General features: G+C 41.4%; 2 protein-coding genes and 1 long non-coding RNA gene across 4 annotated transcripts; 1 reads left to right on the forward strand and 2 right to left on the reverse strand.

The window, feature by feature from the left end:
* The first annotated feature begins 10312 nt into the window (after nt 1–10312).
* Nucleotides 10313–11720, forward strand: LOC133800922 (AT-hook motif nuclear-localized protein 23-like). Its single transcript, XM_062239034.1, has one exon. It carries the CDS (start codon nt 10902–10904, stop codon nt 11616–11618), a length of 717 nt encoding a protein of 238 aa, XP_062095018.1. The 5' UTR covers nt 10313–10901; the 3' UTR covers nt 11619–11720.
* Nucleotides 11721–11929: 209 nt separating this feature from the next.
* On the reverse strand, nt 11930–51483 carry LOC133800921 (ankyrin repeat-containing protein NPR4-like). 2 transcript variants are annotated; one of them, XM_062239033.1, is made up of 6 exons: nt 51234–51483; nt 31339–31533; nt 30676–31158; nt 14300–14446; nt 13743–14179; nt 11930–12655 (listed from the first exon to the last, which is right to left on the reverse strand). In XM_062239033.1, the coding sequence occupies exons 2-6, from the start codon at nt 31526–31528 to the stop codon at nt 12047–12049; spliced, it is 1866 nt and encodes a 621-aa protein (XP_062095017.1). In that variant the 5' UTR covers nt 31529–31533; nt 51234–51483; the 3' UTR covers nt 11930–12046. The 2 variants fall into 2 exon arrangements, with proteins under 2 accessions (XP_062095017.1, XP_062095016.1); XM_062239032.1 differs by having other exon boundaries at nt 14279–14446.
* Nucleotides 14600–24278, reverse strand: LOC133800923 (uncharacterized). Its single transcript, XR_009876657.1, has 2 exons — nt 21455–24278; nt 14600–21269 (listed from the first exon to the last, which is right to left on the reverse strand). It is a non-coding gene; the product is annotated as an uncharacterized LOC133800923 (long non-coding RNA).
* Nucleotides 51484–72089: the final 20606 nt, after the last annotated feature.

Here is a 72089-nt window from a genome sequence, read left to right on the forward strand (position 1 = left end):
TGCCAAGGGACACGTGTAAGCGGTCTAAGAGTACCGTTCATGAATTTAGCGCATGGGACGCGAATTGGCCACTGGGAGCCAGAAACGAAAAGATAACAGAGGGAGCAGCTTGAGAGCGCTAGCCCTGGTTATCATCGGTGCATTGTGTTATATGAGCTGATATGCTTTGTATATGAAATAATTTACCATTGATAAGCTTTGTATATGAAATACTTGACTATTGATATACTTGAAGTTTATGAGATGCCATAGGTGAGATTGACTTGACAGCTAAATGTGCATGTTCTATTATTGATATGTGTTCTTGCTGGGCCTTGGCTCACGGGTGCTACGTGGTGCAGGTAAAGGCAAGGGCAAGCTGGACCAGGCCTGAGGTGGAGAGCTCCGAAGTGAAATGTACATAGCCAGCCGTTCGATCACCATGATCGAGGAGTGTGTCAGGACAGAGATTACCTAACTGCTCATTTTTCCTTAGTATGGCTGTTAATGTATATAAACTTTGTAACTTCTGTAAATGGCTTTTAAACTGTCATTTTTTGGGATCCCATGTACATAAACAATGTTTAGTAATGAAAATGTATCTTTTGAGACCAAAACGTTTTTAACCCTAGTTCCTCTACTAATTCAATATCACGTTTTTACTTTAATGACTTGATTAGCGAGTCTGGCACTTTATAAACACACAGTGTAGCGGTCCTGGCTAACCAGGGCGTTACAACTTGGTATCAGAGCGTCCTAGGTTTATGGGTCCTGAAGACTGGCTGGGTATGTACATTCGCTGCGGGAGACAAGCTCAACTCAGGGTTTGGTAACTGTATATGCATGATTATGTGTTTAAATGATTTGAGTGAGATATGAATGTTGATATCTGTCTGATGAATAGGGAGCATGAAATTCTGATAGGGCCTGGCCCTTGACTATTGCATGATGTTATTGAGGCGTGCTTATTAGCATTGCTGTGTATGTGGATGAATATCTGGATAATTGTTATACTTGCTTGCTTGTGTATGATTGGAGTTTTGGTGGTGGATTATGGTGAGATTATCACCCTGTCATCTTAGCCTAATTGCCGAGTCGTTGTTTGCAGATTGACTTGAATAGCTATGCGTTCAAGGAAATCAACACGACAAGCCGGCAGGTCTGGGGCTAGAGAGGATGATCAGGGCCCAACCCCTCCGCCAGTCCCTGAGAACTGGCAGCAGTTAATGGCAGAAATGCAAGCTAGGCTTCAGAGCCAAGATGAGTTGATCAGAATGCTGCAGCAGGCTCCATCTGGGAGTGTTGCCCTAGCTGGGCCACCGGCGCTGGTACCTGTGGTACAGCCTGTTGAGGTTGGTAATAAAATGGAACCGTTGTATGAGCGGTTCAGAAAGCAGTAGCCCCCGATCTTTGAGGGTGGGCCAGATCCACTAAAAGATGAGCAGTGGATGACCTTGATTACCACCACACTTGATTTTATGAAGGTAGAAGGACATGATAGGGTGGCCTGCGCCACTTATATGTTGAGAGAAGATGCCCTAATCTGGTGGGAGGTGGTATCGCAGACCAGAAATGTTGCCACGATGACTTGGGAAGAGTTTAAAGATTTGTTCAACCAGAAGTACTATAACATTGCCATCAGGGCAGCAAAGGTGAATGAGTTTGTGGGCCTTGTTCAGGGCAGTTTGACTGTTACAGAGTATGCCTTAAAATTTGATAGACTTGCAAAGTTTGCACCGGATCTTGTGCCTACCGATGCGGCCAGGCTAGACAGATTTGTTAGAGGATTGAATGTTATGGTATCTCGAGATGTGAGGATTACCATAGTCCCTGGAGTGACTACCTATGCCCAGGCTGTGGAAAGGGCTTTGACTGCTGAGGAAGCAGAGAATAGAATTTGGAGAGATAATGCAGCAAGAAGGGAGGGCCGTAGACCAGTGCCTCCGTATTCTGGTTCTAGTAGAGGTGGAGGTGTTAGTGATTTGAAGAGAAAGACTCCTGAAGCCCCAATTGCTCCTAGGTTTGATAGAGGAGGTCGGGGTGTTCAGGGTGGCCGACGGGGAGGCGGCGATTCGTGGAGGACTTACCCAGAATGCCCGAGGTGCAGGAGACGCCATTTGGGCGAGTGTCAGGCTAAGGCCTGTTATGTATGCGGGGTGGTGGGACACCTCAGAAAAGATTGCCCAACAGTGAAGAAGGGCGAGGCAGGAAAAGTGGACAGCTTTACTCCAGCTCGAGTGTTCACTTTGACGCAGGCAGAGGCCGAGGCTAGTCCTTCGGTAGTGACAGGTCAGCTTTCTAGTGCTGGCACTTCCTTTACTGTTTTGATTGATTCTGGTGCTACGCATTCATTTGTTTCTGATAGGGTGATTGATAGATTGTGTAGACCTAGTGAGGTTAGAGCTTCAGGGTTTGGGACAATTTTGCCTACGGGAGAGCTGGTGGTGTCTAGGAGATGGGTTAGGGCACTTCCAGTGTTAGTTGATGGTAGAGAGTTGTCAGTGGACTTGATTGAGTTGAGTATGGAGGACTTTGACATGATCTTAGGTATGGATTGGCTTATTAGATATGGAGCTACCATTGACTGTAGAAAGAAAATGGTGACTTTTGAGCCAGAGGGTGAGGATCCCTTTGTTTTTGTGGGAGCGATGTGTGGACCCCGAGTACCCAGGATTTCTGCGTTGAGAGCCAGAGATTTACTACAGGGTGGATGTATAGGCTTCTTGGCTAGTGTGGTGGATACCACCAAGGTTTCACCAGTTGGACCGGAGGAGACCAGATTGGTTTGTGAGTTCTTGGATGTGTTCCCTGAGGATTTGCCTGGGTTGCCGCCGCGTAGGGAGATTGAGTTTGTTATTGAGTTGGCACCGGGGACAGAGCCAGTGTCGAGGGCACCATACAAGATGGCACCAGCGGAATTGAAAGAGTTAAAGATACAACTGTAGGAACTTCTGGATATAGGGTTCATCAGACCTAGCTATTCGCCATGGGGTGCTCCAGTTTTATTTGTTAAGAAGAAGGATGGGACCCTGAGAATGTGTATTGACTATCGGGAATTGAATAAGTTAACTATTAAGAATAAGTATCCCCTACCGAGGATTGATGACTTGTTCGATCAGTTGCAGGGTAAGATGGTGTTCTCAAAGATTGATCTTCGATCTGGTTATCACCAGCTGAGGATCAAGGATGAGGACATACCTAAGACAGCTTTTCGGACGCGTTATGGGCACTATGAGTTCTTGGTCATGTCTTTTGGTTTGACCAATGCCCCAGCAGCCTTTATGGATTTAATGAACAGGGTATTCAAAGATTTTCTAGATCAGTTTGTTATAGTCTTCATCGATGACATCCTGGTGTACTCCAGTTCAGAGGCAAAGCACGAGTTTCATCTTCGATTGGTTCTTCAGAGGTTGAGGGAGCATCAGTTATATGCTAAGTTTAAGAAGTGCGAGTTTTGGTTACCTGAAGTGACATTCCTTGGACACATTGTAGGTGCAGATGGGATTAAGGTAGATCCGTCTAAGATAGAGGCAGTTAGGGATTGGCCGAGGCCAAGGAACGCCTCAGAGGTGCGGAGTTTTCTTGGTTTGGCAGGCTACTACAGGCGATTTGTAGAGGGTTTCTCGAAGATAGCGGTATCGATGACAGAATTGACAAGAAAGAATCTAAAGTTCATTTGGTCAGACAAGTGTGAGGGTAGTTTCCAGGAGTTGAAGCGACGACTTATTACAGCGCCAGTGTTGAGTTTGCCTTCGGGAGAAGGGAAGTTTGTGGTATACTGTGATGCGTCAAGGTTGGGTTTAGGCTGTGTGCTGATGCAGAATGAGAAGGTGATAGCTTATGCATCACGACAGCTGAAGGAGTATGAGCAGCGGTATCCTACTCATGACCTAGAGCTGGCAGCAGTGGTCTTTGCACTGAAGATTTGGCGGCATTACCTATATGGGGAGAAGTGCGAGGTGTACACTGACCATAAAAGCTTGAAATATTTCTTTACACAGAAGGACCTGAATATGAGACAGAGACGTTGGCTAGAGCTGGTGAAAGATTATGATTGTGATATTCTTTACCATCCAGGAAAAGCCAATGTGGTGGCTGATGCATTGAGCCGTAGAGGTCCAGGTCAGTTGTACAGCTCTGTTCAGATCTCAAGGGAGTTAGCAGATGAGATGGTTAGAGCGGGAATAGAATTGGTTGTGGGCCGATTGGCTAATATTACTCTACAGTCGACCCTGCTAGAGCGGATCAGAGAGGGGCAGTTGACAGACGCTCAGTTACAGAGGGTTAGAGAGGATGTCCTAGCAGGAACAGCCAAGGACTATTCTGTTTCAGAGATTGGTTTACTACGGTATCAGGGATGAGTTTGTGTTCCAGCTGACGAGGGGATCAGACGAGAGATACTAGATGAGTCTCATACGACGCCGTACTCGCTTCATCCGGGTACCACAAAGATGTATCAGGATCTACGGACTTTGTATTGGTGGCCCGGGATGAAGAGGGATGTGGTAGAGTACGTTGCTAGATGCTTAACCTGTCAACAGGTGAAAGCTGAGCATCAGCGACCAGCAGGGTTGCTTCAGCCTTTGGGTATTCCTGAGTGGAAATGGGAGGATATTACTATGGATTTCGTAGGAGGTCTACCCAGAACAGTGGGGTTTCATGACTCGATATGGGTGGTAGTGGATAGATATACCAAGTCAGCCCATTTCCTTCCAGTGAGGTCAACTTATACTGTGGATCAGTACGCTGAGTTGTACGTGAAAGAGATCGTACGTCTCCATGGGGTTCCTAAGTCTATTGTGTCAGACCGGGATCCTATTTTCACTTCCAAGTTTTGGGGAGGTTTGCAGAAGGCTTTAGGAACTCAGTTGAAGTTCAGTACAGCCTTTCATCCTCAGACTGATGGACATTCTGAGAGGACGATCCAGGTACTGGAGGATATGCTCAGAGCTTGTGTGATTGACTTTGAGGGTTCTTGGAGTAAGTACCTTCCGTTGATTGAGTTCTCGTACAATAATAGTTACCAGTCAACAATTGGAGTGGCTCCCTATGAAATGTTGTATGGGAGGAAGTGTAGATCGCCTATCCATTGGGACGAGATGGGTGAGAGAAGATACTTGGGACCGGACATGGTCCAGAAGACGAGTGAGGCCATAGAGAAGATCCAGGCTAGGATGCTCGCATCTCAAAGCAGGCAGAAAAGTTACGCTGATCCTAAGCGTAGGGATGTGGAGTTTCAGGTTGGTGATCACGTCTTCCTTCGAATTTCACCTCTGCGAGGGGTGAGGAGGTTTGGTAAGAAGGGCAAGTTGAGCCCTAGATTCATTGGACCATTCGAGATCCTGGAAAGGATTGGTCAGGTGGCTTACAGGATAGCCTTGCCGCCATCGTTGTCTGGAGTTCATGATGTGTTTCATGCCTCTATGCTTCGGAAGTATGTCTCAGATGTAACTCATGTATTGAGGCATGAAGATCTGGAATTACAGGCAGATTTGGCTTATGATGAGAGACCAGTTCAGATCTTGGACCGAAAAGATAAGGTGTTGCGAAACAAAACAATTCCTTTAGTTAAGGTGCTGTGGAGAAACAGTAAGGTCGAGGAGGCGACCTGGGAGCTTGAGACAGCTATGCGGGATCAGTATCCGGAGTTGTTCAGGTAAATTTCGAGGACGAAATTCTTATTAGGAGGGGATAGTTGTAACGACCCAAATTCACTAATAAGGCTTAAGGGCCTTGATTAGTATGCCGGGAGGGCATGATGGGAATTATGTGTGATTATTATGATTAAGACGTATGATTATGATTTTAAGCATGTTATATGACTATGTGAATTATATTATGTGATAATAATGATTTGTGAATTGTACTGTGTGGGTGCTGTGAAACAAACGTGATGCACGTGCCAAGACAGTCCTAGGAAACTAGATAAAGGTAACTGGTGGTTTGGTAACCTGTGTAACTATTAGTAACCTTAGAGAGTAACAAGCTTTAAGGGGAAAGTGGTAGAATTGCAAAACTGGTGAAAAGACAAGTGTACCCTTGAGGTTTAGTTGGAAAATGATATTTGGGGAGGGTTAAGAAGGTCTTTTGGCAGTGTTATAGAGTCTTTGGCTGAAAGGAAAAGATAGGTACGATTTTTTTATGCAAAGTATAACTGAAGTTAAGCTTTTGGAAGACTAGAAAGGGCAAGAAGGAAAGGGGGAATCAAGAACTTAGGAAGCAAGGTGGGAGAGGAGCTGAACTGAATTCTTTGAGGCTAAAGAAGGGCTTAAGGGTGTGGAATCAAGCTTATATCAAGGTTTATACTGAGGTAAGGGATTGATCTCTGTTTTGTTAAGTTTTGAATTTGGTTTTTGAAAGAATTGAGAAATAGCCATGGTTTTTCTTGTGTGGGATTCAGCTGGTTTGTTAAGGTGGAATTTAGCTCAAGCTTGAATTGGAGGAAGCTCAGGTCGAATTTCTGCTTAAGGTAAGGTCCCTGTATGTTTATTAGGTTTGTTTTGTTAAGGTTTAGGGAGTTTGAAGTGTGGGTTGTGCTTGAGTTCAAACAGTTCATAATTTCTCTGGTTGGAGTTGTCAAGTGGGAAATTCAAGAGTGAATTTTAGGATTGAAGGTGTGAGTGAGCTTGGGCATGATGTCTTTGGGTTGTTGTGAGGTTTGTTAGGGGTTTAGAGTTGGTTTTGGGGCTTAGGATAGAGTTTGGGATGATTTGGAATGAGTTAGGTTCGGGAAAAATGCGAAGGAAAACCCAGAAATCTGGGTCTGCGATGGTGTGCCACGACACAGCTTTTGCTTGCCGCGGCCTAGGGGTCTCTGGAGGTGGGTGCCGCGGCACAAGGCAAATTTCAGGGGGTGATATTTTGCAATTTTTGGTCTTTGCTCTGGGGGTTCGGGGGATGCCTCCGGGGTGTTGTTCTAAGGTTTTGGGGGTTCCGAGAGTGTGGATTAGGTACCGGGAAGGTAGTTTTGGATTGGTTAATGACAAAGAATATTATATTTATGTTGTGATTAGGAATTTGGAGAGGCTCGGGGTAGAGGACCGTGCTTGTGGCTACGTGGCATCGGAAACCAGTAAATTGAAAGGTAAGAACACTGCACCCGAAATATATGATTGTGATGGGACTAAGTGCTCCCGAGAATTGTTTGGTGTCATCGTTGGTATTATGCCAAGGGACACGTGTAAGCGGTCTAAGAGTACCGTTCATGAATTTAGCGCATGGGACGCGAATTGGCCACTGGGAGCCAGAAACGAAAAGATAACAGAGGGAGCAGCTTGAGAGCGCTAGCCCTGGTTATCATCGGTGCATTGTGTTATATGAGCTGATATGCTTTGTATATGAAATACTTGACCATTGATAAGCTTTGTATATGAAATACTTGACTATTGATATACTTGAAGTTTATGAGATGCCATAGGTGAGATTGACTTGACAGCTAAATGTGCATGTTCTATTATTGATATGTGTTCTTGCTGGGCCTTGGCTCACGGGTGCTACGTGGTGCAGGTAAAGGCAAGGGCAAGCTGGACCAGGCCTGAGGTGGAGAGCTCCGAAGTGAAATGTACATAGCCAGCCGTTCGATCACCATGATCGAGGAGTGTGTCAGGACAGAGATTACCTAACTGCTCATTTTGCCTTAGTATGGCTGTTAATGTATATAAACTTTGTAACTTCTGTAAATGGCTTTTAAACTGTCATTTTTGGGATCCCATGTACATAAACAATGTTTAGTAATGAAAATGTATCTTTTGAGACCAAAACGTTTTTAACCCTAGTTCCTCTACTAATTCAATATCACGTTTTTACTTTAATGGCTTGATTAGCGAGTCTGGCACTTTATAAACACACAGTGTAGCGGTCCTGGCTAACCAGGGCGTTACATTACCTGTTCATGAGCATATTGAGTTTTCTTGCTGAGCTTCGGCTCACGGGTGCTATGTGGTACAGGTAAAGGAAAAAGAAAGTTGAACCATCCTTGAGTTGGAGAGCTTAGGTGACGATGTGTACATATGTGGCTGCTCAACCACCACGGCCGAGGATTTAAAGTGGAACTAGGGTTAAACCCTATTTTGTCGCTTAGGTTGGTTGGTTGTAAATATTTTATTGTAAATAACCTTTAAAATATATTTTTGGTGAAACGTTGTATCTTTGACCAAAATTTTTAACCTTGAACTATTAATCATACTTAGTTACATGATTATGGTCAAATGACTCAGTTAGCGAGTTTAGCACTATTTAAAGCACAATGTAACGATCCCTAGGTAGTAGGGCGTTACATTGCCTACGCCTGCATGGAGCCTGACTTTGGGGGAAAATATTATACCCAAAATTCGGCACTGCAACATGGCGGCCTGGGAAGCGATGACGTGTCAAGGAAAAGTGGTAAGGCACAACAGTCGCCACCACTCTCTGTGAGGAGTGGCCCTTGCCACTCTTCCAACACTTAGCAAGAGGCGGGACTCGCAAGAGCTAACCTACTTCTCCCATGGCTATGCTGACACTAATCGTAAGAAGAGAAGGTCCTTAGCCAATCTCCCTAGCCGGTCACACTAGCCGAACTAATATACACCACAAGCCCCAGCTAAGTTGTCAGGAGCCCTAGCTTGTCGCCAGAGACGCTCGTCGATCGCTTGGGGTACTCGCCGCTTGCTAGTTGCCCTCCCCACCCGAGCCTTCTTTCTCACCAAAGTGCGCCTTCAACCTTTTTGGTGAGACAAATACCTGCCTTCATCTAAGTGTACCAAAAATTAGCCTGATCAGGAAACAAGTTGTCACTGTCAGTTCTTCCCATCTCCACGGCTATAAATAGTGCAAATCGAAATGTAACAATGGTAGATAAACAAGTCATTAACTGTTCATTTTCAGAGAGAGCTCCTACTTTCCATTACTGTAACTTATCCAAGAACAATATCAAACTTAGTGTACTTGTTCTTAAGGATTCAAAGTTCATCACAAATAATTAATACTGACTATAGTGGGCGTAAGTCATCTTTTTTGGGTCGAACCACTATAATTATTTATCTCTTTCATTTATTACCGCGTTTATTTCTCTTTTCTTTGGCTCATTGTTCATAACTGGGATTATGCTTTGGGATTTTACATACAAAACAACTATTTATTTATTTCTCTATGATGAAAAAAATGAGTCAACATAAGTAACAAGGTATATATAATAGTCCATACAAATAATCTCTTAATTTTTTATTTAATTAATAAAATATTAAAAAAAACCAAGAAACATAAATAATCTACTAAAACCATTGTAATAGATTATATATACTTGATCAAAATATATATATATACAAAAACAAATATGTTATTTTTAAGATTTCATAAAAAAACAAGAAAAGCACTAAACTAATGTTGAGTGTTCAAATCCTTGCATCCTCAATTCAAAAACATATCATTAGTTTTTTTTTTCGAATTTAATCATTAAAATTTTTAAAAAAAAGCATAAAAAATAATCTACCTAAAATTAAATAAATAAACTCGTATAATATGTTATTTTTTTTTTGGATTTATTAATAATAAATTAAAAAATATACAAATAATCTAACTAAAAAAATTAACCAAAAAATAGAAAAATTAATTATTTTCAAATTTAATCATTAAATTTTTTTTTAAAAAATACATTAAAAAATAGTGAGGGAACTAAGATTTTGTGAAACACATGTCACGTCTCTTCTTAGGGGAAACATAAAATCCTTTCATAGAAAATAAAAAAAAATCGCAATTAATATTACATATCTATTTTTTTTATTTTCTCTTTTATCATTTTCTCTCTTTTTTTACTTATAATTTTTATTCAATTTATCTCTTATTATTTTGTTTGCATAGTTTATTTACATTTTCTCCTTCTAAATAAATTTATTAATTTTTATTCAATAATTTGTTTCAAAAAATAAAATAAAAATTATTTTAAGAAAATTAGTAGCCAAACACCTCTTATATTTTAAAAACTACAAAATCTATCATACTCTATCATAAAACACCACTTCATGTTTTAGAAGAATATTTTAGCATCTTCAAAAAAAAAAAAAAGAGAATAGTTTAGCCAATAAAAATATTCTATTTATACTTTCTGTTTATTAAATACATAAAATAATTCTATTTTATCTTTTAGCTATTCCAAGTAAACAACAAAATAATATAAATAAAAATAATTGCTAAAGCGCATCCACACTATAAATAAGACAACACAACAAAAAGTATTATTTGTAAATAGGGCATTTCTACAATCCCTCGGTTGGATTTGAAGGTTTTAGTCCTTCATCAAATCTGAGCCGCCCGATTGTTGATGGACGGTAAGATTGACGTGCAATATTGACAATGTGTTAAAATACACATATACCTATTCATACCCCTTAGCAACTGGCTACGTGTTTCACTTACACATATACCCCTTGACAGACTACAAAAGGAGATCTGAAGAATGTAAAGGTGGCCTCAAATGACTCCGAAGACATGCTACCCGTTCAGGAGGAAGCAAAAATAGAGTTAGCTGAGGAACTATCCAAAATAAAGGTGGCAGAATCAAAAGATTTCACTAAGCCAGTAAAGTTAGAGAAAGATGAGCAAATACCGAACTTCAGACAATACAATGTTCAAAATAAGACGTTCCCATGCAAGCTCTCACAAAATGTGATGGTCTTCGATGCTCCCAAAGAAAAGGTCATTGTTCTGTTTCTATATACATAATACATGTGTTGGTTTGTCAAATATGTCTATATCTGGTTTCAACCATCTACCTTGGAGTGGCTTAACCTTTTAAAACTATCAGTAGACTGTTCCTCAACAGTTTTTCTTGTAATGTGCAAAAGAAGATGAGGTTTTGGAGAAAACAACTACTTCAAAAGAATCAGGCGTTGTTGACATAAACTCAGACGTAAAGGTTTGTCATGAAGCCATTTGTTTAGAAAATAATGGTTAGGATACTTGCTTTTACATTTTTTTCCCTTTTTAGAATTATGTTTTCAAAATTGATATCCTTGTATAGTTTTCCATTTCATGCCAACCGCAACGGTCACTTCAACGCCGATCCCGACGACGATGACGACGATAACAACAACTCCGGACCCCACTCAGGTGTGGGCTTTGATCTCATCTCGGGTCATCATCAAAACTCCGGCAATATGGCCTCACGCTGCCCCAAAGGCCGACCACCTGGCTCCAAGAACAAGCCAAAGCCATCGATGATCATCACACGGGAGAGCGCAAACACTCTCCGGGCCCCCATCTTGGAGGTCGGAAGTGGCTGCGACATCTTTGACTCCGCCGCCACCTATGCCCGGAAGCGGCAGCATGGGATTTGTGTCCTCAGCGGAAGCGGCACCGTCACCAACGTCACGTTTCGGCAGCCCGCCGCAGCTGGAGTCGTGGTGACCCTCCACAGAAGGTTCGAGATAATTTCCCTTTTGGGATCATTCTTGCCCCCGCCTGTGCCACCGAGCGCCACTAGCCTCACCGTATTCTTGGCCGGTGGACAAGGTCAGGTGGTCGGTGGGAATGTTGTTGGAACCCTAATTGCAGTCGGTCCGGCCATTATGATAGCTTCCTCTTTCACGAATGTGGCTTATGACTCATTTTTTGTTACGTTTTACTCATTTCATGATATGCAATATATCATTTTAATTACATAGCTACAGATAAATTTTTACGTAGCTAATATTGTAAACAAGTCTCAACTTCATACTAAAATGATCATACAACCCCCAACTCATCATTTTTTTGGATTGACATTTACAATTATACCCCTTACTTTATTCAATCACACAAACTACTTTAATTCAACCGATTATGGCAACCGGATACACCAAGTAAACAAAAAATTCTACTATTTTTAGAATTTGACACTTGATATAAAAATAGGACACACCATGAATGACTTAGTCCAGTGAGGGACCAAAGAAATTGCCTTGTAAATATATGTTAAATATGAAGAAGTCCAAAATAAAGACCAAATTTCGATATTTATGTACAACATTATTAATGGCAGCAACCTCATGTTTATTTGGAACTCAAATAGTACATAACTACCCAATAGAAGATGTGAATATTTTCAACATTTCTAGTTCAACATGTGTCTTGGTTGAAAAAGTGTCCCTGAACAATATGTTGAGCTGAAAGTGTCAAGCACTAGGGGAAATTTCAGAATAGCAAATAAAGCAATTGGAACAATCGCAAGCATAGAAATCAATAAAGGGACCCATTTTATCCCATGATCATAAGCTATTACAAACGCTAAACTAAAGGATATCATCATGGTTATCATTGAGAAAAAGAGTGATGTTAGTCCAATAATAAGCTTCAATGGCAACCTTATGAGAAAGTCATATTCTGTGTAGCGAGATATGAGGATCGATAAGAACATTACCATTGAAACTATTGAGTTCAATAGTGCCAATCCATCGGACAAGACAAAGATTAGAAATGAGGTACTTGCAAGATCATTTGGAGACCCTTTGTCATTGTTACCTCCTGGTAAACTAAATGCTGCTGCAAAAACTACAGTAGCAATTAGGGTTGCCACAAGCATACATGAATTTGCTGTATGTTTCATCCATGTCTCACCTTCTCTCAACAATCTCTTATGCTCCTTACAAAATAATTCTTCAGGGCATTCACCTTGCTTATTTTTGGCCTTCATATAAGAAGGTTGCACAATTTTTTTCACCTCCTGGTGCATAAGATAATGTGAATAATTAATATTTAAAATATATATGAGAGAGAATACTATGAATTAGCTAATAGCTAATGCAAAATACGTACTAGCTAGGATTAAACATTTGTCATTTTTTGATAGTCATATATATTACATATATTTCTCACACATCATTATTATTACCAAATTACATAATAATGAATGAAGAAATGTTGTCTTCCCAATAAATGAATCATGAGTGTATCTTAAAATTTCTATTAGATTATCATTGATATATTTTATACACTGCTACGGTATTTCTTTAAACCCAGTAATTAGGCCTGGAACACATGGTCCACTGTAATCCTACTTTAGTATACACATCCTACAGCTAGGCCTAGTTCCATCTTTGTGGTCTTATTTACTGGCATCGGGACAACTTCTTCTACCTTGGGGTCACCAGATAAGACTTAGGGGTCAAGGATATGCTATATATGGACCACTCCAAGGATTGTCTTTCAAGCACAATGCCTCTGAAAATGTGCCACAGACAATCTTAGTTTAGTCAGATCATTCTAGGGAAACGCCTCCTATCACCTCGGTAAGGTGTGTGATAGCTTCTTTTTGTCACCTTATTATGATGAACTACCTTACATAGACCTACCAGTAGCATCTAACCTAATATTCAATAGTGTGATGACATGTCACCACTTTTTGTAGTAGGGGCTCCAAGATCCCCTTTAACACACCGAAACGCCCATTTACCTACGGGTTGTAACTCCAATCAGTTAAAACTTATTATGACATCTGGTTAAAACCTTCAAATTCCAATTCAAAGTTTGATCTTCTTACACAATAAATTGTGCAACTCTTTTACACAATAAATCTTATGTTACAAAATAAGCTTACCTCTTGACCACCTACTATATATTAATGAAATATCAAACATTTATATTTTAAACAAAATATAACATCGAGAGCGAGCTCATTATCCAGATGGAGATTTGGTTAGCCATTTTTGTGGCGGTGCACTTCTATAGCATATAATATACAGTAACATTATATTAATGGCATAAGATAAATAGTTTAGGACAAAGAATTAAAATAAATTAGATGCACGTACCTCAAACCACAATAATTCTTTCTGCATTTGTAGAGCTGGTCCTGATACAGTGTTTAGTCGTTCCGGAGGGGGTAGCCTTGCAGCCAAATGCAATAGATTGTTGTTCTGATCATCATCATAGGTAGCAAGAAGATCTTTAATTGAGCCAATCTCATGAATGAGATTGTAAATGTTTGCGTGACGATATAAGACAGCAATATGAATTATACTTCTATTCTCCTTATCAACTTCCCATAACAAGTCAGGATAAGAACTGATAAGTGCTGCTAGAAACTCAAAATTTCCGCATTTTGTAGCATCGAACAGCAGCTCCGAAGGATAACTGATAAGGTCCATAACTTTGTCATCCCCATCATCCAAAGCATGCCCCCATAGACATTTAACAAGCTCTAGGGCTTTAGACTGCTTTAAGTTTCTTTCAAATCCAATGTTAAAACCTGACAATAATTCCGAGCAGAAACATATATATTAGAAGTTACACAGCATTTGTATTATATGCCTTAAAAATGTTCTTGTAACAAGTATGGGACATTAACTCCGAGCTGAAACATTAATACATGATTTGATGAGTTTGCTCCACCCAGTTGAACTTTGGTTATCGAAGGCTGACGGAGTTGAAGCCAAGAGATGCAAAGCTGTCTTATTATCCTTATCCCGGGCAACAGCTAGCGTGGGCTCATCTTGAAGCATTTCAATTGCTAAGTCTGAAAATTATAGTAGTTTTAAAATGACAACCACACATATAGGTAATTTTTTCATTCACTGAAAAAGTTTACAGTGAGGAAACTCAAGAAAAGAAAAACAAGAAAGTAAAGAAGGAAACGAATGAATCTGAAAAAGCTCTCGGAAGAAAAGAATCACACTAAGCTCAACAATACATGTAACAATATACAACAAATTCCCTATAAACCAGGAAATTGTTAGAATAACTCTGTAACAGACTCAACCACCTGCCAGCTTACTATGAGCTTTAACAGTTTCAGTTAGAGGTTTCTCAACATTCCCCCTCAAGCAAAAAGGAGATTCAGTGACTTGAAGCTTGTCTCTAAATCGAATGAACCTCTCCACTGAAAGTCCTTTTGCTATAACATCTGCAATTTGTTCAAACGTTGGGATATATCTAATATCAATTCGCTTCTGAATCACTAATTCTCTCACAAAGTGTACATCTATCTCTATATGCTTCGTTCTAGCATGGTGAATTGGATTTGCTGCAAGTGAGGCTGCTCCAAGATTGTCCCACCAGATTATTGGTGTATATTGAACTAGTATTTGCATTTCCTTAATGAGAGCATGTAGCCAAACAATCTCAACACCAACATGAGCTAAAGCTCTATATTCCGATTCCGTACTTGAGCACGCTACCACGGTCTGTTTCTTGGAACTCCACGAGATCAAACTTGGACCAAGTTAGAAACAATAAGCACCAGTAGACCGTCTATCTTCGGGACAACTTGCCTAATCTGCATTGGAGAATCGCTGGAGCGTGAGTGCTTTGGCTGTACTTGCTTTGAAACTAACTCCATGTGTTGCAGTGGACTTCAAATACCATAAGACCCTCTTGCAAGCTTGCCAATGTGTTGTAGTTGAAGACTGCAAAAATTGACTCAACTTGGAGACAAGATAGGTGGTATCGGGTCTAATGATAGTAAGGTATTGAAGTGCTCCAATAATGCTCCTATAGATACTAGGATTAGCCATTAGTTCCCCCTCACTTCAAGACAGGGTAGTTCGAGGAGATGCTGGAGTAGATCAGCCCTTAGCGCCTGCCATGTTGAGTTTGTGAAGAAAATCAGCTATTTTATTTGGACTGCGAGAGATAGATGCCAGTGGGATCTCTATAGGCTTCAATGCCTAGAAAATAGTGCAAAGAACCCAGTTGTTTGAGAGAAAAAGTACCATTGATATCATGCACAAGCTTGGTGATAAGAGAAGAACTTGTTCCTGTGACAAGAATGTCATCTACATAGACCAACAGCAGCAAAAGTTGAGAGCCATGATGGTAAATGAACAAAAAAATATCAGCCTTAGAGGGAACAAAACCCCAAACAAGAAGAGCAGACTTAAGGCGATAAAACCAAGCTCTTGGAGCTTGTATAAGACCGTAAAGAGCCTTGTTAAGTTTGCACAAATGATGAGGATAAGAGGGATGAACAAAGCCTTCAGGTTGTGTCATATACACCGTTTCTTCAAGGACTCCATTGAGGAACGCATTGTTCACATCCAATTGTTGAACATCCCAACCATAGTGCACAACAAGAATAAGAATAATGCGAACGGTGGCCGGCTTAATCACAGGGCTAAAGTTTCATAATAATCAACCCCTAGAGTTTGATGAAATCCTTTTGCTACCAAGTGAACTTTGAATCGCTGAATAGTACCATCCAGATTGAATTTGAGCTTGAAAACCCACTTATTACGAACACTGTTAAGCAAAGGACTACGTGGAACTAAGTCCCAAGTGTGATTAGCCACAAGAGCATGATATTCTGATGCCATAGCTTGCTGCCAATGGGGATCTGTCATAGCTTGCAACACAGATGTAGGTTCTTGAGGTCCCCCTACTACAAAAACACCAATGATACTTTTTTTTTAGGACACTCACCTAGATACGCTCACTTAGATGCGAGTCGCAAGAATCCGCGAGTCCTAAAAATTATGTGTGTCCTAAAAGTTTGAATTTTAAAAAAATTTAAATTCCCTCCAACTTTTTTAACTAAAATTATGAGAATGCAATCCGAGTCCCAAAAATTTTTATATGTTTTAAAAATTTAAATTTTAAAAAATTTCAAATTCCCTCCAATTTTTTTAACTAAAATTACGATAATATTTTTAGGACTCGCAATGAAAACTTAGTGGGTTCTAAAATTTGAATTTTAAAAAATTTCAAATTCCCTCTAATTTTTTTAACTAAAATTACGATAATATTTTTAGGACTCGAAGAATGATTTTAGGACTCACATTCCGAGTCTTAAAAACTTATGTGTGTTCTAAAAATTTAAATTTTAAAAAAATTTAAATTCCCTCCAATTGTTTTAACTAAAATTACGATAATGTTTTTAGGACTTAGTGTAGAGACTCAGAAAAAAAAAAGTATTATTTAAAAAAAAAAAAAAAAATTGTGGGTGGGACCTACCTGAGTAAAGGAGTCAGTACTCCTATTTTTTTTTTCTTTCTTTTCTTTTCTCTTCTCTCTCTCTCTCTGAAACATCTTCTTCTTCTTCTTCTCTCTTTTTCTTTTTCTTTTCTTTCCTTTGTTTTCTCTCCAAACCAGTCGCGGCCACAACCAGTCGGACCACCGCCGGAGCGCCATTTTCGACACGCGCTAGTGCTGCAGCTTCCCCGACCGACGATGACGGCAACCCCAAAGTTTGGTGACCATCGGAGCAAGGACGCCTGTACGACCACTCCGAAGTTTTGCCGTCGAAACTTTGAGGTGACTTTCCGGCGAACTCCGACCACCATTCAGCGAGTGGGTGGTACCGTTGGAATCAGCATCGTGAGAGGATCGTCGCCCACTAAGTCATTCCGGTCAACTCTCCATTTTTCTCCGGCGAGATTTTGGGTATCTTCACCCCTTTGGAAGCATTTTTCGGCGACACCGGAGGTCATTTGGGCGAAGGAGCTGTACTTTCGTGATGTACTCATCGAGAGGATCGTTTTAATAAATGTCATGCATATATTCGTTGACGTTTCCAGTACCGCCACCAACCGCTATTGTGCACCGCTTGGGTGAGGTTCGGAACTTGAAATTTTAAATATGGTCATATTATATGTCATTGGACACAATTTTGAATAAGGAATGCTATGATGATAATTGTTTGCTCATTTGGTGCACGTAGGAAAAACGTGATATTAAAATCGGACTAAATCATTCTAAGATCATCGTTAAGCTTAGGAGCGTCGCTTTGGGCTCGAATGAAATTCTATAGAGGTAGGGACTCAACTAGACTATTGGACTTATTTTACTCGTATTAAATTGCATTCAACATATTCCAATTTTGATATTTATAAAATGTTTGAAAAATTGAAAACTTAACCTACATGTTTTCTGATTTGTTCTGAGGGCACTGAGTGCCAAATATATATTTTTGTTCACTTATTTATGCAGGTTATGATTTTTTGGTTTATTCAAATGTAGCTGTTATGCTGCCCAATTTTCTAAAATATAAAGGGAATATGTTTCTTTCTTTTCATGTTTACCTGCATTTGGTTATACCGATGAGAGCCATAGTGGTCATGATTGGTGCACGTTGTTGTTTCACGACCTAGTCTCTGTGTCATCATAGGTAGATCAGGTGTCCACTCACCTGTAGGTGTAAAGACCTAACATCTGTATACAAGAAGTGTTCTGAGCCTCCCCTTGTGGTGGTTATCAGGTCCGGCTACCCGGTTTAGGATGTTGGATTTTCTATGGTGGGTAACGGGAACTAGGGATCTAGTGGACGGTGTGATGTGCACTTGTAGCTATGCTCTTATGATTATTTTTGGTTTCTCTATTTTGGTTTATACATGTTGATGTATGTTTTGTTTTCAAAGCTAACCATGCAGGGGTTGTATTAAACTTTTGGGTCCTATGTTGTTAGTTGTTTACCTACTGGGCTTTATAAGCTCACCCCTATCTCTCCCATTCCAGGAGCCTAGTAACGTGAACGTGGAAAAGATGGATTATCGATGGAGTCAATGTGTTTAGCCTATTTCTAGTTCGTGTCATTGTCTTATCTTTTGAGCATTATATATGTATTCGACTTCGAATCTAATGATCGGTATATCTGAATGAGCTATGAATTAGTTAGGGATGAGGAATGGTGGATGCTAAGTATTATTTTGGGTGTTTATGACTTATTAAATTTAACTATTTGGTGATTACATAACTGTGTGAATATTATTTTTTTAGGTATAATGATAAGTGATCATACTTTTATTACTAATATTTTTATATATAATTATAGGATTTATTTCATTATTTTAACTTATAATTATAGTACGATTTAATATAAATTAAATGATCATTTATAAAGACTATTTTTCAACGAGGGTCAAAGTTTGACCTTTGACCACCCAAGTTATGGATATTACAAATCTACCACGGCCTAGGGCTCGGGTCGTGACACTTAGAATGCTTTTAGGACTCGCATTGCGAGTCCTAAAAGGTTATGTGTGTTCTAAAAATTTGAATTTTAAAAAATTTTAAATTCCCTCCAATTTTCTTAACTAAAATTACGACAATGTTTTTAGGACTCGCATTGTGAGTCCTAAAAACATATGTGTCCTAAAAGTTTGAATTTTAAAAAATTTCAAATTCCATCTATTTTTTTAACTAAAATTTTACTATTTATTACTTCACAAAGAAAAATAAAACACAACAACCCATTCTCTCTCTCTCTCTCTCCTTGATCTCTTCCCCCATTTCTCTCTCTATCTCTCTCTCTCACGAGCTCCACAACCAAGCCACGGACGGCGGCACTCCGACCACCCCTCTCCTACACGCGCCGACGCAATGGACGCAGAAGGTCGGCGACCTTCGACCCCCGCGAGCCCAGCCCCTCATGCGCCGCCCTCCGCCACCTAAAGTTGTTCGAAGTCGCGGTGGTGCTATTTTTCCCAAACTCTTCCGAGTATTTTCCGAGGGCCTCGAGCCACCCCGACCCAAACGAACACCATCAATGCATTCCTTGTGCTTTGGGAATCAAAACCCACTAAATGATTGATCATTTTCCCGAACCACCACCGTGGGGTGGTGGTGCCGCCGTTAATGTCGGAGCTCCGGCGTGAGCTTTGGCTATCAATTAATTTTTTTAAAATTAAAAATAAGACTTTTTAGGACTCGCATTGTGAGTTCTAAAAACATTCTTTTAGGACTCGTGTTGGGAGTCCTAAAATCTTACTTAAAGGCACTCAATGGTATTTTTTAGGACTCGCAATGCTAGTCCTAAAAAACCTTTTTTGTAGTAGTGACCACTTTCCACAGAAAAAGGATGCTTTGTGACAGTAAGATCTTTAGGCTTTACAATACCATAACTTACTCATGTTTGCATCCCATGAGTAGACGTTGCAGCAGGTCGATAATGAGGAGGAGCAGTAGACAACGAAGCTTCTTGAGGAGATAAGGATGCAAGGGAAGGAATGGGTGCTAGTGCTTCAAGAGCATTGGCAGCAGGAGGTGAGTGAGTGCGCTCATCAGCAAGAGGTTCCTCGGAAAAATGAGCAGCAAAAGTAATAGGCTCTATGGATGGAGCACGCAAAGGAACTATTTGAACCCAATGGGACAGCATCAGATTGTGACTGATCAGCTGAGGATGAGGAAGGCGCAGCAGCAGGAATGGGCTCAGTGGGAGTTGAATAATTGTCATTATGCATAAACCTAGTACTTAACTGAGAATGCAACTTCAAAGCAAAAGTAGGACGGTGAGTACTAGAAGGAAATGCATGAGAAACTTTAGACTGAGAGAACAACTCATTGTGAGGAAAGTCAGACTCATTAAAGACACAATTTCCAGTGACATATACACGACCAGATGGATGCATACATTTGTACCCCTTGTGATCTGACTATACCCAATGAAAAGACATTTACAGGAACGAAATTGTAGTTTTTGATTATTATAGGGACGCAAATGAGGAAAACATGCAGACCCAAACACTTTGAGGAAATTGTAATCAGGAGACTCATGAAACAAGGTAAAGAAAGGGGACTTACCCTTTAAAACTGGAGTTGGAGATCTATTAATGAGGAAGACAACAGTATGAAAAGCCTCCCACCAAAAATGCAAAGGCATGGCAGCTTGGGTAAGTAAGGTAAGACCATTTTCCACTATGTGTCGATCTTTTCTTTCTACCCATCCATTTTGTTGATGAACGTGAGGACAAGGTTTGCAAAAAACAATCCCATGTTGGGCTAAAAATGAGGCAAATGGCTTAAATTCACCCCCCCCCCCCCCAATCACTCCGAAATATTTTAATAGGTAGCTCAAAGTATTTTTCAACTTGAATCTTAAAGGTTTGAAAAATAGTGAGTGCTTCAGACTTGTTTTTAAGTGGAAAAATCCATGTGTACAAGGTAAAATCGTCAAGAAAGGCTATGTAACATTTATAGCCATCTGTAGATGCAAAAGGAGCAGGTCCCCATTAGTCAGAATGAACCAATTGTAATGGTTTTGTAGACTTATTTTCATACAGTGAAAAAGGAAGCACATGACTCTTACCAAGTTGACATGTTGGACAAAATGAAGAGTTGTTATTATTATGATGAACTCGAGTGGTACAACCAAGCAACAAAGGAGACAACTGAAGTAAAAAAATTTAGCTAGGATGGCCAAGGCATTTGTGCCAAGTACAATTATCATTTTTTACAGACTGAAAACAAGTAGGATTGGGAGTTTTATTACACTAAGATTGACCACTAGACAAACAAAAAGGTTGTCCAGTAGACGACACCTTAGACAAACAGCAAGATGACAATGTAGATAGAGAATAGAGCCCATCCTTAAGTTGGCCTTCCAGAAGTAGCACCCATGTTTCCTTGTCCTTGACATATCATGCATCAGCGTGAAATTCAACATAAACACCATTGTCAACAGTTGGTTTTGAAATATTAAGTAAGCTCTTTTGAATATTAGGTACACAAAGTACATTACGAAGCCTCAAAGATATATTAGAACAAAGTGGATGAAGACAAGTAGAACCAGTATGTGTAATAGGAATGACCTTACCATTGCCTACCATCAGCTTTTCCAGTCCACAGTATTCATTGTGAACACTGAGGTTGGATAATTCAGTAGTGATATGGTTTGTAGCACCGCTATCAGCATACCACGTGGAATCGGCAAGGGACTTTGGAAGTAAGAAACGCAGCCTTGTTGCTACTCTCTCTAGAATGATTAAGACTCCTAGCTAAAACTTCATCATCATGCTGATACCAGCAAGTGACAGCTATATGGCCTGGTTTGTTGCAGATCTAGAAAATTGGCTTCGAGGTATTGCCTTTATAAGATCCACGAGCTCTTCCCCTTCCATGAGATGCAGGAGAGCCATGGCCACGACTCATGCTAGATCCATGACTTTTGGTGGTCAAAATTGGCTGACGGAGCTGGAAGATCCACAATCAGAATAGTTGACCACTTTTGGAGTCGATTTTCCTGACTAAGAAGCATCAATTGAACTTCTTGCGGGTTCAGCTCTGGTTTGCTTAAGATGATGTTAATGACCCCATCGTATTCCAATGGTAGACCGTTGAGAATGTTGAGAATCAGATCCTCTTCCGTCACACGGTAATTGGCAAGTAGTGGAGTGCCCGAGATACTTTCCATTTGTGCACAATACTCAGAAATTGAGCTGGAGCCTTTCTTGGTTGCCTGAAGCTGATCCTTGAGTTGCAAAAGCCTCGCCTTGTTCTTGGAAGAGAACAAATTCTCTAGGGCACACCAAGCCTCATGACTGATCTTGCACCTAACCACTTGGCTGAGAATCGGAGGAGTGAGAGAGGAGAGAAGTCAGCTGAGAAGCAATTGATCCTCGCGAGTCCATAGAGTGAACTCCAGATTGTTAATCGTGACCAGTTCACCTTTCTCATCGGTGATTTGGACTGTGGCAAAGGGAGGGGATTGTGTGTCAAACACATAACCCTCAAGATCATATCCATGAATGGCTGGAACCAATTGAGCTCGCCAGGAGATGTATAGTTGAATTTGTCAAGCTTGATTGAGACAGTCGCACTGAGAGTGGAGTTAAATGGAGAGAAGGAGACTCGAGATCTGGAGGCGTTTGCGGAGGAAGAGACGGTAGCGGCTGCAGAAGAAGAGGCTGATGCAGAAGCAGAAGTAGACGCCATGGATGGCTGGAATCTGATACCAAGTGAGGAAACTCGAGAAAAGAAAAACAAGAAAGTAAAGAAGACAACAAATGAATCTGAAAAGCTCTCGGATGAGAAGAATCGCGAGAGTGAGCTCCTTTATATATACACTAAGCTTAACAATACATGTAACAATATACAACAAATTCCCTACAAACCAGGAAGTTGTTAAAATAACTGTGTAACAGACTCACCCACCTGCCAGCTCACTATGAGCGAGCTTTAACAGATTGAGTTAGAGGTTTCTCAACATTTACAATATATAACAAATGATTGATTTGGAGATATATTTGTCAACATATAATAATTTCACAAATTTTCATGCATGAATTATATGTGAGTATGTTCATTTTTTTTACTTCATATAAAAACATGATTAGTCCTTAAACAGAGCAGATGAAAAAAATTAAAAGATAATAATGAAAGAAAAAACCATTTGTAATGTTTTAAAAAAAATTGCTTTGCTTGTTTTTATAAAGAAACACAACTTTATTTATTCAACGCTATTCACACCTTTTATTTTTCACTAGCACTCATTTTCATTAATCAATTATTATCAAATATATATTTTGATAATTGGACATAAATTTCCTTTTTAAATATTAAGAAATAATAGAAATTTATTTTTAGTACAAATCTAAAAGGACTAATGTACGCCCTGGATTTCCCACGGGCTGTTTAGCAGGACGATCCTCGGACTAAACATGATTTAGCCCGAGGCTCCCACAGGCCAGAGGCTTTATCTTCAGGACGGGCCCTTTCTAGCTCGAGGGGGTCCTGTTTCCAGCTCCCCCTTGTTGCACCGGGAGCTGGGAACAACATCCGACGACCACTGAAGGATCAGCTCGGGTTATGGATTGCTCCGGTAGCGAGCTTCTCAGGAAGCTCTGACCCTATGGGAGGTCAACACGCAAGATAAACGTGCATAATCCTGCCATCACGTGTCCGATATCCCCCTGACTTCTCGGACACGCCGCAGGAACGTGCGTATTCAGACACCCACGGATGGGTTGGGCCGTGCGGCCCATTATCTCCTTCCATACTGATTAGACCACACTTGTGTGTCAGGTTTAGGAAGTAATCATGAATATCACAGACTTGATATGACAAATGGTAAGGTCACGGGATGACCTCCCTACCAATTTCCAGGTGCCTTCTCCTATAAATATGGAGACCCTGGGAATTGATAGGGGTTGGAAAAAATAGTCTTGTAAGAACTATATATTTCGTAAACCAATTACCCAGAAAAGATCAATAATATTGACTAGTGGAGTAGAAGGATTTTAACCTTCGAACCACTTAAAAAACGTGTTTAGGGTCACCTAGTTCTTCTCACAAAGATTTCATATCTGCGGCGGTTCTACTTTTAAGTACTAATCTCTTTCTCTTCTTCTCTTAATTACCTGTTGCCGAAGAACCGCGTCAACAACTAATATATCACTTTATATATTAACTAATTAATGATTTTTAAGAATTTTTTTGTTCTAATTTTAATTTTCTTTCAAGTTTGAAAATTGAAGAGTTTGATTTTTACTAATAAATTTTACTCAAATTTTATTCTAATAAGGATATTTCTTTAATTTAAATTATTTGCATCAATATTTTTTCTTATTTTAAATTAAAATTGTGGTTAATTTTTCATTTTTAAAAACTTGATATTATCAATTGAGACTGCCTTATATGTTTTAGTTTTATTTAATAATAAATTATAAAAGTAAAAAAAATTAATCATTATTGAGTAATTTTGTACTTAAAAAAATTAAATAGTATGTGAATAGAAGTTTTTAAAATTTATTATAGATTTATTTAGAAAAGGTTGAGGACAGGGAAAGAAAAGTAGGTGTACATAGAAGCATCCCTAAATGTCACTTTATACGTAAATTTGTTCTCATTGGGCCTCTCTTGTTGTTTGTGAGCAACTTTGGAAACAAATAGAGAAGCAGAAAGGGAGAGAGGGTGCAGAACCCTCAAATGCCCACCAAGTATATAGTTAAAACCAACTTTTCTTTTCCAGACTTTTTCTATACTTTCTATTTCCTTACTCTAATTCTTTCGCCAACAACACTTTATCTTCTTTCTATCTTTCAATTGGTAGCAATAAGTTGTTTTCGACTCTCACCCACAACGATTGACAAGTTAGTTGAGTTGGCACCCAAGCCCAACTAGACTAGCTGAGCTTTAAAGGCTTCTCTACCTTTTTCTCTCTCTTTCTTTCTCTCGTTATTATATTATTCTATCAGCCAACCTCTTTTTCTTCTCACTTTCTCTCAGTTAGCAGCAGTGAGTTGGCTTCGGCCTTCCACCAAGTGTTGGCATCTCATTTGCAAGAGATGGCTCTGCCAACTAAAAAATGGTGTTAATGCAATGAGACCTACTACACATGCAGTTGTTTGTTCTGACTAAGGCTGTTAATTTTAGTGAATTGAAAATTTGTAAACTAATGTTGAGTTGGATTTTGATGGTTTGTGAATTTGGGATAAAGAAAATATTGATGATTTGTTATAGTAGAATATTTGATGAGTGGTAGTAGTGGATAGAGAGTAATGATGAGTTAGGATATTATAGTTGATGTTGTTGAGTGGACAAGTGAAAAAATTTGGGTTTGGAGGAGTAAGGTTTATGTTTTAGAGAGTAAAGGATAGTAAAAAGTAGTAGAATTTTATTGATGGTTTGTAGTTTCTAGTTATATCATTTGCTACCCATGATGGGGTATTTATAGTGGCTTGCCCACTTTACATTTGTAGCTAGAATTACTTGTTCTCAAGCATAACTAGAAAGTTCTAGACTTAAGTTTTTTAGAAATGCTTATAAGAAATTCTAGAGTAATCTTGTTCTACAAATATCTAGAAAATTCTAGAGTAAAGTATTCTACAAATGTCTAGAACATTCTAGAGTATTCAAGAAATGTGTAGCAACTTCTAATACTCCTCATTGGTACACATTTCAGTAACTCTAATCATGTCTCATAGTAGTTCGAACTTTCCTCTTGGTAGTGCCTTTGTGAATATATCTGCCAACTGTTCTTCAGTCTTACAGTGCTTGAGTTATATTCCTTTGTTTGTTTCAGCTTCTTTGATGAAATGATACTTGATGCTTGTATGCTTCGTTCTGCTGTGAAATACGGGATTTTTGGCCATTGCAATAGCTGATTTTCTATCGCAATTGATCTTTGTAGCTTCGTCTTGTGATTCTCCCATGTCTTCAAGTATTCTTTTCAGCCATATAGGTTGGCTTGTAGTCATTACTGCAGCAATATACTCTGCTTCAGCTGATGATTGCGCAACTGTCGCTTGTTTCTTTTATGCCTAGGAAAATATCCCTGATCCAATTGTGAAAGCATATCCTACGTACTTTTCATGTCGTCAATTGATCCTGCCCAGTCACTATTTGTGTAGCCAATGAGTTTTGACTCTTGCGTGACTCCATACCATATTTCGTAGTTCTTTGTCCCTTGCAAGTATCTTAGGACTCTCTTGGCTGCTCCGTAGTGAACTTGACTTGGACCATGCATGAATCTTGATAGGAGACTAACTGCATACATAATGTCTGGTCTTGTAGCTGTCGGATAGAGTAAGCTGCCAATTAAACTTCTAAACTTCAATTCATCTACTTTTGGTGAGTCGTCCTCTTTCTTGAGAGTTTTGTTGTTGTCTAGTGGAGTTGATATTGTCTTACATCCTTCCATTTTGAACTTCTTCAATAGTGTCTCTGTATACTTCTTTTGTGAAATGAAGATCCCATCTTCTTTTTGAGTTATTTCAATCCCGAGAAAGTAGTACATGAAGCCCAAATCAGTCACCTCGAAACTCTTCATCATGCCTTCTTTGAATTTTTTGATCATCTTCTTATTGTTGCCTGTATAGATGATATCATCAACATATAGAGAGACAAAAAGTATGTCACTCGTACCTTGAGTCTTGATGTAGAGTGTTCGTTCATTTTTTCTCCTCCTGAATCCTTGTTCAGTGAAGTAGCCATCAATCTTGTTGTACCAGGCTCGTGAAGCTTGTTTCAGGCCGTATAAAGCCTTTTTCAATCTGAGAAATTTGTCTTCTTGTCCTTGCACCACGAACCCTTGAGGTTGCTCTACATATATTTCTTCATCAAGGTAGCCGTTAAGGAATGTTGACTTTACATCTAGCTGAAAAATCTGCCATTTCTTTTGTGTGCTTAGAGAAATTAAGGCCCTTATTGTGTCTAGTCGTGCAACTGGAGCAAATGTCTCATTGTAGTCTATTGCATGTTGTTGTGAGTATCCTTTAGCGACTAACCTTGCTTTATGCTTTTGAATCGAGTCGTCTGGGTTGAGCTTTGTCTTGTAAACCCACTTGACTTCTATAGTGTCTTTGTCTTGTGGATGATCTACAAGCTCCCAAGTCTCATTCTTCTCGATCATCTTTATTTCTTCATCCATAGATTTTCTCCATACTTCTTGTTGTTGAGCTGCTTCGAAGCTTTCTGGCTCCATAAGCGCTAAGTTTCATGTATCGTAGATCTCTTCTAAAGATCTCGTTCACAGTGGTGGTGAGTCTGGCGGGGATTCCATGACTTGTGCTGGCTCCTCCGTGGTTGGTTGAGTTGGAACATCATTTTGATCAAGTTCTTGTCTCGGTAGTAGAGGAATGTTGACAGTCTTTTTTTCAACTTCTTCTGTCTCCCAATAGTATGTCACATCTTCATCAAATTGTACGCCTTGACTGATTATGAGCTTCTTTGTTCCTAAGCTATAGAGTCGATAACCTTTTGATTGAGTACTATAGCCTAAGAAAATTCCTTTCTCAGTCTTCTCGTCTAGCTTGCCTCTTTTTTCTTTTGGAATATGGGAGTAGCATATGCAACCGAATACTTTGAGATGCTTTGTTGATGGCTTTCGTCCACTCCAAGCTTCAATCGGTGTCTTATCTTGCATAGCTTTGGTTGGACATCTGTTGAGCAAGTAGACTGCAGTGCTTACTGCCTCTGCCCAAAATCTTTTTGGAAGACCCTTCCCCATGAGCATAACTCTTGCAATCTCCATAATAGTTCTGTTTTTTCTTTCAGACACGCCATTTTGTTCTGGTGCGTATCCAACTGTGAGTTGATGCTCCATGCCTTCTTCTTTGCAGAACTTGTTGAACTCGTTAAAAGTGTATTCTTTGCCTCTGTCACTTCTTATTGTCTTGATGTTGCGACCACTTTTTTTTTCGACACGGGTTTTGAATTTCTTGAAAATATCGAAAATATCGCAAAAAATAAACCCATGCCATTCTAGTAAAGCCGTCGATAAAGAGAATGAAGTACATGTTTTGATCATTTGACGGAGTGCGCATAGGCCCGCAAACGTCTGTGTAGATTAACTCCAGTGGCTCTCCAAGCTTTACCGAATGGAAAAGGTTGTCGATGTTGCTTTCCGAGCATGCACCCTTCAGAGACAGTGTTGAGCTCCTTGATTGCTAGGAGGTCTCGCATCATATTCTTCTGCTAGAGGATCTTTAGCCCGTGGAAATTGAAATGTCTGAACCTTCTATGCCATAGCCACGATTCATCTGCTTGCGCTTGCATTGCGACATTGCTTGCGTATCTCCATTGTAAAGGAAAGCATCTATTTTCTTTCATTTTTATCTTTTCAATTTTAAAGTATTTATCTTGCTTGTCATAGATTGTGCAAAAATCTCCTTCAAAATGCAAAGAGTACCATTTTTCAATCATTTGTCCTACACTGAGTAGGTTCTGATCGATGTTGGGTACCAAGAGGACATCATTGATGTATCTCTTGCTTTTTCTGGTGTCGGTGGCAATGGTGCATTTTCCAATTGCTTCCATGAAGTCACCATTACCAATCTTAACTCTAGTCTTGGATTTATCAAGACTACAAAATATGCTTTCATTTTTTGTTATGTGATTATTGCAACCACTATCAAGATACCAAGTATATTTTTCTTCTGATGCATCTTGGCAAACATAGAAGAGATTATTTTCATCATTTTTCTCTTCTAAAAAATTAGCTTGATGGGATTTCTTAAACTGACAAGTTTTTTCAGTGTGGCCAAATTTTTTACAATTTTGGCACTGAGGTTTTCCTTTAAACCAACAGTCTTTCTTCAAGTGATTTTTTCTTTTACAAATGCCACATGGAGAATACTTGTCGTTATTTTCTTTTTGTTTTTCTTGATAATTCCTGCTTTTAAAATTTTCAAGTGATTTTCTCCCATCAACTTTAGATTTTTGAGACCGCAGATTAATTTTAGACTGAAAGGCATTTTCAGTCGAATTTTCATTATGCCTTTCTCGCCTACTTTTGTATGCTTCGAGAGAGCCCATTAATTCAATTAGTGATAGAGTATCTAAATCTTTTGTTTCTTCTATCACAGAGATTATTGCATCATATTTTTCTGTACAATAAATTAATAATTTTTCTACTATTTTCTTGTCATAAATTATTTCTCCATAGGCTCCAATTTTATTTACTATTTCTTTTATTCTATAATAGTAATCTTTTGCAGTCTCATTATCCTTCATTTTAAGATTTTCAAAATCTCTTCTAAGCTTCTGTAGTTTAGCAGTGCATACCTTGACGGTTCCTTGGAACTCCTCCTGCAACGTGTTCCATACTTCTTTCGCAGTTGATGCGCCCATAATCTGTGGAAATATATTATCTGCCATAGCTTGCTGCAAGCAGAATAACGCTTGAGAATCTTTTTGTTGATTCTCCTCCATGACCTTCTTTTGATTTTCCGAGAGAGACAAAGTGTCTTCCGGAATAGTAAATCCTACCTCAACAATTTTCCATAAATTTTGTGATCGAAAATAGGTCCTCATTTTGATGGACCAAAAATCATAGCTTTCTCCATGAAAAATTGGAATAGGAAGAGAAGAGCGGCTGGATTTGGTATTCATGATGAGTAGAAAAGATTACGCCCAGCGTTGAGATCAAACCTGGCTCGGATGCTACTGATGGTTTGTGAATTTGGGATAAAGAAAATAGTGATAATTTGTTATAGTTTAGAATATTTGATGAGTAGTAGTAGTGGATAGAGAGAATGATGGGTTAGGATATTATAGTTGATGTTGTTGAGTGGACAAGTGAATAAATTTTGGTTTGAAGGAGTAAGGTTTATGTTTTAGAGAGTAAAGGACATTAGAAAGTAGTATAATTTTATTGATGGTTTGTAGTTTCTAGTTATATCATTTGCTACCCATGATGGGGTATCTATAGTGGCTTGCCCACTTTACATTTGTGGCTAAAATTACTTGTTTAAGATCCTTCTTTTACTAGAAGGAATATTAACCACACAAATTTATTTATTTTTCAAGCATAACTAGAAAGTTCTAGACTTAAGTTTTCTAGAAATGCTTATAAGAAATTCTAAAGTAATCTTGTTCTATAAATATCTAGAAAATTCTAGAATAAAGTATTCTACAAATGTCTAAAATATTCTAGAGTATTTAAAAAATGTATAGCAACTTCTAATAGATTTGAGTGCTTAGAATTTCTAGTTTATATGATTCTGTTCATTAATGGTGCCCTCAAGTTGATCTCGAATAGTTTACGTTTGCTCATAACTGCCTTTCACAAATAATTTGATGGAAGATGTCCTTTTTCAGTTTCGTTGTTGTTTTGGAGATGAGATTTTTGCTATATATATATTTGTTCTGTGGCTGCTGCTCAATTTTGATCTTTTTACTTTGAGTTTCTGTTCATTTGCAGGAGAAAGGATGTGCTGGCTGCGGATCAGCGGATCACTAAGTTGTGATTTTGGATTGGTTGTGGCTGTAGTGGTATTGAGAAGCCTAAACTCATCCGGCAATAATGCATTTAAAGGAACGAGAAAGTGTACTTCTTTCTCGTATCTTTTGTATTAAAAAGTGATGAGATAGTCTTTCTTCTTATAGATAGACATTATTTGTAAAATGTGACATTTCTTCAATCTAAAAAGTGAAGGGAAAGACTTCTTTTGTAGTGGTAGTTAATACTTTTTAATTAATAAAAATAGTTTTCTTTCAAGACTACAAAATATTGTCCACTTTTTTTTTTTATATTTAAGTTTTTTGTTTTTAGTCTGTTGAAAAATATTGCTGACTACAAGAAATATATATACTTACCATAGATGCTAGTGCCGATGCAACTAAAAAAAATCCCAATACGGTCCTTCTCTTCAAGACTTTCCTGAGTTTTCGGGTACAGGCACCACGCCATTTCGGAGCGTCCAAATATGGCTGCCAAATAGAGTGGTGTCACCCTTTCATTACCTCCACCTCTAATTGTTGCCAAACGTGGGTTCTTCAGGAGCATGATCGTAGCCACTTGTACGGCCCCTGTAGCCACGGCCGAACAAAAAGCTGTGTTCCCTTTCTTGTCTGTGAGCTCTAACTCTTCCTCTGTCATCACTTCCACCAACTTCTCCACGAAGTGGACGTGCTTTGTTCCAGCAGCGAAGTGGAGGACATTTTGGCCTCCTTTACAGATACTTGCAGTTAACAGTCTCGGATCCTTCGTTAGAATTGCATTTGCAATTTCCCATTCACCTTTTAATGCAGCTTTATAAAGAGGTACACCAAACGCCAAGTACATTCTTCTAACTTCTTCTGTGTTTATTTAGTGTTAAAAAAAAGTAGCATGAGGAATAGTATTACTAGTTATTATGGTATAAGTTATAGTAAGCTTAATTGCCATTATAATTTTAGAGTACTCATCTCAGCTAATACTCTTGCTAATATTTGAAATGCATATATTTTAATCTGAAACGGGATTAATATTTTGCTTACGATTGTTTCTGAGCAAATGATCAGAAGAAGAGTAACGTGGTTGAGCTGAAGATATATCATTAATGTGGATAGCATTTGCAGTTCCATTTATTGATGGAGCAACAGCATTAATTCGCTTTACCATTTCCGCTCCTTCGTCTCCATGTATACGAAGAACTGCCGTCGAATTGTGCAAATTGGTTCCTTCCATTGATACTATACGAAAAGGCAATGATCATTAACACATTTATATATCATTAGATGTAAATGAAAAATATATATTTTATCAGATAATTCCATGAATAGGGATTGCATCCTCCTCAATCTAAATACACTATTCCTTTTTTTAAAAAAAATCTAAATACACTACACAAGAAACATACGATTCTCTGTCCATTGTGGGTTTAAGAATTATGAGCTTCACTGAGTAAAAGCAACTCTCACCGTAAGGGAGTTTTTTTGCAAGAATTAGAGTGATTATTAGGTTGCTACCTCGTAGTTAATAAGATGAAAAAGAACCAACACTTGCTCGTAGTTAGTAATATGAAAAAGAACCAACACTTGCTCCAACGCCATAGCCATCGACACCCAATCTTCTCCATGGACCCATGTCACCAATTGCAAGCCCCAAAGTTGGAGATGGAAGTCAGTGTCTTTCTATGCTCATGTGGGCTTGGGCTTGTGTGATCATGTATTATAGTTGCTTATTTGGTTAGGTTTTACAAGGATCACTATAGTGTTGAAAAAATTAGAGAGGATGATCTAATTAATCTTCCTAATTTCAGATAACTTAATCCTATTGAAAAATTTGGGACAATTTTATCTTATTCAATCCATATCTCTTAGTATTTTTTTAGTAAAAAAAAATCTACTTTGCTATAAACATATACTTTCTTCTAATTTACTGTTGGCTAATGATCAACTCATTAATTCTTCAATAGTTTTTCTCTTATATTTTGTAATCCAATATGTTGTGCGTGTTTTCACCAGAAGACACATGAGATTCGTTAGAGGAGTAATTAAGCTCCTCGAGTGCTAATGAGGTTTCGTACTATGGTTTGGCCAGACGCGGATGTCTCCAAGTGAGGCAACGCCCCGAGGTCTATCCTCGAGGCGCAGATGTCTCAAGACGAGGCCACGTCTGGTGACCCATCTCCACAGTATGGATGTCTCTAAGTGAGGTCATGCCCCAATGACCATTCAAATGGTCATCGCTCTCTTCATTCACCAATCTCCCAAGTCTAGGATTCTTGTCCTTAGATCTAGAGTGGTTGCCAGGTGTCATTCGTCATAGCTATGACCCACCAGATCATCTGACAACTTTTGGTGAGCCTCGATTAGTGGTGTTGAGTTCGTGCCCCCGACAATTGACATTTCCAACAACGACGCCTGACATGGGCGAACGCTCCATATCCTGACATGGTTAGATACATGTTCCCCATAAAATTGGTGGCAAATTTCTGCAAATGGGCCCCGTGCAATCTGCCTGGGATAATGGTCTTTGTTAGTGCCTCCATATGTAATTAGTTAGTCGTTTACTCCCCAAATAATGGGAGAATGTGTTTAAAATGTTCATTAAGGGTATTAATGACCTCGACCTCTATAAATAGGCCTAGGGTATCTCCTTGTAAAGGGTTCTGGATTTTTTGATAATTAAAGCATTGTAAACTCAGAGCAATATATACGCTGCCTAAGACTCCAATGAAGCTTGCTCAAACAAGCTTCTAACTCACTAATATCAAAGACTCATGGACTATGGCTCTTTTATAGTCTGAACTACGTAAAATCTCTGTGTCATTTCCTTCTAATTTCTGTCAAATTCTTAGATTAGGTTGATAGCGAAAAAGACAGTCAACACAATCTAATTCTATCCAAATGTGAACTTAGTGAATTAGGACGAATAAGAGAAATCTTTATGCTAACAGTTATATCTTTCAAAAGGATTCGAAAGATGTCACCCTACATCCATACTCTTACAAGATTCAATGTAAGAATAATTTGCATCGAAAAATACATTAGTTTGACATGGAATTGCACTTTAATACCTAAGTCTTTTTTTTTACGAATAAAATACTTTCAATTACACTTTTTGGGAAGCACGTACAAGGCAACATGTGATTGGTTCATGTTATTTATTATTTATTTAAAAATTCATTTAAATTTTCAAAAAGAAATAAAAAATGATTTAAAATATAATAAAAATTATCTGTAAAAAAAACTTAGGTATTAAAGTGTAATTCTGTGTAAAACTAAGGAATTTTCAACCCAAATTACCGAGAAAAAATGGAAATTTACAAAAATTCCTTAAATTTAAAAAAAAATACTAAAAAATCAAATTATGATAAAACTTACAAAAATTCGAAAGGGGATAATAGTAAATATGTAGTTATTTTAACAAAGTTTACAAATTTATAACAATACAATTTTATTCTATCAAAAATTTAAAAATTTGTAACTAAAGTTTACAAGTTTGTAACCATATGTTATAATTTTGTAAATAACATACTAAATAGAAAATTATTACAAGAATTGCAGAAATATTACAAACGGTTATGAGTACTTTTGTAATTTTTACAAAAAAATAAACTTGTATTTTTTGTAATTTACATTGATATATATATGTAATTTTTCCAACAAAAAAAACACCCTATGATCAAAATTCAAAAAGTAATAATTTACTATAGTCATACTTGATTCAATGTCAACCATCCATTTGAACACAACCCACATCTAGGGATGTAAATGGGGTGGATCAGCCCCGCCCCGTTAAGGTTTTTGATGTGGGTCGGGTCATATCTGCCCCGGATGTGATGGAGTGGGTCAGACCTAACCCCGTTAGTTTATTTTTTTTTTTTTCTTTAATAAAAGAAAAATTAGTTTTTTTTTAAAAAAAATGTTACAATATAAAAGAAATGGCAAAAAAAATCTGTCATATTAGATAGAAATGAGTTGTCCAATTTTTTTTATAAATAGTATTGCATACTAAAATAAAATTTAATATACTTCAAAACAAAATATTAATTTTTTCTTCTATCTCTCTTAAATATATTTTGTTTTATTATATATATTTGTATTGTGGATCATCTTAAATAATGGTGGTGGCAATTTTTTTTTTAAATTCTTTAATTACAAAAAATAAATAACAATACAACTGGATCAGCATGATCTACGTTTTCGGCCCGCTTATTTCGAGATAGGTAAAAGTGACATGAGACCCACCTTTTCTTTTCTTTTTTCTATTTCTTTTTTAAGACAGCATCATACCCACATTGATAGATGGAATTAAGAGACCCACTTTTTGTTTTATTGAGAATTATATGATATGAGACCCACTTGACAGGTGGAATTGTGATTTCATTTAAAAAACGTTTTGAATTTGAAAATTTCTGTAAATATACTATTTTATTTTTTAAAAGGCTGTAAATATATTATTGATAGAAGTGAAAGTATACGAAGCCTCCTCTCGAAAAAGAAATATTATATGGAGCGAAGACGAAGACGAGAAAGAAAGTAAACAGGCAATTAATAAATATAAAGGAAAAAGTGAAATGAGCGGTCATTATCTTAGAAGAAGAAAACTGAAGAGAGAGGGAAAGAAAAGCCAAGCTCATCAAACTCCAGACTGCAACTTTGGAAAGAGAAAGGTTTAGGGAAGGAGAGAGTCAAAACAAGAAAAGATTGAAAAAGAATAGAAAAAAAAAAGTAGATATTAAAATAAACTTAACTGACTACACAAAAAAGAAAGTTTAATAAAAGGTTTGATATAGCAAAAACATGAGCTCAAGAGCCAGAAGTTTCAGGTTTGATCAGAAAGCAAGGAATAAGTTTTGCTCGGAGCAAAACCAGTCCTCGTCGAAAGCAAAGTGTGGTGAGAATCGGTCGTCACTCGTTACCGTCAACGGAGAGGCTCTTCAGGCCCGGCAAATTTTACTACTTAGTTTTAAAACTTTTCTTTTCTTTTCTTTGTACGATCCTTTCGATTATTTCAATAAAAGAAATTATTAAATAACAAATCAAATCACATCATTAAGCCAGAACCTTTTTGTTGACGCGGTTCTTCGGCAACAGATAATTAAGAGAATAAGAGAAAGAGATTAGTACTAAAAGTAGAACCGTCACAGATAGGAAATCTTTGGGGAAAGAACTAGGTGACTCGAGACACGTTTTTAAGTGGTTCGAAGGTTAAAATCCTTCTACTCCACTAGTCAATATTATTGATATTCTCTGGGTAATTGGTTTACAAAGTATATAGTTCTTCAAAAACTATTTTTTCCAACCTCTATCAACTCCCAGGGTCTCCATATTTATAGGAGAAGGCACCTAGAAGTTGGTAGGGAGGTCATCCCGTGACCTTACCATTAGTCGCATCAAGTCTGTGATATTCATGATTAATTCCTAAACCTGACACACAAGTGTGGTCTAATCAGTATGGAAGGAGATAATGGGCCGCACGGCCCAACTCGTCCGTGGGTGTCTGAATACGCACGTTCCTGCTGCGTGTCCGAGAAGTCAGGGGATATCGGACACGTGATGGCAGGAATATGCACGTTTATCTTGCGTGTTGACTTCCCATAGGGTCAGAGCTTCTTGAGAAGCTCGCTACCGGAGCAGTCCATAACCCGAGCTTATCCGTCCGTGGCTGTCGGATGTTATTCCCAGCTCCTGGGGCAACAAGTGCGAGCTGGAAACAGGACCCCCTTGAGCTAGCAAGGGCCCGTCCTGGAAATAGAGCCTCCGGCCTGTGGGAGCCTCGGACTAAATCATGTTTAGTCTGAGGCTCGTCCTGCTAAACAGCCCGTGGGAAAACCAGGGCGTACATCTGCCCCCCAAGCTCCTGCTCGTGGTCTGTGACGTCAGATATGGGAGACCATAGTAGGGGTTTTTAGACTTCCCCCACAACCCTTCGTATTCCATGCTTTTCGCAGGCGTCTGATACGTGGAACGCCGTGGGTGGCGACGGTACACTCTACGAGAACCGCATTAAATGGCCTAGCCTACTGTCCAGCCGTCGTTTCACATTTCGAGTGGAGGGTCTCCCAAGAGCCTTTTGCACGTGATCATTCCCTTGTATAAAAAGGGGGTGGTCATCCCACGCACAGGCCACCTTACCATTCAAAACCTCTCAAATTTCATTCTTTTCTCTTTGACCTTTCGAAGAACGAAACCCTCATTTCCATTGCTCTCATCTTCTCCGTTGACGAAGCTTAAGCGTACGAGTTCCTTCAAAGCCTTGGAGACCACTGTACCAACGAAGCTCCCACCAGCGCAGCAACCTCGCTCACCATCTAACCATATACTGTAAGTCTTCTGTCCCTGTTTATTTTTGAAAGCATGCCACTGTAGCTTAGGTAAAAAAATTTACTGTAGCCACATGCAGAGGTTTTCTGGGTCGCGCGGATATGGAGGGTGACAACCCTTCTTAGATTAGGGCACACTTGCCATGGGACATCGTCTTAGAATATGGGTTCCATGGTTCTCTCTTAGGAACAATTTTTGGGTAGGATCCTTAGGAATTTTGGGTGCAAAAACCGGGTAGCTTAGGGAATACGCCTTAAAAGCGGTTTTGCCACGCCTTGCCTGTTGAAACTTTCCCCCCAAGGCAATTTTTTACTCTGAGTCCTCTGACACACGAATTCCGAGTAATCTGGGATTTGTTGAGGGCATAGGCGCGTGTTCCTTGGAACGCGTGGCACCACTCTCCACGAGCTGGGCTTACCCCAGCTCGTGTACTTAATATTTGCTTCACTCTCCTGCTTGGGTCGCCTTTTCTAAAGTGTTTTCTTTTGTTCGATAGGCGACCAGATGGCTCCAAAGAGAAATCTGCCACAGAAGAACGTGGGAAGTTCGTCTTCCCAACAGGATAAAGGAAAGGCGGTGGTGCCCAGCTCGCCAATTCCTCACTTTGGGCCGGCGGTGGAGAAGCAAGCCGAGGTGGACCCTGACGCGTTTTTCGAGGCGGAGAGAATTGTCTCGAAGATAACCGACCAGGCAAAGATCACCAAAATCTTCCTCAACCCCAACATTCCCCTGGGGGTGGCCTCCGTGATAGCCCGACCTGCTGCGGATGGGGAGCGGAGCTGCACGCCGCTCGACGAGTCGTTCGCGGCCTGGAGCGGTGAACACTTCAAGGCAGGGGCCTTCCTCCCCCTGGATCAGTATTTTGCTGATTTTTTGAACTACGTGGGGTTGGCCCCATTTCAGCTCCCCCCCAACTCATACCGTCTACTGGCGGGATTGAGGTATTTGTTCCAAAAGCATGAGTGGGAGGTCCCCACTCCGGCTGATATTCTATATTTCTTTTGCCTTAAAGCCAGCCCGGACCAGCAGGGGCGAGGCGACGGGTTCTATTATTTAACCCGCTTCCCTAACACAGCAGCAGTCATCGAGCTGCCAAGCCATCCAAACGACTTCAAAGACCAGTTTTTCATGTCAACTGGGTTTCGCAATTGCGACCATCACTACTTCAACCGTCCTCGTAAGTGATCCTTGATTTAGCTCGCCTTTTAAAGGTTATCTTGTTTTAGCTCCTCCCTTATTCCACTTCTGATTTCAACCGACCTTGCAGCCATTTACGCGAGGACTGGAAAGTCTGTGACCCTCGGGGGTCAATACGATACATTGGCGAACTTGCCCCCCAGTGAGAAAGACTACCGCGTGCTCGTGACGGACGAGACGATGGTATTTTGCAAGCTGATTTTCCCAAATCAGACTTTGAATTTGAAAAGGCCCCGGGGGCCTCCCCCAGCTCGTGACAACAGACCGATCGTCGCGGAGGAGGTCGCAGACGACGAAGGCGAGGAGGAAGGTGACGAAGTTCCTCTCGTGATAAACAGGAAGAGGACCTTGGAGGTCGCCCAAGGTATGGGCGAGGAGAGGGTCCAATCCGGAGCAGCCGTGGGTCCTTCTGGCCAAGGTAACCCTTACTTGTTTAAGAACGTAGATAGGGCCACTGCAGACCCCCGGCTGGTTAGGTTCAACCCTAGGCAGCTCGTCCATCGTCACCTCAGGAATCCGGACCTGGGACACGCTCTTGCTTCACTGCGTTGACCAGCTCGTGTTGGACAACCAAGAGAGTCGGCCTAAGGGTACCGTAGTAGTAGATAATACCCTATCCTTTAGGTCGGTCCTTTTTGAGGAGTACGGGACCAACTTGCGCACGTGGCCTGCGCTCCAGGGGGGCATCTATGCTCCGGGGATTAGGCAGTACGTAGGAGAGTCCAGTCCTGAGTCAGAGCCGGACCTAGAACCTGCGACAGATCGCGAGATAATCGTCTTAGGCTCCTCCAGCTCGGGGGGTAGGGCTCCCTTAGTATTTGCTTACCTATTGCCTTTGAAATTTTGGCCTCTATTTCTGCATGATTGCTACCTTGTAATAACCATGTTTTTTGTTCTTAGCAGAAGAGATGTCTCAGCCCGGAAATAGTCTGCGGGGCGTTGTGTTCGGTGGGAACCCCCCAGCAGGGCCGAGGTTAAAGAGGCTCTGCGAGTCCAAGAGCTCGGCCGGGGCCTCCACCAAATCCCCGGCTAAGGAGAAGGAGAAAGCCCCGCCATCCCAGGTCGCGGGGGCGAACCTCCCTGTTGCCAGGACAGGGCTCATGCACCCGCCACCCCAACGATCTCCATTAGCCGCCTAGGACGGGGTAATAGAGGTCGGGAATCTGGCCGCGGCAGCCCCGGATGTGCGTATCCCGATCGACCCCCGGGCTCTGGAGAAGATGCCCGAAGCATTCCGGGGTACGGTGTATGAGTCGGCTAGCTACGCCGTCAGCCATTTCTACAATATCAGGGAGAAGGAGCTCCGGGCCATCGAAACAACGAGCCCGGTCCGAGTTATAGAGTCTGCGATGGACATGACCTTAATGGTAAAGTGCCCCCTTCTTTTAAGGCTTTAACACTCACACGCCGCCTTTTTCCTTCCAGTTTGTTAATTTATCATTCTTTTCTTGCAGGGCATTGCTGCCGCATACAGAGGCATTGTTAGGACCAAGGCCCAGCTCGAGGGTTTGGAAGCTGATCGCCAGACCGCCCTCCAGGAGTCTCAGGAGGCGAGAGACGCGCTGGCGGCCTCTAAAGCCGAGCTAGAGAAGATCCGCTCCGAGAACCAAGAGCTTAAAAACTCCCTGGCCGCATCGCGGACAGATCTTGAGGTGGCGAAGGCCGAAGCCCAGGCCTCCCTGAAAGCCGAGCGGGTCGTCTCGGAGCAGTCCTTACAAGACCTGTTCTATCACAGCTGGTCCCACAATCCGGACGCGGACTTTTCTTTCATGCCGCCGGACCTCTGGGCTTTCTTGTTGCCGCAGCTCCAAGCCCGCCTAAATAAGGAGGTTCCTCCATCGGAGACTGGAGAGGCCTCTGTCGCGGCGGAGCAGGATGAGACCGCGACCTCCAAAGGGCCAACTGATGGGGCTTAGGACACTTCTCGTTTAAGTATTTTGAACTCTCTTTCTATTGTAATTCTCTTTTTTATGTGAGGCGTTTCCACCTCGAGACAATTTGCTCAGCCAGTTTGACATATATATATTTTTATGCATTTGGTTACAATTCATCTCTTTATTTTTATGAACTTAGTTCGAGTTAACTTTATCCGTATCCCGGGCTCTTTAAAGAAGAACCGTGTTCAACAAATTTTAGTTCACTTCTAAGTTTTCTGACCTGGTTAAGACCAGGAACTTATTTTGAAAAACTTAGTTCGCGTCAACTTTTATCCGTATCCCGGGCTCTTTAAAGAAGAACCACGGTCAACAAATTTTAGTTAACTTCTAAGTTTTGTGACCTGGTTAAGACCAGGAACTTATTTTGAAAAACTTAGTTCGCGTCAACTTTTATCCGTATCCCGGGCTCTTTAAAGAAGAACCACGGTCAACAAATTTTAGTTAACTTCTAAGTTTTGTGACCTGGTTAAGACCAGGAACTTATTTTGAAAAACTTAGTTCGCGTCAACTTTTATCCGTATCCCGGGCTCTTTAAAGAAGAACCACGGTCAACAAATTTTAGTTAACTTCTAAGTTTTGTGACCTGGTTAAGACCAGGAACTTATTTTGAAAAACTTAGTTCGCGTCAACTTTTATCCGTATCCCGGGCTCTTTAAAGGAGAACCGCGGTCAACAAATTTTAGTTAACTTCTAAGTTTTGTGACCTGGTTAAGACCAGGATAGGACTTAGTTTGTCATAACTCTTATCCGTAGATAAAAATTAACACCTAAGTCGTTAAGGAGACCTGGTTATATCCAGGTACCATATGCCCCCCAAGTAACTGGGAAAGGGTCTTTCGTTGTTACTTTAAAATTACACTTGCAAATAACGAGAAACATTTGATTTTTATTTATACATGGAAGGTGACCTTCTAGGCCTTACAAATGGCTCATTGATAGTATTTCTTTAGGTGGATAGCATTCCAAGTCCGCGGGACCGCCCCTCCACCAAGTTGAGCTAATTTATAAGTTCCCTCTTTGATGACTTCGATGACCTGGTATGGTCCTTCCCAGCTTGGTCCCAAAACCCCATCTTTGGGATCTTTCCCGGCCAGGAAAACTCTCCTCAAGACCAAGTCACCGACGCTAAAGGCACGTCTTTTGACCTTAGTGTTGAAGTAGCGAGTGATTTTCTGTTGATAATGGGCGAGCTGGAGTTGTGAATCCTCTCGCCTTTCATCCACTAAGTCTAAGGAGTGGCATAGGAGCTCGTGGTTCCCGTCTTGGTTGTAGGACCGGACCCTGTGTGACAGGACCTTCACCTCCACGGGGAGGACTGCTTCACTTCCAAAGGTTAGGGAGAAGGGAGTGTGACCCGTGGGAGTCCGATGTGAGGTCCTATAGGCCCACAGAACTTGGGGGAGCTGATCTGGACAGATCCCCTTTGCCTCATCTAGCCTCTTCTTGAGGCTTGCCTTCAGAGTTTTATTGACAGCCTCGACCTGGCCGTTCGCCTGGGGATAGGCCACGGACGAGAAGCTTTTCACAATTCCGTGCCTCTCGCAAAATTCGGTGAACAGATCGCTGTCAAATTGAGTACCATTGTCGGAGACGATCTTTTTAGGTAGGCCAAATCGACATACGATGCTTTTAACCACGAAGTCTAGGACCTTTTTCGATGTTATTGTCGCCAACGGTTCTGCTTCGGCCCACTTGGTGAAGTAGTCAATGGCTACCACGGCGTAACGGACCCCGCCCTTTCCAGTGGGCAGGGCGCCTATTAGATCTATCCCCCAAATGGCGAAGGGCCAGGGAGACGAAATCATTTTTAGCTCGGTCGGAGGAGCTCGTGCCACCGCAGCGAACCGCTGACACTTGTCGCACTTTTTTACATAAGAGATCGAGTCTTTGGACAGAGTCGGCTAGTAATAACCCTGCCGAAGGATCTTCAAGGCCAGACTTTGCCCCCCAGTGTGATCTCCGCAGAATCCGTCATGAACTTCTTGCAGGATGGCCTTCGCTTCACTTGGAAGAACGCACCGGAGGAGAGGTAAGGAATGCCCACGTCAGTAAAACACCCCCTCGACTAGCGTATACCTCGGAGCTTGATAAAGGACTCGTCGTGCGTCGTTGCGCCCTTCGGGTAACTTACCCTCGACGAGATACTCAATAAGGGGAGTCATCCAGGTCGGCCTGATGTCAATTATTTCAATATCTGCTTGATCTCCATCTATGCTAGGTTTCTCCAAGAACTCAACTGGCACCAACCCCAGGGTTTCTGTCTCTCCCGAGGTGGCGAGCTTGGCGAGAGCATCTGCGTTGGCGTTCTGCTCCCGAGGTATCTGTTCGATCGACCCCCGCCCAAACGCAGACATTTCGGACTTTACCTTTGCCAAATAGGCGGCCATCTTGGGACCCCGCGCCTGATACTCGCCTAGAACCTGATTCACCACGAGCTGGGAGTCGCTGAAGCATTGGACAGAGCTCGCCTTTAGCTCGCTAGCTATCCTAAGTCCAGCTAACAAGGCCTCGTACTCTGCCTCGTTGTTAGATGCCTTGAACCCAAACCTTAGCGCCGAGTGGAATCTATGCCCCTCTGGGGATATCAGAATGATTCCGGCCCTGGAGCCGTTCTCGTTAGATGAGCCATCAACGAAGATCTTCCATGGTGAACCTGAGGAGGCGAGCTGATGTGAGTCTTCTGATGGGATCTCATGGAATCCCGCGCATTCTGCCACGAAGTCGGCCAAGGCTTGACTTTTTATGGTAGTTCGGGGAGTATAGAAAATCTCGAACTGACTGAGTTCGACCGCCCACTTTAGCAAGCGTCCTGAGGCTTCAGGCTTTTGCAAAACCTGCCTTAGAGGCTGATCGGTCATGACGTGTACAGAGTGGGAATGGAAGTATGGCCTGAGTTTTCGCGAGGCCGTGATTAGGCAGAACGCCAGTTTTTCCATCAATGGGTACCTTGACTCAGCTCCGAGGAGTCTCTTGCTGATGTAATAAACCGGTTTCTGAGTCTGGTCCTCTTCTCGCACCAGAACGGCACTAGCTGCGTCCTCAGCTACGGCCATGTAGAGGAAAAGAGGTTCTCCTACCTTGGGCTTTGATAGCACAGGTGGTTCAGCCAGGTGCGCTTTTAGGTCGAGGAATGTGCCTTCGCATTCTACTGTCCATTCGAACTTCTTGTTTCCCCGGAGCAGGTTGTAGAAGGGTAAGCACTTATCGGTCGATTTGGAAATGAACCAGTTCAGTGCAGCCACTCTTCCTGTGAGGCCTTGGACATCTTTCCGCGACCTGGGGGAGGGAAGCTCGAGCAGTGACCTGATCTTGTCGGGGTTTGCCTCGATTCCTCGAGTATTGACTATGAAACCCAAGAATTTCCCCGATGCGACACCGAAAGTGCACTTCTGAGGATTGAGCCTCATGCCATATTCTCGCAGTATGTTAAAGCATTCTTCCAGATCGGTGACATGGTTGCTGGCAATCTTAGTCTTGACAAGCATATCATCAACGTACACTTCCATGTTTTTCCCGATCTGGTTCGCGAACATTCTGTTTACTAGCCTTTGGTAGGTAGCTCCGGCGTTCTTCAGACCGAACGGCATGACCTTATAGCAATAGACATTAGTCGGGGTCATGAAGCTGGTATGATCCTGGTCGGCTGGATTCATCGCGATCTGATTGTAGCCCGAGTACGCGTCCATGAAGGACATAAGCTCGTGCCCCGCCGTGGCATCCATCAGCTGATCGATCCTTGGTAACGGAAAGCAATCCTTGGGGCAGGCTTTATTCAGGTCGGAAAAGTCGATACAGGTCCGCCACTTCCCATTGGGCTTTGGAACTAACACGGGATTGGCAACCCAAACAGGAAATTTGGCTTCGCGGATAAAGCCACATTTTTTTAGCCGGGCTACTTCTTCTTCAAGGGCTTCGGCTCGGGTTGTCCCTAAACGCCTCTGCTTTTGAGACTTGGCAGGGACGCTTTTGTCTAGGTGGAGCGTGTGCATGATTACGCTCGGACTGATCCCTATCATGTCCTCGTGCGACCATGCGAACATGTCCAGGTTCTTCTTCAGAAACGCAGTTAGCTCCGCCTTTCTTCCATCGCAGAGGTTCTTTCCGAGCTTAACCGTCCGTGACGGGTTTTGTTCATCGATGCTTACCTCCTCGAGCTCTTCAATAGCTTGGAGCTCGGACCTGTCCTCGCCTACTCGGGGGTCAATGTCCTCGCTTAGGGCGAGCTCTTCGCCTTCGGAAATCTGAGGTTTTTCAATCTCGGGAGCCGCCTTGGCTCCCCGAGATTCCTCTTCATCCTGAACGGCCATCGTCACCTGCTCGAGTTTAGATTTTCCCTTCATGGAAATGCTGTAGCATTCCCTGGCAGCGAGTTGATCGCCCTTGATAGTGCAGATCCCTGTCGGAGTAGGAAATTTCATGGCGAGGTGCCGGACGGAAGTGATAGCCTCGAAAGCAATGAGCGTAGGTCGGCCCAAGATGGCGTTGTAAGCAACGGAGCAGTCAATGACTACGAATTCGAGTAGTTTGGACACTGTTCGGGACTCGTCTCCAAGGGTGATCACTAGCTCAATCGTCCCTATCGCTGCTGATCCTTCTCCTGAAAAACCATACAGCATCATCGAGGTTGCCTTAAGCTCGGAGACGGTCAGACCCATTTTTTCTAAGGTGGACCGGAATAGGAGGTTCACCGAGCTCCCATTGTCCACTAACACTCTCCTTACTCTCCGGTTGGCGAGCTGGGCTGCTACGACCAAGGGATCGTTATGAGGGAATTGGACATGGCTTGTGTCTTCCTCCGCGAAGATAATCAGTTGTTTCTCTAATCTTTGTTGTTTTGATTGACGCTGTTCCGGGACGAACTCCGCTCCATTGTGGGCCTTCAACTCATTCACATACCTCTTCTGGGCGCCTCTACTCATGCCAGCCATGTGTGGTCCTCCAGAGATGGTGGAAATCTCCCCCTCGATCGCGGGGGGAAGGACGTCCTGATCTACCCGAGGTCCGGGTCGATTGACTGGGGCATCCGGAGCGGGTCGACTTGTCAAGACCCTATTCCGCGAGTATTGTGCCAATGGACCTGCTCGGATGAGAGTCTCGATTTCATCTTTGAGGTGCCTGCAGTCGTCGGTATTGTGCCCGATGTCGTTATGAAAACGGCAGAATTTGGAAGCGTCTCTCTTTCCCTTAGGGTGTTTTATTGGCTCCGGCCTTTTCCAGGGGACTCGTGTAGCGTTGGCCAGGAAAATATTCTCTCTGGTCTGGGTGAGCTCGGTATACGTTGTGAACACGGGCTTGAATTTATCCGCGGACTTATTCTTCTTTTGACCGTGCTGGCTATTTTCACCATTTCCTTTTCTTTTGCCGCCACCGGTCTGGTTACTCTGCGCGACGTCGGGAGTCGCCACTACGATCTCTGTTCCCGTCCTAGCGGGCTTCTCGAGGACCTGGCTGGTCCCTGCGGCTGAAGCTTCAGCTTCTTCCAAGTTTATCCACTCTTGGGCTCTGTTAAGGAATTCACTAACCGAGCTAACCCCCCTCCTTTGAATATCCTTCCACAGATCTCCGCCTACTAGGATCCCGATCCTCATAGCCATGAGTTTGGAGCTGTCGTCGGCGTCTCTGGCTCGAGCAGCGACATTTGCAAATCTGCTCAAGTAGGCTTTTAGCGTCTCTCCAGGTTGCTGTCTCACGTTAGCTAGGGAGTCGGCCTGGACCCTGGCGGCCTGAGAGGCGCGGAATGCCCTCTTTAAGTCAGCCGAAAAGGTCTTCCAGGAGCTGATTGACTGCCTTTTACTTTGTTTGAACCACTGCCTGGCAGGTCCAGTTAGGGTGGAAGGAAAGATCAAGCAACGAAGCTCTGGCCCGATGTTATGAGCCATCATTAGGGTGTTGAACATCCCTAAGTGGTCAGATGGGTCTCCATCCCCGTTGAACTTTGACAAGTGAGGCATACGAAAGCCAGAAGGGTATGCCGTTGCTGCTATATTGGGGGCGAAGAGTTCCATCTCATCCCCTGAATCATATTCGTCTTTTTCTTTCTCCGACAGGAGCTTCTTCATCAGCTCCTCCATCTGAGTTAAGCGCTCTAGGGTTTTGTCCTGAGATCCTGGGTTATTCCGGGGCTGTTCAACAGCTCCGGACCCGTTGTACATATTAGGCGGGTTGTTGCCCTTCCTATCTTGAGATAAGTCATTTGGGGCATTCCCGCCGTTACGTACTTCGGATCGGACCCCAACTGAGCGGGCCTGGCTACCATCCCTAACTCGATCCTCTCTGTGAGAGTTGAGGCGATCTCGAAGGTCGCCTCCCTGGGTAGTATGGTGACTTTGTGCTGAACTTAGCCGCTGGCGCAGGTCTCCTCCCGAAAGATCACTCCGTGCACTGCCGGTCCAGTGACTCCTGCTGGATAGACTCAGAGTGCGTCTTTGGCGGCCATGACCTGATCCTTCCTCCGGCACCCTGCCGCGCCAGGAGGGTTCAGCTGATGGCGGGCCCCTCCTGCTATTCCCGTAGGTCGGGATGTCTCGGATGTGCTGAGGAGACGGATATCTGATGGGAGAAGGAGGATGCCTGACCGGAGAGGCGATCCTAGTGCCATCGGGACGGACTAAATTAGGTGGGGGCCTCTCGGCCCTGCCAGCTTGCTGGTTTCGCGCTGGGCGAGCTGGACGAGGAACTGGACGTTCTTCGGGGACGGGCTGACATCTCCGGATCTCCTCGGCCCTCCTTTGGGAACTTCCTCGATCTCTTCTGGGCGTCCTCGAGGAAGGCTGAGAGCTAGGGGTTGATGTCCTAACCGAACGGCTGTACTGCTGCTGTTCGGTCCGAGGCATTTCCCTGAAGTTCGCCTCTTGGTGGTGTGGTGAAGGGGTGGAGTTGGCTGCAGGGAGTCTACCCGAACGGCTATGCCTGGATCGATTACTCCGGCGAGACTTAGGAGCCTCGCCTTGCCTCTCTCCAACGTTACCGTTGGTTGTGAGAGGGGGTAGTCGACTCAGAATATCCTGGATTTGCTGACCAGTTGCTGCTAGCTGGCTCCTCAGCTGAGCATTCTCCATCTCCACCGCAATGTAATAACATGGATTCGGATTAGGCGGTCGGGGCGCTGAACTACCAATGTCGTCTTGGCCCGCCGGCTGCTTCCCTGGCCTCTGCTGGACTTCAGGAACTTGCTCATCAGGGAGGGCAACATGGCGGGCCTCCTGCCCATCATGCTGTTCTGTCTCGTTGCCATGTTTGGATCGAGTGGTCACCATAGTTGTATGTTTGTGGTAGTACTAATCGGACTTGCTCTCAATGAAAGCACCAAACTGTTGACGCGGTTCTTCGGCAACAGATAATTAAGAGAAGAAGAGAAAGAGATTAGTACTAAAAGTAGAACCGTCACAGATAGGAAATCTTTGGGGAAAGAACTAGGTGACTCGAGACACGTTTTTAAGTGGTTCGAAGGTTAAAATCCTTCTACTCCACTAGTCAATATTATTGATATTCTCTGGGTAATTGATTTACAAAGTATATAGTTCTTCAAAGACTATTTTTTCCAACCCCTATCAACTCCCAGGGTCTCCATATTTATAGGAGAAGGCACCTGGAAGTTGGTAGGGAGGTCATCCCGTGACCTTACCATTAGTCGCATCAAGTCTGTGATATTCATGATTAATTCCTAAACCTGACACACAAGTGTGGTCTAATCAGTATGGAAGGAGATAATGGGCCGCACGGCCCAACTCGTCCGTGGGTGTCTGAATACGCACGTTCCTGCTGCGTGTCCGAGAAGTCAGGGGGATATCGGACACGTGATAGCAGGAATATGCACGTTTATCTTGCGTGTTGACTTCCCATAAGGTCAGAGCTTCTTGAGAAGCTCGCTACCGGAGCAGTCCATAACCCGAGCTTATCCGTCCGTGGCCGTCGGATGTTATTCCCAGCTCCTGGGGCAACAAGTGCGAGCTGGAAACAGGACCCCCTCGAGCTAGCAAGGGCCCGTCCTGGAAATAGAGCCTCCGGCCTGTGGGAGCCTCGGACTAAATCATGTTTAGTCTGAGGCTCGTCCTGCTAAACAGCCCGTGGGAAAACCAGGGCGTACACTTTTAATAACAAAATATTTATAAAAACTTGAGTAGTTCTTTTGTGTACCCAAAAGTAATACCTCGGTTCACTTCTTATTCTTTTTGGTTTGTATACCCAACATGTTTTTGTTTTTGTTAAAGTAATAGCAAAATTCTCGGGAGCACCCTAAAAAGGGCACTATGGTCTATCCCTCGGTATTTTTTTGTTTGAAAAATACTTTTGGAGAATTTTTTTAATAAAGAGGGAAATGAATAGATGAGCTCCCCTTGCCTTGAAAGAAGCTAGCCGGTAGAAGCCATCCGTGAGCAAGAGAAGAGAAGAAGGAACAAGTGCAGGAGTGGTTGGTCACCTAGGAAAGAAAGATAATATATATTATTCCCCCGAAACAAATATCTAATATCTACCTTTAGCGCATATTTCCTGCTTTGAAGAAAGGAAGCGAACAACCACCTTTTTTGCCGGATTGATGCTCGAGAGACCTTAACGGAAGAAAGTCACGTGAATCTCTCCGATACGGAAATTCATTCCGAGCTATGAAAAGGAAGAAGTTCATTCCCGGCTAAGTTCTTCAAGAAAGAGGGCGGAGAGGAGTTATATTTAGGAAAGCTCAATATCTCCATGAACCCTTGCTGCAAAAGTCATGCTTTTCAATCATAGAAGTGAAAGTTCCGATTCCATCCAGTGAACCGATTCAATCCATTCCAAAAGCAGAAGGGAGTGTTCTAGTGGGGAGGAGAATCTCATTTTGTATAGGCTAAGGTCTACACCAGTGAGACCTGACCCCTAAAAGGAATTAGTAAAGGAAAGATGAAGTAGTGTGGGACGAATGAGATCTCTGTCTGTATTGATTGGGGCAGGCAAGACCTGCTGTCCAATGCTTTCGCTTCAGCTAAGGAAGAGTATCGAAAATAAGATTCAAACATGTTACCTTCCACATGCATAAAAAAAAAATAGTCACGCGTGTAATAACCTGTTTTAAACCTAGTTTTCGACATTGTAAATTATTTATAATTTTTTTAAAATTCTCTAAATAACTACAATATACATGGTAAAAAAAAATTCGCCGAAAATACTTCTCAAGCTAAAAATACCAAGGGGTTCATCGGTGTGCTTCTTTTTGAAGGTGCACCGGAGAATTCCCCTAAATTTTAATTATGTATATTATAAATTTTCGTAAAATTTCGAATGATTGATAGTGCCAAAAATAAAGTTCAAATAATTTTTTAAGTGCATAGAAAAATAATCACGAATGTAGCAAACTATTTAGATCTTGTACAAAGTCATGGAAAAAAATTGTAACGAAAATCATCCAAGTACCGAAAAACAGGAGAGAGGTACACCGGAGAAGCCTTAAAACTTATTGATATCACAAAAAAATGAAATATACCTATAGTTATATATAATGATAAAATTTGTTGTGACCGGATATAATTTTAATCACAATAAATTACCCTTATTGAGGAAACTTTTAGAAACAATATAAGTGTAATGATATTTTTTTAGTCATTTTAAGGATAAAAAGTTTTTTCCCCGAAAAACTTTTGCCCTCTAAATTTTTTTGTTTGACAAAAATATTCCTTGAATTATAGTATTTCTAAATTTTTGTTCATTCCACCCAAAATAATAACGGTTTGCTGACGAGACAGTAAAAAATATATTAAAAAAATTATTTATTAATTAATTGATTTTAAATTAGAAAAAAATAAATAAAAATCATTTTAGAAAATAAAAAATTATTAAAAACTTATTTTTAAAATTGATTAAATTATATAAAATCCAATAAATAAAAAAAATCAATAAACATAATTTTTTAATCCAAATATAATTTAAAAAAAAACTAAAATTAATATTTCTAAACTAAATTAAATTAAAAACTCAACCAAATCTATATTTCAAATATAGACAATTAAACACATTTAGAAAACTACCATGCAAAAAATTAAAGATTATTTATGTTTATTGATTATTTATTTATTTTATTTGATATAATTTAAAAAAAAATTTAAAACAATTTTTATTATTTCAAAATGATTTTTATTTATTTTTTGAATTTAAAAATCAATTAATTAATAAAAAATATTTATATATTTTAACTATCATTTCAACAAACTATTATCATTTTGGGCGGAATGAGCAAAAATCTAAAAATGTTGTAGTTTAAAAGTATTTTTACCATGCATAAAATTTAAAGGACAAAAGCCTACAAATGTTAAAACTTGAAGAAAAAAAATAGTTTGTCCATTTTTAATTTTTGATAATAAATTTTATTGGGACTACAATTAGGATTTTTTGCACTGGGTATTGAGCTCCAGTGCAGGTGAGGTGTACACGTGAGTTCTAGTGGAAGAACATGATGAGAGAGAAGAAAGGAATAAATTAATGTTTTTAGTTTTTTATTTTTATTTTACATGTTTTAATTAAATAATTAATAAAAACTAAAAGTATTTTGGCCCTATTATATTTGATAACTATTTGGTAACTAATTTGTTTGTAGAGTATATTTTAGTATTTTGTGTTTATAATAATATTTATTTTATATGTATTTTAATGTTGTGTATATTTTAAATTATAAACTCAAATTTAATTATAAAAAAATTACGAATTTAGGCATATTGTTCTCAATTATATAAGTTCTAAATTTAAATTTAATTACTTAATTGTATATAACGGATAACAGTTTGATTATATTGTCAAATTTTTTTTTATCAAATCTGAGTCAAGAAAACTAAATATGTGTAATTTTAATATGAAAACTAAATATGTGTAATTTTAATATGCAGCTTACTATACCAGTATTATTGAAAGAAAAAACATCAAAATAATATTTTGCAAAACACAAATAATCAAACGATGAAATTCCCAAATTTTTAACCAATTTCGAATGAAGTTATTTTTTTTAATTTACAAAATAAATAATTTTATTCGTAGTTGTTTAAAAGTGAGTCAAACAAACATTAAAAATAAGATAGGTATAAACTCTTATATAAATTCATGCAAAAGCTTAATCACAATACTAACACACATTCACTAACCACGATCACACTATATACCTATGGAATCTCGTTTTGAAGAATGAAAACAATCAATTAAGTTTCTTCAAATAAATCATTTTTATGGAACTTCAAAGATGGTTAACGGTAAGCAAATGTTCCATTTTATGCACTGTTGTATTAAGCATTAATTATCAGTTAGTATGAACTTCATCTTCTTATATCAATCATCATATATATGAGTACAATTGAAAAAACTTGACATAAATTAATCAAGGCAAGTAAATTAAATGAAATAATTAATAGCTTGCATGAGAGAGAGAGAGAGAGAGAGAGAGAGAGAGAGAGAGAGAGAGTTGCTTAGATTCTGACTTATCGTTGCTTAGAATCTCAAATCAACATGGATAAAACAAAAAGAACATACCTGGAACTTCTTAGCAGCTTCTGTGTAATTACTAATATTGGCAACTCGATATGCAAGATAAGGAGTTGGGAATGACTGGTACTGCAATACTTCCTTGCTTGACAACAATATACTATCGGAGACCTCAAGTAGTTGACGAAATGGATGAGTTGTAGCAATTTTGCTAGTCATTAATTTTTATATTTAAATTTCACTGACCGTTGACGAAGACCCGTAAGGCAAAGTAAAAAAACAAAGAAGAAGAATAATTAAAAAGGGGCAGTTTTTCAATCCCTCACTTCCATTTGAGGTGTTGAATCCCTCATATAATACAAGATTTGATGTACTATAGCAACAAGTTGATTTTTAATCTTTTACCTTCTAAAAGTACTATTGCAACCGGTACTTTATATATAAATAAGAAAAAATAAATATTTGTTTATATATTGTGGAACTATACATACAATTCTTTAATTATTTTGTTTTTGTTTAGGGGCAAGATTGTAATATCAATTAATAGTAATATGTATCTACTATTCAGTCAAATGTGTTTTGACTAAAGGAGATTGTATCAAGTTTTTTGGTGAAATAAGTGCCAACTTCTTGAAATTGTATATGAAAATGTTTACTATATTAAAAGGTATATAATTGTATACTTATATAACAATATTAATAAATTTTTAAGTATAAAATCTATGTAAATATTTACAATTTCTAAGAACATAAAGAAATGTTGTATTGATTTTTTTTTCTTCTTCTCTCTTTGCTAGTCAAAAAATTATATGTAAATATATTTATTTATTTAAATTATATAAGAACAATTAATATTTTTGTCCCCAAACTTATAACACTACTATATCATGTCCTCTAAAATATACAACATGTTAAGAACTATAACACCCTTATTTTCTCATAAAAATAATACAGAGAGCTAACGTGTAAATATAAAAACATAAACATTGAATTTTTATTTAAAATAAACTAATTCAGACGGGATCCCATTTTTTTTCTAAAAATACAACATGTAAGATGTCTTAAAAAATAGTAATAGAAATACAGCAACATTTATTTTAGAGAAATAAAACACTAATTAAGACAACGAAATATAAACTTTAGATCTTCAAGCAACTATATGGCCCTCACGAATACACATGTAGCTATCCAGGTTCAACTCGGCACCTGCCATCTATCTCTTTACTTATTTTGATATACACAGATATACTATAAGGAGTGCACTTCTAAGTCGAATAAGGAAAATACAACCATGACAAACATACATGACAAACATACAGACAATTTCATAAATATCACAAGAGATTCATGATTCAACAATACCATAAAAGCTACATAATATCTTATAATAATAATTAAGAGAATCACTACCATAAATAACTATGCATTTCTTAATTCATATACATAAACTTAATATTATCATAATCATATCAGCTATAAACGAATCAGTTAAGTTATAGATAGAGTGTTTATAAAGTTTGGGCATTTGAGCCCTTTGGACATCACTTAGGTCCATCTTACAGTTTTGGACATCACTTAGGTCCATTTATGAGTTTCACTTAGGCCAAGCCACACTTATCATCTTGTACCAGAAACATTAGTGTCATAATATTTACCTAAAGTCATAATCTAAATTTATCTAATTTTCCTTACCTTGAGTGTAGAGAAAAAGTGTAACGTCCTGGGTAGCCAAGACCGTTACACTGTGTATTTATAAAGGTGCAAGACTTGCTAACCAAGTCAATTAGTTGAAAACGTGTTGCTAAGACCATTAGTGAACTAGGGTTAAAAGGTTTTGGTCATAAAAGATACATCTCATATAAATAAACGTTTATACATGGGATCCCAAAAGAAATAACGTTTAAAGGACAGTTTACAAAATTTTCTAGAGTATATACATCAATTGGCCACTCTAAGGGAAAAATAGACATTTAAGGTCCTCCTGTTCCTGTCCCTCCCTCAACCGTGGCGGCCAAGCAGCTAATCATGTACATTCTGCCTCTAAAGCTCTCCAAATCAAGGCTGATCAAGCTTACCCTTGCCTTTATCTGCACCATATAGCACCCGTGAGCCAAGACCCAGCAATAAAACCATAATATCATAGCGTAAACAATGACAATAACCAAATAATTCTTTAAGCATGATCATAAATTCAGCAGATCATGACATTCACAAGATCAGTAAACATAACCAACAAATTCACAAACTAGTACTCAGATATATTCAGCATATCATATTTGTCAATTAACAACAGCAACCAAATCATACAATAACCAGGGTTGACGCCTTAGGTCGCACCCTCTATTTACACCACTGACTCCGGTTCGCTTAAACCGAGCTCAGTGAATATTAAGTTGTCCTCAGCTACCAGTGGCTGAGTCGCGCCCTGTGCGCCATTGTAAACTTCTTAGGCCATTTGTTTTACATTTCCATGGCATAATACCACCTTACATAATGCATACAAGAATAGGGAGCCCTTAGTCCCGTCATAATTTCACAACCGGGTGCAGTTTTCTTACCTTTAATTCCAAGTGTTCTGATTACAAGAGATGACCCTTGAGCATGATCCGTTTCCCGAGCCCTAGCTTACACCTAGGCACAAACAAGATAAGGGATTCCATCAATAATAATTGTATAAAGGTTTCCGGACCAATTTCTAGCCTCCGGAACATAGAATTCCACCAAACACGGTAGTGGAATCGATCCCAAGCACCCTAGGTTAGGTTCCCGCGCCTAAAACCTCCTTAAGGAAAAAAAATGCCCTTAAGAGCTGCGGCCCAAGCTCTCTATGCCGAGGCCTTCCCCTATCCAGAGGCCCAGCCTCACCAAATAACAGACACGGTCTGCAACCCAACACTCCCCACGCCGCGGCCCACCCTTCTTCCTCAGCTCCCATCTGCTCCAGAGGGTCGCGACACACCAAGAACTGAGTCGCGGCCCGACCCCTTCGAACCCAGAAAACCCACCATTTTTAACAATCAAACCTCACTCAAATCAACCCAAAACCATCCTAATGATACAATTCAACTATCATAAACATCTTAACATGTTTCCAGCAGAAAAACCCAACAGAAACCTAGCTTAGAAACTCATCAAAATTACACTTTAATCTTTAAAACCCATAAGCTCAAGAACACTAAAACCAGCCAAGAGAACACAAAATTCAGACGCTAAACTATAAATTAGAGCTTACCTTCATTGAAGAACCAATCCACCAAGCAATTGTTGAGCTAACTCCCAAGCCCTGAGTCCCAATTCACTCTTCAATTTCAAAACCCAAAAACTCTTAAAACCCAACCAAAACTGCATAATTTAATAAGCTAAACCACAATTCAGCACTTGCCTAAATTACTGGTCTGAACCTTCAGATTGCTACTGAGATATCCCCCAAGATTCCATCTTAAACCTCTGAATTTCCAGCCAAATCTTCCTTAGTTCCAATGGTTCCTTGATAGAAAGAGAGAGAGAGAGAGAGAGTTGAGTTGAAGGAAGGTTCGGTTTGGGTGTTTCGAGCTAATTCCTTCTTTGTTTTATCTTACTTAAGTTAATTCCAAAGCCCGGGGTACCAAAAACGTCCCTGAGGGCAAAATGGTAAACTTCCCCAGTATTCCCACCTAGGCTTCCTAACCTCAAATATATCTCAAATTATTTATTTCCATAACCCGATAACTCAAATAACTGTCTAATTCCCAAAATACCCCTTGACTCACCCCGAGTCAAGTATTGGGTCCCGTTGTGACTTTCCCGTTAACTGGCTCCCTAGGATCGCATGAAGTCGCATGCTGCAGATATATCCACATAATAATGCGGTCTTCACAATTATAACACATAATCTCATTTATGCCCTCAAAGGGCTAAAATTACGAATATACCCCTTTAAGCTAAACAGGGCCTACATGCATACTAATACTCTTAGACATGCATTTCATATATCCATATAATAATATAAGCATGCTTATCACGGAATCATGCATTAAATTATTTAATTCACACATAAACCAATTATGCCCTCCCCGTATACTAATCAAGGCCCTTAAGCTTTATTAGTGATTTTTTTTTGGGTCGTTACAAAAAGAGTAGAGAGATTGATCTTAGTTTACTAGTGGATCAAGCCCACCATCTTATATATATATAAAAAATAAAGACTAAAATTAGTGCCTAAATTTAACATAGTTTCATAATCTTAAACTTTTTAGAATCCATACCTTAACCCTTGCAACAAAATAACAATGTCCTAGAATCTCGAGCCTTTGAGAGAAAAATGACTTGCTTTGAAATGACTAAGGTCTGAAACTTGATGGTGCTTGGTGAATGTTATAGTATTTCGGCTATAAGAGAAGAGAAAGGTGTCTTGGGTGCTAGGGTATGTCTCGGCCAAGTGAAGAAGAAAATGACGGTGATGGTGATGAAGGCTAGGTTTCGAACACAAGGAAAAGAAGAATAAAATGTTGATGGTAGTGTGATGACTGATTCAAACACCCCTAGGGTTCTTTGTGGTTTTGGCTTGGTAGAGTATTTGTGAGAAAAATAAAAGATCTTGAGAGAGTATAGTCTTGCTAGAAAATTTTGAAATTGAGAGTGTTGATGTAACGTCCTAAATTACCTAATAAGGCTTAAGGCCTTGATTAGGGGGTCAGGATGGAAAATTATGGAAATTGTGTGATATATATGTGTATCATTATGTGATTATGTGAGTTATATTATGATATGACTTAATATGCGTGTTTAGGTTTATTAAATATGCATGTGGGCCCGTTTCTGATTATAAGAGCAATTTTTCTTAATTTGGCCTGTTATGGGAATATTTGGCATATTTGTGATATATGTGTGAGACCACAACATATGTGGGTACATTTGGGTTACTTGGCACGAGACGATCTTAGGGAGCAAGCTAGTGGGAAAGTCACAACGCGACCCATACTTGACTTGGTGTGAGTCAAGGGGTATATTGGGTATTTAGTACATTACTAGGTTATTGGGTAATGAGAATAAATATTTGATGATATATTGGGAGTTAGTGAGATCAGGAGGGAATTATGAGGATTTTGACAATTTTACTCTCGGGGGTGTTTATGGACCACTTGAGGTTACTTAAGCTTGAAGTAACCTATCAGAAAGAAAAGTACGTTCAATACTCGCTCTCTCTCTCTCTCTCTCTCGTTCGTTAATTTGACGCATGTTAGCATTTTCGAAGGAAACTCGAGTTTTAGTAATCAGATTCAAGCAAGGTTAAAGTCATAACGATTTTAGGGAAGATTAGAAGCTTGTTAGCCGGAGGATTTAACTGGGAAACAACTTAATTGGAGGTAATCCAAGCTTTAAGTTTTAAGTTTTTGAGTTTTTAAGTTTTGATTGGATTTTACGTTTTGATGAGTTTTTTAATTGATTGGAACTTGGGTTTTGATGGTTTTGAGGCATGGAGTTGATTGGGAACTTTGTTTTTGGGGTTTGGATAGGCTTATGGAAGGTTTTGAAATGAGAAAAACGAGGAAAAATGGCTAGATTCCAGGTCAGGTCGCGGTCCTGTTCTTGGGTGCCGCGACCCAAGCTTGACGAAGGAGGAGACCTGGTTGTTGGGAAATTAGGGTCGCGGCGCGAGGCACAGGCTTAAAGAGGCAGGGGCCTCTGTCTAGGGCGGGCCGCGGCTTGGGTGTTTGGGTCGTAGCTCAAAATGGGAAAAAAGACCAAAATTTGTTTTTAGTGATGGGAACATAAACCTAAGGGCTCGGGATCGATCCTACTACCCGGTTTGGTAGGATTCAACGTCCCGAAGGCTAGGACTCGATCCAGAAGCTTGTGTTTACTCATGATTGATGGAATTCTATATTATGGTTGTGACTAGGTTATCGCTAGGAGCTCGGAATCGGGATCGTGCTCGAGGGTTGTTCATTGGTAACCTGTGCTTGGGCTAAAGGTAAGAAAACTACACCCAATATGTGATACATGTGAGTATCGCTTGGCCTGAATTGTTGAACAGGAATATGATTAGGGCTTGAACGCCTGAGTATGTGCATGATTATGATTATGCTTGTGATTATTGATTCAGCATGTTGAATGCTTTGTATCTGGATATTTGGCATATGATATATGCATGTTTGCATTATCTTATTGAGAAAGGCTTGACTTATCAGCCAAGGACGACAATAGCGCTGAGCGCTGGTCTTGAAGCATTGACTTATTAGTCAAGGGAGGCAATAGCGCATTGAACGCTGGTCAAGATGGTTATGCTTAACTAATAGCGCATCATACGCTTGTCCGACCCAATGGTCGTGGAAAATGCAGCCCCAGGTACGTTGGGTCAGCTCCAAGGCTGATTAAATAGTGGATAGGACAATGGGCCCTGGGGTGACTTATTAGTTCCATATCCTAGGGCTGGGCCCCAACATTGACTTATTAGTCAAGGACGACCTTTGCATGTTGAGTGCTGGTCGTGAAACATTGACTTATTAGTCAAGGATGACCTTAGCACATTGAGTTCTTATTGTAAAGCATTAACTTATTAGTTAAGGACGACCTTAGCACGTTGAGGGGTGGTTGTAAATCATTGAATTATTAGTCAAGGATGGCAACAGCATGCTGAGTGCTGCTCCATGTGGTTTAGTTTAACCATAAGTATATTATACGCTTGAACAACCTATTGGTCGGAGAAAACTAAAGCCCCAGGTACGCTGGGCCAGCTCCAAGGTTGGCTATACAAAGGACAGGGCAAAGGGCCTCGGGGTGACTCATTAGTCCCATATCCTAGGACGTTGAGCCAGTATGATTTATTAATCATGTGGTTGGATGCTGAGCCCTAGTATAATTCCATAATCATGTATTTTGGGCATTGAGCCTCGGTATGATGCATTGATCATTTATCTAGGGGAATTGTCTCCATATGACATTGTAGTCATTTATATGAATGGTATGCATGCATGAGTAGGGTTATTACGGCTAGGCATGCTTATTATGATTTGATAATATGTTATGAATTGCTTATGAGCATGTTTAAGTTTTCTTGATGAGCCTTGGCTCACGGGTGCTACATGGTGCAGGTAAAGGGAAAAGAAAGTTGGACCACCCTTGAGTTGGAGAGCTTAGATGACGATGTGTACATATGCGGCTGCTCGACCACCACAGCCGAGGGTTTAAAGATGAACTAGGGTCAAACTTTATTTTGCCGCTTAGGTCGGCATGTTGTAACTCTTTTACTGTAATTAACCATTTAAATGTATTTTGGGATCCCATGTATACAGTAAACGTTTTAGTGAAACGTTTGTATCTTTGACCACAAATTTTAACCCTAAACCATTAATCACATTTAGTTACACGATTATGACGAAATGACTCGTTTAGCGAGTTTAGCACTATTTAAAATACACAGTGTAACGGTCCCTGAGTAGTAGGGCGTTACAGCTTGGTATCAAAGTGTGCCAAGGTTAAGGGTTCCTGAAGACAAGCTGGGCATGTACACTTGTCATTAAAGACAAGCTCCATTCAGGGTATGGTGACTATTTATGTGGTTACATGTTTAACTGCTTAAATAAGATATAAATGCCTTACCTGCATGCCTTATTAGGGAGCATGAGATTCTGATAGGGCCTGGCCCTTGACTATTGATATGATTTTGTGATTACCTGCTCAGTTGATATATGAATGTGTTATGTGCATACTAGAGTTGAGAGCATGATATGTATGTTGGAAAGAGCAGGGGTTATTGATTTATGTTAGGAATGGCACCAATTATGGCTCAGCCTAGGGTTAAGAGAAGATGGGAATTTATATATGAAAGATTTCAGGAATATTACTGTAATGCCCTGGATAACCAAGACCGTTACACTGTGTGTTTATAAAAGTGCTAGACTTGCTAATCAAGTCATGTAATTGAAAATGTGTTACTGAGACTATAGTGGAACTAGGGTTAAAAGATTTTGGTCTTAAAAGTTGCATTTCTTATAAATAAACATTTCCTGTTTACACGGGATCCCAAAAATAATAAGATTAAACCATTTACAAAGATTCAAGCTTCAAATACAGTAATTATCCACTCTAAGGCAAAACAGATTGTTAGGCATTCCTTGTCCTGATCCACTCCTCGGCCATGGCGGCTGAATAGCTGACTATGTACATTCAACCCCGTAGCTCTTCATCTTAGGATTGGTCCAACTTGCCTTTGCCTTTACCTGCACCACGTAGCACCCGTGAGCCAAGGCCCAGCAAGAAAGCACAATAACAGAGCATAAATAATCAACAGGCAATCCAATATCTCATATCACATAAACATGTTCTCAACAGTTTAAGCATCCATGACAACCAAGTATTCGACATACCAAACATATCATTTCATAACAATAAACATTTCGCAAATGATAACTAGGGTTAGCGCCCTTAGGCCGCACCCTCTGTTTATTCCACTGACTCCGGCCCGCTTAAACCGGGCTCAGTGAATATCAAGCTGTCCTTGGCTACCAATGGCCAAGCCGCGCCCTGTGCGCAAATATTGTATACGACACCCTTAGGTCGTTTATCACATGTCCCATGGAATAATACCATCTATGACATTATATAGATATCGGGAGCACTTAGTTCCATCACAAACATATAACCGGGTGCAGTTTTCTTACCTTTAAATTTGTTAGCTTTGTTCACTTGATCCTTGAGCACGATCCCCCTTGAGCCCTAGCGCGCACCTAGTCACAACCATAGGTCAAAATCATCACCAAACCTCAAATCCAAAACCTAACCTCAGGACCAATCCCAAGCCCTCGAGAAGCCCCAATTCCACCAAACGGGGTGGTGGAATCGAACATCGAACCCCCGGGCAAAAACCCTTGAAAATAACTCAAAAACCCCTTTCTGGAAACAGGGTAGTGCTACAGCGCTCTAAGGAGGGCGCTACAGCGCTATAAACAGAGCCCAAAATCTTCCCAGGAAAAATGGCCTAGCGCTGTAGCGCTAGTCACAGACAGCCAATGTTGCACTTTTCCTTCCTGCGATTTCCCCTAGCCAACCCTTACCAAAACTTTTCCAATCTTCAACCAAACTTAAAAACAATCTTATTAACATACTCCACTCATCCCAAGCATCCCAAATACACATAACCCAACCACATGCATCCCTAAATATAGAATTCACCATAGTTGAACCTAGAGTTCAAAAACTCAGAAACTCAGCAAAACCAGAAATCACCAAGCTTGAAACTAAAGTTTCTTACCTCTGATGAATGAGATTAGCTTAAGTTAACCTCCTCACTAGCTTGGCCTTCACCTCCTCAAAGCTCAGCTCCAATTTCCCTAGAATTCCCCATCAAAACTCGGCTCAAAACCACAACTATACCAAGAACCAGAAACTGAAGAAACCTCAAAATCTTACCTCCACTGAATGAGTTGCCCTACCAATTCCTCAAGCTTAACTCAGAAACCTAATTGCTCAGCTTGATCTAGCCCTCCTCTGAACTTTGCTCCAAGAAACCTCAAGAAAAATAGTGGAGAAGAGCCTAAACCGACCTTGCTTTTCTTTCCCTACTTTCTCTTTCTTTTCTTTCCTTTTCTTTCCTTGAGACTTATATTTCCTTCTACAAACTCCACTAAGAATAAAGCCTCAGTTATTCCTATCCTTTAAAAGGCAAATGACCACAATACCCTTCCTTAAATCCTAAGTCTTTTAATCCACCTAGGGGCATTTTGGTCATTTTACCCAATTCCGGCTAATGCCTCAAGTGTCTCTAATATTTACCGCTTACTTCCCGATACTTAACTAATCACCAGTTATATTCCTCAATGTCAAAACAGACCCCAATATATTCTCTAAATTCCAGAAATACCCTCAGGCTCGCCCCGAGCTGGGTATAAATCCCCGCCGTGACTTTTTCGCTAAACTGCTCACTAGGATCGTCTCAAGTCACAGATCACAAATATATCCACATAACAATGTGGTCTCAACAATTTATCACACATATATATACATTTATGCCCTCAACGGGCCAAAATTACGATTATGCCCTTCTAACCTAATCAGGGCCTACATGCATACTAATACGCATAGTCATGCATCTCAGATATTCAAATAATCATATAACATACTTTAAATCATTAAATCACATATATTTCAATTATGCCCTCCTGGCACACTAATCAAGGCCCTTAAGCCTTATTAGTAAATTTGGGTCGTTACAATTACCCTCCAGTTTTTTTGAGGGAGGCCTAGATCCATTCAGAGTTGAGCAATGGATGGGCACGATCTGTTCCATCCTCGTCAGTATGGGGGTGGTATGTCACGAGAGGGTGATCTGTGCTACATATGTGTTGCGGGAAGATGCCCGGACGTGGTGGGAAGTGGAATCCTAGACACAAGATACAACTGCAATGAATTGGGAAGAATTTAGGCAGTTGTTTAATGAAAGATATTATTGTGATGTAGTTAAGACTGCAAAGACAAATGAAAATCTGAAACTGGTTCAGAGAAATGCAACAGTAACAGAGTATGTTAACAAATTCGATGAGTTGGCCTAGTTTGTTTTTAATATTGTTGACCCAAGATTTGGCCAACTGACACGGAATCAAAATGTGATTGATGTGAATGAATGTATAGAGAAGAACGTAATGACAAAAGTAAACAAAACACAGTGATTTATAGTGGTTCGGCCCCAGGATCTGGTAATGACCTACGTCCACTTAGACTGATATTGATATAAGAATCAGAAGAGTGATCAAAGAACTAGGGTTCAATGAGTTTCACTAACCTCTCCACAACAATACAAGTTTGCTAAGAGAATTATTATAGTTTTGAATGATTCAAAAGCCAAAAAAAAGTCCCCTCCCTTGAGCTATCTCTTGCTATTTATAGGCTCAAGGAGGGTTACAAAAGATTGTTACAGATATTCTTTCCTGAATAATCGGATACCCAGAAGATTGTATGAGATAAACTCGGGATTCATAAAGATCTTCCCATAAACGTTGCCTTGTATACGGAACCATCGACCAGACTGGTCGCGGGTAAGACAGGCTTACCCTGCTTCTACTGTGTCTTCTGGTCGATACTCTAGCAGACGCTTCCAGGTGTCAGCCACGTGTCCAGAGATTACTTGCCACGTCACCAATGCTAATTTATTGGATAACATTTGCCCCCCAAAGTTTGTTTACTACGAACAGTAAATAAAATTTTGAACAAATGACTCTTCGGTAACCCCACCTGACGTGTCAGAACCCTTCGTGTGTTCTTGAAAAAAGCAACCCACTTCTGTCTAATCATGTCTTTTCAGTTCCCCAGAAACGATTTCGACAGCCATCCCATTTCCCCATACTTTGAAAAAGGAAAACCAATGATTACACTTTTTTAATATCAGAGACAAACTTATATAAGACCGTCGAAGCCTCCTCTTTCTTTTTATGCACGCCATTGTCTTTGCAGAAAACCCTAAAAACCAGAGCTTTAAACTTCTCCGGAGACCGTTTTCCTGCACTTCCAAGACTCAGACCGTGGGCTCCTTAATCTCTGACGATCTTTCTTTCACCTCCACGATCACTCTTCTCAGTAAGTTTTCGAAACCCCATGCTTCTAATTTCTTGTGGTGCATGCTTCTGATGGTGGACTGTTTAAGTTTTACCGTTTCTGGTTTAAGGTGCTTGTAGACAAAATGTTTTGTAGGCAAAGTAGAGTTACGAGTTAGTTTAAAATCCAGGATCATGCTTTTTAGGACGTAAAATCGAAGTAAAATTTCGATCTTTAAGCCAGTTGAAAAACAAATTTTTCCCGCCCTAAGGGGAGTTGAAAAAGCTTTTCCAGAAAAACTTTTTACTTTCACCCTTTGACCCGTTTTTCAAACTATTCATGTAGAAAGATTTAGCTTTTTGTTAGAATGCTGCTGTATAAAAGCCTAACTTTTATACTCGACCAGCGTTATTATAAAAAACCTTTTAAAATTTCTCATCCTCACCTCCCCATTCTTCTGTTTGCAGACTTTAATGCCAGATTTGTGGGGAGGTGAAAGACCCATCGATGACGACCTTCTCGCCCAGCTGCTCGAGGGAGAAGAACAACCAGCTGACCGTGTCCACGAGATTCCTTTCTCGCGATCCTCTTCCAGACCCCATTCTTCCTCTCCAATGGCCCGCTCCAAGTCTACTGGCAAGAAAAGACCTGAGTCCGAAAGCAACCCAAATTCTCCTACCCAGCCTGATTCCCAGTGGTCGAGAAAATCTTGTTCCTGACCCTAATATCCAAACTAGGGCCCGCCCTCGTCATCGGAATCCGCCTGATGTCGAGTGGTATACTTCCCCAGCCAGTCTAGTGTCCCCTCGAATGGTCACTAACTGCTTCAGGAAATTCCCCCTCACGGGGGTTACTATTATACGTCCTACCGTAGACCAGAGGGCTAACCTCCCAGGAGGTGCGAACAGCGCCTGGTCCCGATATCATATTGAGGCGGGAGCTTACCTCCCACTTCATCCCTTTTTTGTGGGGGTGGCTAATTATTTTGGTGTCGCCCCCTTCCAAATAACTCCAAATGGATATAGGATGCTGGCCGCACTCTATATTCTGTATAAACTTAACAAATGGCCAGAACCTTCGCCCCACGAGGTCAACTATCTCTTCGACCTTAAGTCTAACCCACAGCACAACGGGACGGGCTTCTTCCACTTCTGCCACCAAGAGACCGGCCGGACGTTCTTGAGTGGCACTACCCATATATCAAACACGGGGCATTACAATAAGGAGTATTTCCTTACTCTGGACATAACCAGCAACAATTTAGCCTTCGTACGAGGAGGTAAGAGCTTGTCATTGACTGGTCGATAATTTAATCTAAGGTGTCTCCTTTCATTTTTCTCAAACTTTAATCTGTTTTTCAGGCCCTTGGTTACATCCGGCCCCAACAACAGACATGGTGTTGAGGTCCAACACTCTGGCCAGGATGTCTGACGCAGCAAAAAGTGTCAAGACCCTGATAACTGAAAAAAACTTGAGGCTGTCTGGCCTCCTGGCTCCTCGCCATGAAAATAGAGGGTCCGTGGTGGACGAAGCCACTGCTGAGGGGGTTCCCGAGCAGCAACCCCCTGTGCCTCCTCCTCAGAGGAGGCCAACGGGGGTTACAATCAGGGAACCCACGGGTAGCCCTTCTGCAGAAAGGCCTTCTGCTCCCCAAGGCAAGGGGAAAGAAAAGGCCAAAGAGCCTATTGTTGACTTGGGAGAATCTTCTGATGATAATGGTAAAGTTATTTCGCTTTTAAATGGTTTGCCAATTCCCTGTCACTTGTTTGACGGGGATGGTAACTTTACATATGCTCCAAATCTAGGGCCAAACTTCTTCATGCCAGATAATGAGTATATGACTATTAGAGTCAATAGTGTAGCGACCAGTAGTTGTAGCTCGGGTATTTACTTTGTTACCTTCTTTTAGTTGTCTAACATACTTTCACCTGCCTCCTTTCTTATTAACTTGCTATGTTTATCTACATGCAGATATGTCAACTCCCAACATCTTCGACATGTACCAGGCCGAGGATGAAGAGGAAATTCCTCAACTCCAAAGGAAGCCTAAGAAGAGAACTGGTGAATCCAGCCGAGGCCCTCCAGCCAAGAAGGGTCGAACAGAAGACCTTCCTCAGGTCGCACCTACTGGGCAAAGTCCTGCGCCAACAGGACAAACTTCTACCCCTCCTCCAGTTAATTCTGAGCAGCAGACTCCTCCTGCCCCATCGAAACCTCCAGCCGCGCCTACTGGAGAGCAGCTTACTCGTGAAGAAGCTCTTGGGGCCAGACTCATGAGCCGTGCCATTCGATCTGCCAGGGACCGTCTCGATCGCATTGGCAAAGGCGATCATGTTAGAGCTGCAATGGTCGAAGCTGAAGAGCTGCCAGTTGACCAGATCCTGAACAGGGCTCTGAACGAAATCTCCAGCGTAAGTACTTCTTTATATTTCAAGCTTTAGTCTTTTAGTCCTCATGATAAGTTCTAACTCCTTTTTGCTTTATTTATAGGCCTTGCTATCTGCCACTACTGCTCGTACTCGAGCCCAGGCTTACCTCGAGCAGGCCAAGGCAATGGCCATCGAGAGGTATCAGGTGAAGGTGGCCGAGGAGCTTTTGGCTGCTGAGGCTAGGCATGCCAAGGAGTTGAAGGCCATGGTCCGAGAGAGGGATGCGGCGGTGACTAAGCTGTCAGAGGCTGAAGCTGCGAAGAATGCAGCAGTCAAGTTGAGGCAAGAGTATCGAGATTTCAATCAAGCCCATCTTCGTGAAATCAAGCATTTGGGAGAGGTACTCAAGTCTAAGGATGAGGCTATTGTCACTCTCGGGGGCAAAGTGAAGCAGTTGGAGCTTGACAACTCCAAGAATCTGGAAAAGTACAAGAGGACGACACTCCGATGTTTCTACAATTTCTGGAAACATAATTAGGATGCTGACTTTAGTTACCTTTCAGAGGAAGTCAGAACTGCTGAGTTGGCTTGATGCGCTGCCCAACTGGCCGAAGAGGAGGCAAGAGCTGCAACCTCTGCCACTCCAAGCGTTGTTGGTGCGGAAGAAGAAGAAGTTGTCGAGGACGCGACTAACCAGGATGCTGCCCAGGACCCTCCAGCCCTGAATGCCTCTTAAGATTTTTTCTTACATATTTTTTCTTTCTTTTTGGATATACGACCCACGGGTCGTGATGTAAAGACAATAGTTTCTTTTTTAAACTTTGCTGCACGGGCAGTAAATTTTTTTTCTTTTACTTGAACAGTTACATCCAAGCAGCGATGCTTGCGGTGTAAAAGCTTAAATCTTGATGCTATAACATTTTTACTTATTATAACATTTGTCCGAATGACCGAACTTAGCATAGTACTTTGGCATGATTTAACAAAACCTAAATTTTGAAAAATACTCTAAGTGCTGTAGCATGCTTTCACTCATTTTGTTCATGTGTTTACATACCTTGAGAGTATGCTTTGCTATCGATGTGCCTTATATGCCCCCCAAGTGATCGAGAAGCTCTTAGGTCCTTGGTCACTTGCCTTGACCATGACCTGTTCGAACATTCCTGTTCGTGTAAAAAATGATACTTGTAATACAGCAAAACAACACACGTAATGAACAAATACTTGCAAATGTAAATTCACAAAGGTTGGCAAGAATGACTGGCTGCGCACAGTCCCTTATAATCTCGTATTAAAAATGGACTAAACATGTCTTTACGAGTGATTCTATAATAGAACCTTACATATACGAGTAGTTAGCCATACAGCGTGGCTAACCCTCTTTGCAAAACTTGTAAAAAAAAATTGAAAATTTTTACACAAGCCAGTCCTTTAAAAAGGACTGTTCATTGATAATACTTGCGCAGGTGTTCTCCATTCCAATAGCGTGGAACGAGATCTCCGTTTAAGCGTGCAAGTTTGTATGTGCCTGGGTGAAGGACTTCTTCAATCTGGTAAGGCCCTTCCCAATTAGGTCCGAGCACTCCAACAGTGGGGTCGCGGGTATTTAAGAAAACTCGTCGTAGTACTAAGTCACCGACGTTGAATTTTCTTTCTTTAACTTTGGAGTTAAAGTACCAGGCGAATTTTTGCTGGTAAGCAGCAACTTGGAGTTGAGATTTCTCTCGCATTTCGTCGATTGTGTCTAGGGAGTCCATCATTAGCTGGCTGTTCTGATCCTGGTCATAAGTTAAGCGCCGATGTGAGGGGGGATCTAACTCGACAGGCAACATGGCCTCATATCCATAGGCCAAGGAAAATGGGGTATGGCCTGTTGCTGTTCGGTGGGACGTTCTATACGACCATAGAACCTCAGGCAGCTGCTCCGGCCACGCTCCTTTAGCTTCTTCAAGTCTTTTCTTCAGGGTGTATTTAAGAGTTTTGTTCACGGCTTCGACTTGCCCATTCGCTTGGGGGTGTGCGACTGAAGAAAAGATTTTTATAACCCCATGCCTTTCGCAGAAATCGGTGAATAAGTCGCTGTCAAACTGGGTCCCGTTGTCTGAAACTATCTTCCTGGGCAGACCATACCGGCATACAATGTTCTTGATGACGAAGTCAAGAATTTTCTTGGTCGTGATGGTTGCGAGTGGTTCAGATTCGGCCCATTTGGTGAAGTAATCAACTGCCACAACTGCGTACTTTACTCCGCCTTTCCCTGTAGGCAGGGATCCAATCAAATCTATTCCCCATACTGCGAAAGGCCACGGGCTCTGCATCTGTTTTAGTTCATTTGGAGCTGCTCGTGGAATCTTGGAGAACCTTTGACATTTTTCGCATCTTCGCACATACTCCATCGAATCCTCGTTCATTGTTGGCCAGAAGTAGCCTTGCCTTAGAATCTTTTTCGCCAAACTTTGCTCCCCAGCGTGATCCCCGCAAAAGCCTTCATGCACCTCCTTCATGAGTTCCTTAGCTTTTTTTGATGTAACGCACCTGAGTAGTGGCATTGAATATCCTCTTCGATACATAACACCATCGATCAATATGTATCTAGCGGCTCGCCTTTGCAGAGTCCTGGCTTTGTTTCTATCTGCTGGCAGTGTACCATTAGTCAGATATTCCAAGTAAGGCGCCATCCATGTATCTCCTAGACGAATCTCCATATTGGCTTCGACTGCTTCTATGCTCGGCTTATTCAGTCTTTCTACTGGAACTATGTTCAAGGTGTCTGAATCCTTTGCGCTTGCGAGTTTAGCCAGGGCGTCTGCATTCGAATTCTGGTCTCGCGGAATTTGCTGGAGGGTGTACTTTGTAAACTGGGCTAGCAAATCCTTCATTTTATTCAGGTAGGCCATCATCTTTAAGCCTCGTGCTTGATATTCTCCCAGGACTTGATTCACGACTAGCTGTGAGTCACTGTAAATATCAAGCGTCTTTATGCTCATATCTTTGGCCATCCTTAATCTAGCGAGGAGTGCTACATATTCCGCTTCATTGTTTGATGCGGCGAAGTCGAACCTGATTGCGCAGTGAAATCGATGCCCTTCCGGCGTTATCAATATCACTCCAGCTCCAGCGTGGGATTCGTTGGATGAACCATCCGTGAATAGCTTCCACGAAGGAGTTTTGTCTTGAGGCATGGGTGCTTCAGGCTGTTCGCACTGCTCACTGTCTGGGAGTTCAGTGAACTCCGCAACAAGATCGGCCAAGACTTGTCCCTTTATCGCTGCTTACGGTGAATAAGTTATATCGAACTGCCCTAGTTTGACTGCCCATTTTAACAATCGCCCAGCCGCCTCAGGTTTCTGGAGGACTTGCCGAAGGGGCTGGTCGGTTAGAACTGTGATAGGATGGGCTTGGAAGTAAGGATGCAACTTTCTGGAGGCTAGTATTAAGCAATATGCTAACCTTTCGATTGGCGGATATCTTAATTCTGCACCGATTAGCCTTTTGCTGACATAGTAGACTGCTTTCTGTACGCCTTCTTCTTCCCGTACAAGCACCGCACTAGCAGCAACTTCAGTAATCGCCAGATAAATAAACAAAGTTTCTCCTTCGATCGGTTTTGACAAGATGGGAGGTTGCGCCATATGAGCTTTCAAGGCTTGGAATGTTTGGTCGCAGTCTCCCGTCCATTCAAACTTCTTATTGCCCCTGAGTAGATTGAAGAAAGGGACATATTTGTCAGTTGATTTGGAGATGAATCTACTCAGGGCAGCGATCCTTCCGGTCAAACTTTGTACATCCTTGATCTTCCCCGGTGACTTCATGTCGATCAGGGCTTTTATCTTGTCAGGGTTGGCCTCGATTCCCCTTGAATTTACTATAAACCCCAAAAACTTCCCTGATCCGACTTCAAAGGAACATTTGAGGGGATTCAACTTCATCTGGTACTTATTTAACACATCAAAGCACTCTTGTAGATCCCTCACATGTCCTTCTGCCTTTTTAGACTTTACCAACATGTCATCCACATATACCTCCATGTTTGCATCGATCAGCTCCTTAAACATGTGGTTGACTAGCCGTTGGTAAGTCGCACCTGCATTTTTCAGTCCGAAGGGCATGACTTTGTAACAGTATAAGCCCGTGTCAGTCCGAAAGCTGGTGTGGTCCTCGTTAGGGGGATGCATGCTAATCTGGTTGTAGCTCGAATATGCATCCATGAATGAGAGGATCTCATGTCCTGCAGTCACATCGACCAGCTGGTTGATTCTTGGGAGTGAGAAGCAGTCTTTTGGGCAGGCTTTATTGAGGTCTGTAAAATCCACACAGGTCCGCCATTTGCCGTTAGGCTTGGGGACCAGCACCGGATTTGAGACCCACGATGGGTAAAACGCCACCCTCATAAACCCATTCTCATTAAGTCTTTTGACTTCTTCTTTCAAGGCTTTTGATCTATCTTTATCGAGCAGCCTTCTTTTTTGTTGCACGGGTGGAAAAGTTTTATCTATGTTTAAGACATGGCTGATTACCGCAGGATCTATCCCCACCATGTCTTTGTGCGACCAGGCGAAAACTTCCTGGTTCTTTCGCAAGAACTCCACCAGTGCATGCTTCGTGGTAGGTTCTAAGTTTTTCCCAACCTTCACAACTCTGGTCGGGTCTTCTTTGTCTAGTTGGGCCTCTTCCAGGTCCTCGACGGGTCCAACATTCTCTTCAAAATCCCCAAAGCGAGGATCCAAATCTACATCCTCACTTTGGGCAACACCCTATTTGGTGACTTCACCACCTGATTGGGCTTGCGTATCTACTGCCATCTGCAATTGGTCCGGGGTGGTGCTCCTCGACGTACCATTTTTCGCCTTTGTGATCGAGGCGTTGTAGCACTCCCTGGCTTCCCTTTGCTTCCCTAAAACGCGTCCTACCCCCGCGTCCGTTGGGAACTTCATGGCTAGGTGCCACATAGAGACGATGGCCCGTAGATCAACCAGTATGGGCCTCCCGATAACGGCGTTGTACGCCGAAGGACAATCGACCACTACAAAAGTGGCGAGTAATGTCCTTGTTGCAGGCGCTGTACCCGCCGTCACTGGTATTTTGATCATTCCAGCTGGGGCGAGTCCTTCTCCAGAGAAGCCATATATCGTCTGATTGCAGGGCTCCAAGTCCTTTACGGACAATTTCATGCGTTCTAGTGTTGACTTATACAGGATGTTCACTGAACTTCCTGTATCTATTAGTACCCTCTTTACCATCATATTGGCCATCTGGATGTCCACGACCAGCGGATCAGAATGTGGGAACCGGATGTGTTGGGCGTCGCCATCAGAGAAGGTTATCTCGCCTTCTTCTGATCGAGCCTTTTTTGGTGCACGGTCCTCCACAGTCATCATCTCGATGTCCTGGTCGTGGCGCAGAGTCCGAGCATATCGTTCCCTGACCTTTCCGCTATTTCCCGCGAGGTGCGGGCCTCCACAGATGGTTAAGAGTGTTCCAGCCACGGGGGCAGGCTGTAATGGTGGCGAGCGTTGGCGTGTGGATGCCTGCTCGTTTCCACCTGGAGCTTCTCGTTGGGAATTTCCCGAGGCCCGTACGTACCTTCTCAAGTGTCCTTGTCTAATAAGGAACTCGATTTCGTCTTTTAACTGGTTGCATTCGTTAGTGTCATGTCCGTAGTCGCTATGGTAACGACAGAACTTGGTAGTGTCTTTTTTCGAAATGTCCTTTCGAATGGGTCCAGGTTTTTTATAAGGCACACTAGAACTTGTGGCCTGGTAAACCTCTCCCCGAGACTCAACGAGGGCAGTGTAGTTAGTGAACCTAGGCTCATAACGATTACCCTTGGCTCGTTTGTTGTCGGAGGTGGAAGGCTCGTTATACGGCCGTTTTCCTCCATTCTTGCCATTACCATTGTCGTTTCTATTGCCTTTGCCGTTGCCATTAGGTTTGGAATCATTGGCGGCTTTGGCAGGTTCGACGGCCTTCTTACCCTTGTTCGAGGGTTTTCCATCATCGGCAATGGCATCCTCGAGCTTGATGTAACGATCAGCTCGGTCCAAGAACTCCTGGGTGGTTCTAACTCTTTCCTTTCGGAGACTTTTCCAGAGGGGAGAGCAATGTTTAACCCCTGCAATGATGGCCATCATCTTGCCTTCGTCTCCGACTGTTTTTGCTCCAGCTGCCGCTCGCATAAAGCGCTGGACATAATCCTTTACTGACTCCCCGTCCTGCTGGCGAATTTTGACTAGCTGGTTTGCTTCGGTTGGGTGCACACGACCTGCATAGAATTGTCCGTAGAACTCCCTTACGAACATTTCTCAGGAAACTATGCTTGCAGGCGGGAACTTAAAGAACCAATCCTGCGCTGCTTCAGAAAGTGTTGCAGGGAAGATCCTGCACCGAGCGTCTTCGGACACTTTCTGAATGTCCATCTGAATTTCAAACTTATTCACATGCGAGACTGGGTCCCCATATCCATCAAAGTTTGGGAGTGTAGGCATCTTGAATTTGCTGGGAGTTTTGGCGTTAGCTATCCTTTGGACGAAAGGAGTGCCTTTCCTCCTATCGTGGTCGATATAAGAAGTCCTTCCTCTGACCAGCTGCTGAACAGCCTGGTTGAGTGCGTTTATCTGGGCATGCACTGCGGTAGGAATCGCGGTGGCCTCAGTTGCTGGTTGGACATTCTCGCCGTACCTCTCGCGGCGATCATTGAGTACATCTCTCAGGTCCTCTTCTCTTCTTCGCTGCTCGCTACCACCGAGCCGGTTGAAGACATTATTTTTTCTGGGCTGCCCCCCAGCATCCTGTCTATTTGGTTGGTCATCTTGAGGTACTTGGCTCCTGCTTTTACCTCTTTCTCCATTCCTCCCACCGGCATTCCCCTTGCCTGAGTCAGCCTCATTGTATCCGTGGCCATCTCTGAACCTTGACTGGCTATGGTGAGATTGACTGTTCCCTCGATGCCCGTTCCTGGCTGAACCATCCCGAGCATTAGAGGGTGGTCTGCGCTGGTCGTGGTGTCCCCGTGCACCATCGTGCCGAG

Source organism: Humulus lupulus, chromosome 9 (genome assembly GCF_963169125.1).
Source record: "Humulus lupulus chromosome 9, drHumLupu1.1, whole genome shotgun sequence".
Classification (NCBI taxonomy): Eukaryota; Viridiplantae; Streptophyta; class Magnoliopsida; order Rosales; family Cannabaceae; genus Humulus; species Humulus lupulus.

Excerpts from the sequence above, each read along its gene's own strand:
- LOC133800921 (XM_062239032.1), bottom strand. The coding sequence starts at position 31,528 with ATGGAAGGAACCAATTTGCACAATTCGACGGCAGTTCTTCGTATACAT. Across the intron at positions 31,159-31,338 it reads TCATTTGCTCAGAAACAATC|AAGAAGTTAGAAGAATGTAC; the intron begins GTAAGCAAAATA and ends AAATAAACACAG. Across the intron at positions 14,180-14,278 it reads TATTAATGTTTCAGCTCGGA|GTTTTAACATTGGATTTGAA; the intron begins GTTAATGTCCCA and ends AATTATTGTCAG.
- LOC133800922 (XM_062239034.1), top strand. The coding sequence starts at position 10,902 with ATGGTTAGGATACTTGCTTTTACATTTTTTTCCCTTTTTAGAATTATG.